Source organism: Arachis ipaensis, chromosome B7 (genome assembly GCF_059453495.1).
Source record: "Arachis ipaensis isolate K30076 ecotype BB chromosome B7, ASM5945349v1, whole genome shotgun sequence".
Taxonomy (NCBI): domain Eukaryota; kingdom Viridiplantae; phylum Streptophyta; class Magnoliopsida; order Fabales; family Fabaceae; genus Arachis; species Arachis ipaensis.
The window spans coordinates 44,406,823-44,478,911 of record NC_142442.1 but is presented as its reverse complement, the minus strand read 5'-3'; the positions used below and the strand labels follow the sequence as shown (position 1 = coordinate 44,478,911).

At 37.8% G+C, this 72,089-nt stretch overlaps 2 protein-coding genes, 1 non-coding gene and 1 pseudogene across 16 annotated transcripts; 3 read left to right on the top strand and 1 right to left on the bottom strand.

Annotated features, from left to right (window-relative positions):
- The first annotated feature begins 20,425 nt into the window (after nt 1-20,425).
- Nucleotides 20,426-20,533, top strand: LOC148550998 (small nucleolar RNA R71). Its single transcript, XR_015893180.1, has one exon. It is a non-coding gene; the product is annotated as a small nucleolar RNA R71 (small nucleolar RNA).
- Nucleotides 20,534-39,779: 19,246 nt separating this feature from the next.
- On the top strand, nt 39,780-41,854 carry LOC107610028 (purine permease 1). The gene is made up of 2 exons (XM_016312097.3): nt 39,780-40,834; nt 41,212-41,854. The coding sequence occupies exons 1-2, from the start codon at nt 40,085-40,087 to the stop codon at nt 41,566-41,568; spliced, it is 1,107 nt and encodes a 368-aa protein (XP_016167583.1). The 5' UTR covers nt 39,780-40,084; the 3' UTR covers nt 41,569-41,854.
- A 64-nt stretch (nt 41,855-41,918) lies between these two features.
- On the bottom strand, nt 41,919-57,019 carry LOC107609304 (chaperone protein dnaJ 1, mitochondrial). Of its 14 annotated transcripts, none has more exons than XM_088493433.1 (21): nt 56,871-57,011; nt 56,654-56,759; nt 56,335-56,520; nt 56,015-56,106; nt 55,240-55,323; nt 55,102-55,140; nt 54,782-54,928; nt 54,635-54,676; nt 54,461-54,548; nt 53,949-54,013; nt 53,726-53,788; nt 53,561-53,633; nt 53,014-53,105; nt 52,473-52,546; nt 52,155-52,226; nt 51,598-51,654; nt 50,592-50,640; nt 50,421-50,493; nt 43,337-43,426; nt 42,670-42,907; nt 41,919-42,264 (listed from the first exon to the last, which is right to left on the bottom strand). In XM_088493433.1, the coding sequence occupies exons 1-16, from the start codon at nt 56,895-56,897 to the stop codon at nt 51,600-51,602; spliced, it is 1,305 nt and encodes a 434-aa protein (XP_088349559.1). In that variant the 5' UTR covers nt 56,898-57,011; the 3' UTR covers nt 41,919-42,264; nt 42,670-42,907; nt 43,337-43,426; nt 50,421-50,493; nt 50,592-50,640; nt 51,598-51,599. The 14 variants fall into 14 exon arrangements, with proteins under 14 accessions (XP_088349559.1, XP_088349558.1, XP_016166686.1 ...); XM_088493432.1 differs by having other exon boundaries at nt 42,670-42,853; XM_016311200.3 differs by lacking the exon at nt 52,473-52,546 and having other exon boundaries at nt 42,670-42,853; nt 56,434-56,520; nt 56,871-57,019.
- Nucleotides 48,350-49,099, top strand: LOC110265167 (secreted RxLR effector protein 161 pseudogene; annotated as a pseudogene).
- Nucleotides 57,020-72,089: the final 15,070 nt, after the last annotated feature.

The window sequence follows — 72,089 nt, the reverse complement described above, 5'->3', positions numbered from 1 at the left end:
TCTAGGATTCTACCCAATCCTATCTAGGACAATCCCAGCTTCTACTCAAGTTAGATTTGACTAGGAACTCACCCTAGATTTCAACTACAAAGTGCTCACCCAACTTGCAAGAGAATCTCCTTAGGATCATGAAAACAAAAAGAAAAATGTACCAAGAATTTCTAAAATAAACATAGGCTTTTCTCCAAGTCTAACTCTCTTTGCCTTTTTCCACTCAATAGCTTTTTCTTACATTCCTCACAATAATGTCTTTTACCATTGAAAAAAAGAAAGATTAAACTGAGAAAATGGAATATTCAATGAGAACCATGAAGGAGAAGAATGAATAGCTTTGTAAGCTATGGGAATCCAAACTTTATGCTCTCACTCCTTGCTCCAATCCTTGACCGTTTTCCCCTTTAATAGAGGAGTAAAGCTTCCAAAGTTTGAAACTTTTCTTCAGCACATTTGACTTCTTCTCCAAAAAATTAGTAGCAGTAATGGCATAGAAGTGATGGAACAGAATATGCATGTCTATACCTTCTATCTTCTCTTTTATCCTTTTTCATTGCTTCAAGAATATGATCCCTTCATTTGTACTTTGGCTCTAAGTAACTTTCTTGTTCGTTGATTCTTTGCAAAGCTCCATGATATTCAAATCCTTGAGCTTTCCAATTCGGTGTATGTAGAGAGGAGGTTTTCTTTCACAAGCTTCAATGTTGCACAAAAATGGAAAGATTTCTCTAATGAGGCTTTGGATATGATCTTTGCTTTTAGCCATAACTTCTTTGACTTCCTCTTATTGCTTATATTTGATAACTCACTTTTTGTTCTTTGATTTTTCCCTAATCAGAGCATCTGTTTTTTCTTGCTTTGCTTCAGAGTTTCACGTGGGTGATGGAAAAGAGAAAAGAGAGAGAAGAGAGAATTTGGTTCGGTGGTGTGTGGTTTGGTTCAAATGAAAATGAGGATCCATTCTTTAGTCAACAACCAACTAGAGTGAGTAAGTAAGTGGACTTGGATCACTTAGTTGGGCCGTATGCTTGTGTTTGGTCCAATTTCATTTCTTCACATTAGCCATCTAGATTTTTTTGGGCTTTAATAGTTTGTTGGGCATGTTTTCTTACTCCTTGGGCCAGCTTGCTTTGATTTAATTTCCTGCACACTTAAGGAAACCAATTACACACAAAATTGGCTTTTACACCAATAATAATGTTTAGTCATCATCTATAATGTGTCGTTAGTTCTTCAAACTCAACAATCCCCTCTTGAGATAAACATTATAAAATAAATTGAAAAAAAGAAGAGTTTTAGGAACTTCACTTTGATGATTTCACTTTGATTTTAAAATTCTCCCTTTCTTTTATTCACTTTGCTCTCCCTGAATTAACCTGTGATCAACAAAATTTACATAGAAACAATACAAACATCCAAAAATTATTTTAAATAGTTTTATACATGAGAGAACCCGTTTGATCACTAGCAAATATTTACAAAGTTATTTATCCAAACAAAATTATCAAACAGCTTCAGCTAATATCAAATAGTAATTATAATAGTGATCAAAACTCAATTAGAGCTGCAACCAGTATTCTCAAAACATCATCCATCCTCAAGCAAAATTTTAAAACAACAGTCAACCTCAATTAACCAGTTCATCAAAGAAAAATAATCAGTCAGCCTCAATCAACTAGTTCATCAACCAAAATAAACATCTTGACAATTCATTTTTTATTTTTCTTTCATTTACTCCCTCTTTTGTTATCAAAGAGGGTAAGTGAACTCACACAAAGTTGTTAAGTGTCCAAAATAGTCTATCAAAATAGTTCAAAGTTAAATGCATACAACTATTACATTCATCTAAAGTTAAGTAAACACTATTTAAAAATATCCAAAGACCATAAATTTGCAACAACAGAAAACAAGGTTTTAGAAAGCAGCAACATCAAATAGGAGGTAGACATCAGATTTCTCATCCTCGATTCCTAGAAGATCTTCTTCTTGCTCAGGCATCACTTGATCATCTTCCAAGAAATCTATGTATTTTAATAGCACTTTAACTGGGTTTTGAGACTTCCGTAAGGAATTCTCATTCTGTAATGCTAGTTTCCTAGCTTGTTAGCTCGAGTTGATTTTTTTGTTTTGTGAGGTTCAAAAAATTCCTGTAAGGCATCCTTAACAATTCCATTAGTAAGTACTTGTGAGAGGATAATGTCCCTGCAGCTGATAGAAGAGGAACGCTTTCATCCTCTTCTTCTTCCATAACCGTATCCTTTGATGCCTTTGTCCCTTTTCCTTTTGATTGCTTGACTCCACGACCGCTCTTAAGATATGAAATTCAGTTCTATTGGGTCTTATTGTTTAGATCAACACCAAAGTACTCAAAATGCAAGTTAAAAATATGCCATATGGTAGAGAACTATTTTTATCGCTTTTGATACAATCATACATATGGCACATGATTAATTAAGCAAATGAAATTTTAGTTTTGTTGAGTATTGCATAGAGAACCAAGGTATCACAAAGGGTGACTCGTTGATATGAACCACTTTGGGGCATGAGAATGTAGGTAATGAGGCAGTGAAGTTGGGCTTTGACAGGACCTAGGGCTCTATGGTTGGGGGTAACACCATCCATGAAGGAAATGTTTTTACATATGTTTGCTAACATATTCTTGTGTGAAATGCCTAGATTATTATCTCACTTTTCAAAAATATAGGCATTGACACCAACATCATAATAATCAAGGGCTTCACCAATAGATTCCTTATTTAAATGTATTTCTTGGCCTTTTACATATGAATGACCAGATTCCTCACTATAATATATATTTGCAAAAAAAACTCTCTAACTAAGTCAGGGTAAACAGGTTTTCTGATTTCAAAGAGTTTTTTCCAATCCAAGTAAACAAAGTTTTCAACAAAATCAATCCCTTTTTTGGCCAGTGCCTTTAAGTCAGCCACAAAAGATGAATACAAAGGTCTTTTGGAAATAATTTCTCTATAGAACTCAAAATTCATACTTGAAGAAAAATGCAGCAGATCATAGTGAGAATATAAAAAGTTACAAAATGAGTTCTTTCACTGAGTTAAGGAAAGGTCTTCGATTACCTTTGGAAGGGAGACTAGAGGGAGTCGAACGTCCTTGAGGACAAGAAGATGAGTGAGGTGGAGGAGACAACGAGGGTTCTTTTTCGTGCATGGGCTTCTTTCCTTTGGCGACGTTTGACCTAGAAGTTCCTGCTTCTTGTGGTGCAGAAGATGGATGACGAGAAGTGATTTTGGTTCGTGCCAAAGGTTCAGGAATCGGAGAGGAATGAGAGGAAGGATGTGAGTGGATATGGATGAAGGTGAGCTTGGCCTTTGGGTGGTGGATTTCTGGGAGCGCGAACATGCCTGTACCTCTTCTCGTTGCAACCTTCCTTCTCATTTTAATGAAATAACAATGAATGCAGTTATGGAAGTGGTAAAGGTTGGATAAGATGAGGGGTTTTCAATGAATAACTGCTATAGATGCTTTAAAACCCCCTTTTTTTTAACACAAAAGGATAAAAAATGAAAAAGTATTTCAAATAAATTTGAATTAAAAAATGCAAGCAAGTAGTTTTTTAAAAGACAAGTCAAATATGAAATTTTGAGAATTTGAATTTGATTTAACTTGAAGAGAGATCCTAAAAGCAAAAACTCTTTTTGATGTAAATGATCAATGCAAACAATGAGGCCCACATCATAGAATAGAACTTCATCCTTTTGGATCCAGTGGTGGTTTGTAAGGAAACACAATGGTTCGCCAAAGTTCAGTTTTTCACCCAAATAAATTAACTTTACCATCACTCAGTCCGAAATTCAAAGAAACTAAAGGTAGTCATCATCTGTCTAGTTTTATCTCCTGTCGACATGGGAGACAAAAACAACCAGAAAGCAATTTCATCAATTTAATTTAAGAATTCAGCATCAACAATACCTAATGCAGTTCTCAACTTGCAAAATCTATCTTCACACAGAGGTTTTGTAAAAATGTTAGCAAGTTAATCCTCAGATTTCACAAATTGTATGTCAATTGTTTCCTTTTGCACATGTTCTCTAATGGAGTGAAATCTCACTTCAACGTTCTTAGTTCATGAGTGCAAAATAAGACTTTTGAAAATGTTAATTGCACTCATATTATCACAAAATAAAGGGATACTATTGACTTACAATTTGCAATCTGTAAGATGTGTTTTAAGCCATATCAATTGAGAACAACAAGAAAAAGTGGCTATATATCCATCATCAACTGTGGATAATGCAATAGTAGCCTTTTTTTTTTTTTTGCTTGACTACAAGTTTAGGGACTGTCTAAGGAAGCAAGAGATTTTAGACGTGCTTTTTCTATTAACCCGGTCACTGACAAAGTCTGTATCACAATATCCTACCATACAAAACTCATTAGACTTGGGATACCAAAAACTAAAATCAATAGTGCCATTAATGTATCTAATGATCCTTTTTATAGCTGAAAGATGTGATTCTTTTGGATGAGATTGGAATCTAGAACAAATTACAACACTTTGAATAATATCTGGTCTAGAGGATGTTAGATACATAAGAGAACCAATCATTCCTCTATACCTTGTTTCATCCACATCTTTCTCTTTTTCATCCTTCTCAAGTTTAGAGTTTGGATGCATTGGAGTACTCATTGGTTTGAAATTTTCTAAACCAAACTTTACTAATTCTTTGGCATATTTATCTTGGTGTACAAAAATTCCACTAGGAGTTTGTTTGATTTGGAATCCTAGGAAGAATGTGAGTTCTTCCATCATACTCATATCAAACTCACTAGTCATTAAATTTCTAAAATCAGCACACAAGGCTTCATTAGCCGATCCAAACACAATGTCATACACAAAAACTTGAATAAGAATGAAATTATTATTAGATTCTTTAACAAAAAGAGTTGTATCCATAGTATCCCTTTGAAAACTATTTTTCAATAAGAAAGAGCTAAGTCTTTTATACCAAGCTCTTGAAGCTTGTCTCAAACAATAAAGTACTTTAGAGAGTTTAAAAACATGGTTTGAAAATTTTTTATTTTCAAAATTGGGAGGATGTGCTACGTATACTTCTCTATCAATAAATCCATTCAAAAAGGCACATTTAACATCTATTTGGAAGAGCTTAAATCCTTTGTGGGCTACATATGCAAGCAATAATCTTATTGCTTCCATCCTTGCAACCAAAGCAAATGACTCATCAAAGTCAGTGCCTTCCTCTTGGTCATATTCTTGAGTTACTAGTCTATTTTGTTTATAACAACATTACCACCCTCACCCAGTTTATTTCAAAAGATCCATTTGGTACCTGTTACCTTCTTACCATCCAGATTTAGCACCAATGTCCAAACCTCATTCTTCTCAAATTGGATCAGTTCTTCCTCCATTGCTTTGACCATAAAGGATCATCAAGGACTTCCTTCACATTTTGAGGTTCCACTTTATATATAAGAGTAAGATCATTGAGTTCCATTCTTTTTCTACTTGATGGTCTTGTGGGAACTCCTTGAGATGGATCTCTAATTATAAGTTTTTGTGGATAGTTCTTTAAAAAATTTCATTCTCGAGGTCTGGGTATTGCAAGAGCATATCTGGTATTGGTTGGCTTAGCATTATTGGGATTTTTAGAACTATTAGCATTGGTAGTAGATAAAACAGAATTGTTTCCTGTAATTTGCTTTGTAGAATCAGTTATAGTGCTTTCCAGCAAGGGATCTAATTTGGCTTCACTTTGGGTTCCACTTGAATTTTGTTCAATCTCATTTCCTGCATCATTTTTGTTAATAACACTTGAAATTCTGTTAGATTCATAACAGGTGACCTTAAGGTAAACTTTTAGGCTTTACTAGTGGTTGAATATCCAACAAAAATTGTAAAACCTGCAAAATTAATAAATAATTAGTCAATAAATAAATTATTATTTAAAAAATTAGAAAATTAAATTTTATAATTTAGAATAGAAAAAATAATTAAAATATGAATTTTAACATAAATTTTAAAGGTTTTGGCCCAAGATTGGGCCGAACGAGCCAAACTGGTTGAACCAGACCCATATTGGGCTCAATGCCCAACCCAATACCCATTTAATGAAAGAGCTTCAGCTCTTGTCCCTTCCCTCAAAACTTGTCAAAAAGGGGGAAGAACATATGAAGAACCCCAAACCCTTGTCAAACTTCAAATTGCCATAACTTTCAATTCGGAGCTTCAAACGCTGCACTGTTTGCGGCCACGTGTCCACCGCGTCAAGCTCTACAAAGCCCACTACTCAATTTAGTATGTACCTCATTATTTTTTTCTCAGCCACTCTACCCTAATTTCAAAAATTTGAGGATTTATTTTGAAGAATTATATGATTTTGGTGCTTTAGGATCAAATTAACCTTGTGGACTTGTCGGGCCTTGTCCCAAAACTTCCATTGGTAAGGTAAGGAACATTTAATCCTTGTCAAGTTATCTAATTAGTGAATCATATGGTAATTTTAGTGTTAGTTTGTGCAATTAGATTGAATTGTGTATTTTGAAAACAAATTGGTGGTGTTGGATACTTGATATTGGACTTTGGGGAGCTGAAGATCTGTTTGGTGTAACTTTGGAAGCTTGGGTTTTGTGGACGATGACAAATTGTGACATTCTAGGTTTTATGAGGAATCAGCCAAGGTATGGTTTTAGTTTCTCGGATATAATATGTAATGTGTCGTGAAAACTTAGACTAGACGACCTAGGATAAGTTGAATTATGAATTTTTGGAGCTTGATTGGTAGTTTTAGTTGATAATGTACTATGAATTGATAAGGCATGATAGATCAAATGATTTATGATATGAATATAGTTGGTTTGGTGAAAATGATTAATGAATGATGATGTTGATAGTGATAGATGAGAACATTGGATATGGATATATAAATGTTGAAGATTGTGTTAGTATGATTGAAAATGTTGGGAATAAAACTATTCAAAATTGAGGTATGATTGGTTGTGGTAGAATGTGTGGTTGTGTTGGCTATAATATGGTATATTTTGATGCTGGGTATGACTTTGTAAATGTAGTTAAAGAGTATGATTTGGTGAAAATAGAGGTTTAAGACTTTTGTGAAAATTTAATTTTTGGGCCGAAATTTGGCGGGCCATAACTCAGCTTACAAAACCTCGAACTTTTCCAAACTTGTCTTAAATAAAAATTGGGTTTGTGAAGGTTACGTCGTTCAAAGAACGGATGAAAAACGATTTTTAACGAAAAAGTTATGTGCGTCAGAAGTTTTGTGTGTAAAATAAAATTCTGCAACACTTAACAGCTTTTTGGCATTTTGGGGAGGCTCATATATGCGAGGGTACAGGCAATGTAGCCGTTTGGTTCGACCAGATCTGCTCGCGTACGCGGGAAAAGGTCGCGTATATGAGTTGGGAAAAATCACACTTCTGCGTACGCGGGACATGGTTTGCGTACGCGGGGTCCTATTTTTTAGCAAATTGAGTTTTGTGTTTTAAACATGATTTTGAACCTCTAAACCTCTATTTTACCCTCTAAGACCCTAGAATTGAGTTGTAGTGATAGTGAAAGGTGATGAACTAGGAAGGAAGGTTAACTTGGAAGTGAATAAAGTTGTGAAGTGGTGAATTATGAATGAGAAGTGCTGAAACACTAGATGGTGATGAGAGCGAACTTGATATGACAATGTTTTGTGGGGTTCATGGTGGTTTACCACCCACATGTTTTTAAATGACAATCTTTTGTGGGGTTCGTGGTGATTTACCACTCACGTATGTGTTGTTTTTCCAATTGAAGGTCTTACGAGGTTCGTGGTGGTGTACCGCTCGCGGTGGGTTCGTGGTGGTGTATCGCCCACCGGTTTTCAAGAGGACGATATCTGGGTTAGCTACCGGATATGTTGGGTTCTGGCAAAGTAACCGACACGTAAACTCAAGGCCAGTAAGAAAGGCATACATCGTATGTATTTATGTGTCTTGTTTGGTTTTGAATTACTTAGGTTTGCTTATTTGAATATCTGTGCTTATCTACTATATTTTCTATATTTGACTATCTACTTGTGTTTGCCTTGTCTGCTTTATTTGTCTGTGTGGCTCTGTTGGTGTTTTGGAGGATTTTAGAGGAAGGAGAAGGATATTTGGAGGGGCTTAGCTAGAGTTTGGTTAAGTTTAGGAACCTTAGAGAACCATCCCTATTTATGATTTCCATTTAAATCTTTAAGTTTTATAATCTGAGTGTCAGAGTTCTAGGACTGCTTTTGGCTTTTTCGGAACCTTATATCTTATGTATGTGGCACCATTACCATGCTGAGAACCCCAGGTTCTCATTCCATACGGATATTCGTATTTTTCAAATGCAGATCAGGAGGCACCTCACTAGGTGTCTGGAGTTCTCTACATCAAAGTGGGACTTTTAGGATATTATATTTTCTTCTATTCAGATATATCCATATGTATAAACTCTACTTATAAACTTGTTTCACTTTTGCACCTTATAGAGGTTGTATGGAGAACTAGGGTTTCTTTTGTGTAGTTTGGGACTTGGGATTTATATGTATATATATAAATATCCTCCAGCTAGCCTTAGCTTCGCAGACTGAGCTCGGAGCTTGAATATTTTGTATTCTTGACTCTCTACTCTCAATGTCTATATATGTATGTATATGTACCTATGCTTTCTTCGTACGCAAATAACGTTATCTCTGAGCGTTGTGCTTTTAATTTCACGATTTTGCTTTAACTATCATTCAAGGCTCCTCAAATATTATATTCTTTCAATTATTACACGTATATATATATATATATATATATATATATATATATATATATATATATATATATATATATATATATATATATTATTTTAGAGGTCGTAATACCACACTACCTCTGTTTTACAACTTAAGCGTAAAGTTCTGTGTGGTAGGGTGTTACATTATGGTATCAGAGCAGTTCGTCCTGTAGAGCCTAAGGGACTGACTAACTATGCTTCTGAGCATACTCTAGGAGTCTTTACATGCTAAATTAGGTTATCTAACTAATATATATGGCATGAATGTTCATGAGCATGCATTTGGGACTTTGAAGCACTAAACTTGCGATATCGAGACTGGTCAACTTGATATCACTTGTTTGGTGTGAACATGAACCAGATGTTGACTCATGAACGCAGTCGCGGGCGAGGCAGAGGTAGAATAGGTAGTGCAAACCCTGAAACGGCAGGAAACGACCCTGTTGCCTTTATGGCTGCCTTGGGAAACATGACTGCGACTATACAAGTGACAGCTGAAGCGTTGGGTAATCAAATGAATAACAGAAATGGGAACAACAGTGAAGAGGGGTTGATGACATTAGTCACTTTTCTGAAGGTGCATCCTCTGACCCTTAGAGGGACCACAAACCCTACTGAAGCTGATAATTGGCTTCAAGCAATGGAGCGGGCTCAGCAAGCTCAGCAAGTTCCTGAGGAACAATGGGTAGAGTTTGGGACCTACCAGTTATAGGGTGAAGCCCAGTATTGGTGGTAGGGAACGCAGCGTATCCTGCAACCAGATGGTGCTGTGATACCTTGGGAGGTGTTTCAGACGGAGTTCTACAGGAAATACTTCCCTGGCTTAGTTAGAAATACTAAGGATCTTGAGTTGCTGCAGTTAAAGCAGGGTCAGATGACTATTGCAGAGTACACCAATAAATTTGAAGAATTGTGCCAGTTTTCCCGAATCTGCCAAGGTGACCCAGAAGACTTTGCATAATGGAAATATATAAAGTACGAGGGAAGACTTTAGAGTGACATTCTGAGCTCCGTTGGGCCAATGGAGATTTGGGTTTTCTTTGAACTTGTGAACAAGAGCCGAATTGTTAAGGATTGTGTGTTAAAGGCAGCTTTGGATAAGGGTGACCACTAGGCCTTTGTTAGGAAAGATCAGGGTAAAAACTTTGCATCAAGGGGCCAAGAGTTTAGGAAGAGTGGTAGCCACCAAGTGAATGATAGAGGGAAGCAAACAACAATTAACTCAGAGGATATGAAGAGCCAAAGGTGTGGAAGCTTCCACCCAAATGGACCATGCCGAAATGGTTTAGGTCTGTCTTATAAGTGTGGGGTGCTAGGTCATATCTCTAGAGACTGTTCCCACAGGAGGACTCAGGATGTTGATCGAGCGTAACCACCAGGTGGAGGAAATCATGAAATTGCTAATCTAAATTTAATTGCTTTATATGATATTAGGATGCCACAATTAGTTTTAGCATATAATGGAGATAAGGACTTTGAGCTGAAGGTTCCAGGCTTTACTAGTAACTTGAATGTGCATATCCTAATTTCTTAACTTATAGCGGTTAAACTTGAAATTACTTTTCCTTGCCGCTGGATGGTTATTACGGGTTACCAACACACCATGTATCATTAGATTGTTTCAAATGTTCAAATCAATTTTTGCAATAGGCTTTGTGTCAATAAATCTTCGTGACTCAATCCATCCTTTCTTTTGGAAATTGTGTTAGGGTGCTATTTCGGATTTATTCCTGAATGACGATTTGATCATTTTCTGAATTCCATTCCTAACACACAAGAATCTGTCCTTTCCAAGGTGAGCTTGACCTTGTTGTGGTATAAACAAATGATCCATGTATTTTGAAAACTTGCTAAGAGTGGAGTGCTCTTTTACGTAACCTTACTAGGTTTGATCACCCTGTAATACATCCTTCTACTTTCTAGTAAACACCATTGTGTTATTTGATAACTTTTAAGCTTAAAATTCTTTTTGAAATCAACTCGAACTTAGTTAACACCTCATACAATTTCTTGATATAATCATCATGACGCTAGTTCCTTAGAGAAAGAATTCAGAACATGAGAAATGAGGAGTGTAAGTATGCGACATCAAGAGGAGTTTTGGAGCCTTGATTCTTTCCTACTGTATTGTCTGTGATTACATCGATGTTCCAGAATATACTGTTTGTATGGATGCCTAAATGTGAAGTAAGCTTTTGAACCTCGGGAGAAAGATTAACTCCAATGCCAGTATTCGTGATACCAAACCTGATGAACTATTCAAAATTACTGCGATGCATTATCGAAGGACTTAGGATGTGCACGGATGCAACATCATAACGTAGTGACAGATGCCTCAGTAGAGAATCTCTGAATATTGTTTGAAGAATTATTAAAGAGAAAGAATCGTTGGTGGTATTCTAAAGGGTCTCCTAAGGGATATTGGGTATAAGCTTGTGAATGAGTGTTATTGGCTGATATCTAGTAAGGAGCTTAAAGATAGGTTGAATTTACTGAGGACTGACAATGACATAATTGAGATGTATAATGCTGTCATCATTGATAGTAAGCAAATGGATGTGTTTACTGAGCATCCAATTAGTCTTTCTGTCCTAGCCAAATATGATAAATAGAAGTCAAGTGGAGACAATGTTATTATAGTGGAGGTTAGAATTTTACTGTAGAGGATATGAACAGCAAAGTAGATGGGGCAACTGACGAGAGTAGACAAGTTAAGAAGGTGACCCAAGTTATAGTGAACCAAAAATCTCACTCCAAGTCCACTAAATCTCACTTCCAGCCCACTAAACCTTACTCCCAGCCCACTAAATCCTTTCTCACCCTAACCCATATTCTGAAGAATCCACTGCAGCACACACGCAAGTACCATCCCTTTCTTCATTTCCTATACCTCCCAATAGTAACCAAGCTCAAGAAAAACTATTTACCCAATAACTCAGTAAGAAGCAAATACATCTAGTGGCACAATGAACTACAATTGAATAGCAACGCCAAGTATGGTCCACTTTAGGTTCAGACTTAGTTCCCTAATAGCAACCCCAAGCTGAAACAAAGAGTACTCCAGATGAAGAAATAGGTAGGAGCAAGAGAAAAGTTAGAAATGTTAGAAGGTCGGCTCCTGCGGGTCAAACGTTTCTTCAAAATCAGGATCCAATGAAATTTTCATGCATTTTCTTTTCCGTTAATGAAGAAGACTCTTCATCAGATGATACTGGATATCACAACTATGAGCCTGAATGTTGCAATAGCATTTGTAGTGATGAAGAAGATGAGCAGGCAGCATTATACCTATAAGAAAATGCAGATGCTCTAGTTCAGCAAGTTCATTTGGATGTGTGAATGGATTTTGAGAGCATGGCATTGTTCAAGAAAGCAATAAGAAAGTATAATATTATCCTTGGAAGGAGCATTTTCTTCCCCAGAATTGACCTGAAGCGATAAAAAATCATGTTACGATGAGAACTACCCATGGCAGATTTATTGTGCATGAAGAACATATCCCTTAAGTTATCAAGTGAAAACCTTTGTTGATCAACACACTTGGCAAGAAACAACAAGTATAAATCAGTTGATGGAAAGTGGGTAGTGGATGAATTAGAGGAAAAGATGCGAACTTATCCATAGTTGACAGTGAAAAAGGCTGAGTAATACTTTAGAGAAGAATATGACGTAATGGTAAATGAAAGAAAGATTTACCGGTGTATAATCAAAGCAAGGGAGAGGATTGGGGAATCAGAGAAGGCACAGTATTCATTACTTCGAGACTATGGATTTGAGATTTTAAGATGTAATCCTAGTTTAACTATAATTATTGAGACAACACCGATGTCTGATTCGGATAATCTGTTCAAGAGAATATATATCTGTCTTGACACTTGCAAAAAGGGTTTTCTGGGTGGATGTCGACCCTTTATATGCTTGGATGGGACGTTTCTTAAAGGATATTATGTGGGTAACTGTTGACGACTATCGGGCAAGATGCTAACAACCACATCTGCCCCAATAACCTATGCAATTGTTACTGCAGAATCAAAAGACAGTTGGAAGTGGTTTCTTCAACTATTATGAGAGGATCTTAAAGATGGTACATCACATGGGTTTATTTTTATGAGCGATCAACAAAAGGTAACATTATTTGCACCTCATTAACTTTGATTAAATGCATTGTGATTAGCCTATTTGATTAACTTTAGAATTAATTCATGTCTTTCTAGCTCCCAAATTTGTTTGGTTTGTTAGCTATTATTGCGTATGTTTTTTTTTAAATAATCTTCGATATAACAAATGGTTTTTGTTGATTTATTAGCTGTTATTGTCCATTACATTTCTATGTTATTTCTACTACTACATGATATATGTAATAGTACTATTCAGAATAAAATTAATTGCTTTATTATATAAAATTAATTACTTTATATGTAATAGTGTTGTTCAGAATAAAATTAATTACTTTATATAATTAATAATATGCAATATAAAATTAATTGTTTTATATGTAATAGTGTTATTCAGAATAAAATTAATAGCTGTAACATATTTGAGTGGTGTTGGATTTGTAGGATCTTATTCCTGCTCTACAGGAAGTTATGCTAGGATAGCATCACAAATTCTATTCTAGGCATATATGGCAAAATTTTGCTAAGAAATGGAATGGTCTTGACTTCAAAGGAGCACTGTTCAGCTGTGCAAAAGTCATGACTCTCCAAGAATTCAATGCTGCTATGGACAGAGTTAAGAGCATGAACCCTCATGCGTGTAAGCATCTATAGAGAATTGCACCTTCTCAATGGAATTGATCACATTTTAGCGAGTGGCTGAAGAACGATAATATCAAAGACAACAATAGTAAGGTTTTTAATGGTTACATAAAAAAGATGAGGGGCAAGCCACTTTTTCCACTTCTAACAAAACATCAACAATCTGATCTTACTTACCATCCACTTTGGACAACGGATGACGCTTCTTCCAGGATTTGTCATAGTACTAGACTTTAGCAATACCACTTTTATCCCACAGTAACATCTTCCATCCAAATTTTTAGCCTTCTTTTTCTTTAATTCATCGCTTTCAGAACTGTTGCAACTCGCATTAGATATAACTGGGTTTGTGATTTGGTACTTCAACATTCCTCCAACAAGCTCCTTTAAAATAGTTTTCTCAGCCTTTCATAATTAGGGTTTCAAATTTTTCAAAAACCCACACACTTATGAAGAAGCACTGGTACGCGGAATCGTGATTACACTTTAATTATGTAAAATTCATTGCTCTTTCTTTCCCTGGAAATGGCGCCAAAACTTGGTACCAAGACCATGGTTCACAACTCCGTGTAACTAACCAGCAAGTGCATTGGGTCGTCCAAGTAATACCTTACGTGAGTAAGGGTCGAATCCCACGGAGATTGTTGGTATGAAGCAAGCTATGGTCACCTTGCAAATCTCAGTCAGGCAGATATAAATTGATAATGGTGTTTTCGAATAATAATTAATAGAATAGGGATAGAGGTACTTATGTAAATCATTGGTAGGAATTTCAGATAAGCGAATGGAGATGCTTTTCATTCCTCTGAACCTCTGCTTTCCTGCTATCTTCATCCAATCAGTCTTACTCCTTTCCATGGCTGGCTTTATGCAAGGGCATCACCGTTGTCAGTGGCTACATCCCCTCCTCTCAGTGAAAAATATGCTCACATGCTCTGTCACAGCACGGCTAATCATCTGTCGGTTCTCGATCATGCTGGAATAGGATTCACCCTCCTTTTGCGTCTGTCACTAACGCCCAGCACTCGCGAGTTTGAAGCTCGTCACAGTCATTCAATCATTGAATCCTACTCGGAATACCACAGACAAGGTTTAGACTTTCCAGATTCTCTTGAATGCCGCCATCATTCTAGCTTACGCCACGAAGATTCCGGTTAAGAGATCTAAGAGATATTCATTCTAGCTTATTTCATGTAGAACGGAAGTGTTTGTCAGGCACGTGTTCATAGGGGAGAATGGTGATGAGCGTCACACATAATCATCACCTTCATCACGTTCTTGGGTGCGAATGGATATCTTAGAAGCGAAATAAGATGAATTGAATAGAAAACAGAAGTACTTTGCATTAATCTTTGAGGAACAGCAGAGCTCCACACCTTAATCTATGGAGTGTAGAAACTCTACCGTTGAAAATACATAAATGAAAGGTCCAGGCATGGCCGAATGGCCAGCCCTTCTGATCTAAGAACCAGGCGTCCAAATATGATCAAAAGATTCAAAGATGGTTCAAAAGATGCCTAATACAATAGTAAAAGGTCCTATTTATAATAAACTAGCTACTAGGGTTTACATGAGTAAGTAATTGATGCATAAATCCACTTCCGGGGCCCACTTGGTGTGTGTTTGGGCTGAGCTTGAGTGTTGCACGTGTAGAGGTCTTTCTTGGAGTTGAACACCAGCTTTTGTGCCAGTTTGGGCGTTCAACTCTGGTTTTGGCTCCTTTTCTGGCGCTGGACACCAGATTTGGGCAGAAAGCTGGCGTTGAATGCCAGTTTACGTCATCTATTTTTGGCCAAAGTATGGACTATTATACATTTCTGGAAAGCCCTGGATGTCTACTTTCCAACGCAATTGAATGCGTGCCATTTTGTGTTCTGTATCTCCAGAAAATTCATTTTGAGTGCAGGGAGGTCAGAATCCAACAGCATCAGCAGTCCTTCTTCAACCTCTGAATCTGATTTCTGCTCAAGTCCCTCAATTTCAGCTAGAAAATACCTGAAATCATAGAAAAACACACAAACTCATAGTAAAGTCCAGAAATGTGAATTTAACATAAAAAATAATGAAAACCTCCCTAAAAGTAACTAGATTCTACTAAAAACATACTAAAAACAATGTCAAAAAGCGTATAAATTATCCGCTCATCACAACACCAAACTTAAATTGTTGCTTGTCCCCAAGCAACTGAAAATCAATTAGGATACAAAGAAGAGAATATACTATAAATTCCAAACTATCAGTGAAACATAGCTCCAATCAAATGAGCAGGACTTATAGCTTTTTGCCTCTTGAATAGTTTTGGCATCTCACTTTATCCATTGAGGTTCAGAATGATTGGCATCTATAGGAACTTCAGATTTCGAATAGTGTTATTGACTCTCCTAGTTCAGTATGATGATTCTTGAACACAGCTTCTTTATGAGTCTTGGCCGTGGCCCTAAGCACTTTGTTTTCCAGTATTACCACCGGATACATAAATGCCACAGACACATAATTGGGTGAACCTTTTCAGATTGTGACTCAGCTTTGCTAGAGTCCCCAATTAGAGGTGTCCAGAGTTCTTAAGCACACTCTTTTTTTGCTTTGGACCTTGACTTTAACCGCTCAGTCTCAAGTTTTCACTTGACACCTACACGCCACAAGCACATGGTTAGGGACAGCCTGGTTTAGCCGCTTAGACCATGATTTTATTCCTTTAGGCCCTCCTATCCACTGATGCTCAAAGCCTTGGGATCCTTTTTATTTCCCTTGCCTTTTGGTTTTAAGGGTTATTGGCTTTTTTTGCTTGCTTTTTCTCTTTTTTTTTCTATATTTTTTTTTCGCCTATATTTTTTTTTTCTGCAAGCTTTGTTCTTTGCTGCTTTTTCTTGCTTCAAGAATTATTTTTATGATTTTTCAGATTATCAAATAACATGTTTCCTAGTCATCATTCTTTCAAGAGCCAACATATTTAACATTCTTAAACAACAACTTCAAAAGACATATGCACTGTTCAAGCATACATTCAGAAAACAAGAAGCATTGTCACCACATCAATATAATTAAGCTAAGTTCAAGGATAAATTCGAAACTCATGTACTTCTTGTTCTTTTGAATTAAAACATTTCTCATTTAAGAGAGGTGATGGATTCATAGGACATTTATAACTTTAAGACAAAGTTACTAACTACTAATGATCATGTAATGAAGACACAAACATAGATAAGCACATAACATAGAAAACAAAAAATAGAGAAAGCAAGAACAAGGAATGAATCCACCTTAGTGATGGTGGCGTTTCCTTCTTGAGGAACCAATGATGTCCTTGAGCTCTTCTATGTCTCTTCCTTGTCTTTGTTGCTCCTCCCTCATTGCTTTTTGATCTTCTCTTATTTCATGAAGCATGATGGAGTGCTCTTGATTTCCACCCTTAGTTGTCCCATATTGGAACTCAATTCTCCTAGGGAGGTGTTGATTTGCTCCCAATAGTTTTGTGGAGGAAAGTGCATTTGAGGCATCTCTGGGATCTCATGGTGATGAGCTTCATACGCCTCTTGAGCTCCATGAATGGGCTCTCTTGCTTGCTCCATCTTTTTCTTAGTGATGAGCTTGTCCTCTTTAATGAGGATATCTCCCTCTATGTCAATCCCAGCTGAATTGCATAGGTGGCAAATGAGGTGAGGAAAGGCTAACCTTGCCATAGTGGAAGACTTGTCAGCCACCTTGTAGAGTTCTTGAGGTATAATCTCATGAACTTCCACCTCTTCTCCAATCATGATGCTGTGGATCATGATGGCCCGGTCTATAGTAACTTCAGACCGGTTGCTAGTGGGAATGATTGAGTATTGAATGAACTCCAACCATCCTCTAGCCACAGACTTGAGGTCCAATCTTTTTAGTTGAACCGGCTTGCCTTTGGAGTCAATCTTCCATTGAGCTCCTTCTACACATATGTCCATAAGGACTTGGTCCAACCTTTGATTAAAGTTGACCCTTCTAGTGTAGGGGCGTTCATCTCCTTGCATCATGGGCAAGTTAAACGCCAACCTCACATTCTCCGGACTAAAATCTAAGTATTTTCCCCGAACCATTGTAACATAGTTCTTTGGATCCGGGTTCTTACTTTGATCATGGTTCCTGGTGATCCATGCATTAGCATAGAACTCTTGAACCATTAGGATGCCGACTTGTTGGATGGGATTTGTTAGAACTTCCCAACCTCTTCTTTGAATTTCATGTCGGACCTCCGGATACTCATTTCTTTTGAGTTTGAAAGGGACCTCAGGGATCACCTTCTTCTTGGCCACAACATCATAGAAGTGGTCTTGATGTGCTTTGGAGATGAACCTTTCCATCTCCCATGACTCGGAGGTGGAAGCTTTTGTCTTTCCTTTCCCCTTTCTAGAGGATTCTCCGGTCTTAGGTGCCATCAATGGTTATAGAAAAACAAAAAGCTTATGCTTTTACCACACCAAACTTAGAATATTGCTCGTCCTCGAGCAATAAAAGAAAGAATAGATGAAGAAGAAGAAGAAATAGAGGAGAGGGAGAAAGTGATGTGGTTCGGCCAAGAAGGGTGTAAAGGGGTTGTGTTGTGTGAATTTGATGAAAAATGGAGGGCTTTATATAGGGAAGGGAGGGGGGGTTGTGTGAAAGAGAGTGGTGAGAAGAAGTGAGTGGAGGTAGGTGGGGATCCTGTGGGGTCCACAGGTCCTGAGTGGATCCTGTGGGGTCCACAGATCCTGAGTGGATCCTGTGGGGTCCACAGATCCTGAGGTGTTCAAGGATTTACATCCCTGCACCCATTAGGCATGTAAAAATGCCTTTGTACACAACTCTAGGCGTTCAGCGCCAGGTTGGTGGCCATTTTGGGCGTTCAACGCCCATTTGTGTGCCATTTCTGGCGTTGAACGCCAGAACCATGCCTGTTCTGGCGTTCAGCGCCCAGAAGCTGCCCATTTTGGGCGTTCAACGCCAGCACCATGCTCTGTTCTGGCGCTGAACGCCAGACAGATGCTCCTCCAGGGTGTGATTTTTCTCTTCTGCTGTTTTTGATTCCGTTTTCAATTTTTATATTTATTTTGTGACTCCACATGATCATGAACCTACAAAGACATATAACTAAAAAAATATAGTTAGATAAATAAAAATTGGGTTGCCTCCCAACAAGCGCTTCTTTAATGTCAATAGCTTGACAGTGGGCTCTCATGGAGCCTCACAGATGTGCAGAGCTTTATTGAGACTCTCCAACACCAAACTTAGAGTTTGGATATGGGAGTTCAACACCAAACTTAGAGTTTGGTTGTGGCCTCCCAACACCAAACTTAGAGTTTGACTGTGGGGGCTCTGGTTGACTCTGCTTTGAGAGGAGCTTTTTCTGCTTCCTCTCCATGGTTGCAGAGGGAGATCCTTGAGTTTTAAATACAAGGGAGTTCTCATTCCATTGAAGGACTATTTCACCTCTGTCAACATCAATCACAGCTCTTGCTGTGGCCAGGAAAGGTCTTCCTAGGATGATGGATTCATCCTCTTCCTTTCCAGTATCCAGGACTATGAAATCAGCAGGGATGTAAAGGCCTTCAACCTTTACTAACACGTCCTCTACTTGTCCATATGCCTGTTTTCTTGAATTGTCTGCCATCTCTAATGAGATTTTAGCAGCTTGCACCCCATAGGTTCCCAGTTTCTCTATTACAGAGAGGGGCATGAGGTTTATTCCTGAACCAAGGTCACATAGAGCCTTAAAGATCATGGTGCCTATGGTACAGGGTATTATGAACTTTCTAGGATCCTGTCTCTTCTGAGGCAATGTCAGTTGATCCAGATCACTTAGTTCATTGATGAACAAGGGAGGTTCAACTTCCCAAGTATCAATGCCAAATAATTTGGCATTCAGCTTCATGATTGCACCAAGAAACTTGGCAGTCTGCTCTTCAGTAACATCCTCATTCTCTTCAGAAGAGGAATACTCATCAGAGCTCATGAAGGGCATAAGGAGGTTCAATGGAATCTCTATGGTCTCTAGATGAGCCTCAGAGTCCTTTTGTTCCTCAGAGGGAAGCTCCTTAGTGGTCACTGGACATCCCAGGAGGTCTTCCTCCTTGGGATTCACGTCCTCCTCTCCCTCATTGGGTTCGGCCATTTTGCTTATGTCAATGGCCTTGCACTCTCCTTTTGGGTTCTCTTCTGTATTGCTTAGGAGAGTACTGGGAGGGATTTCAGTGATCCTTTTACTCAGCTGGCCCACTTGTGCTTCCAAATTTCTAATGGAAGACCTTGTTTCATTCATGAAGCTCACAGTGGCCTTGGATAGATCAGAGACTAGATTTGCTAAATTAGAAGCATTTTGCTCAGAGTTCTCTGTCTGTTGCTGAGTGGATGATGGAAAAGGTTTATTATTGTTAAACCTGTTTCTTCCACCATTATTAAAGCCTTGTTGAGGCTTTTGATCTTTCCATGAGAAATTTGGATGATTTCTCCATGATGAGTTATAGGTGTGTCCATAAGGTTCACCTAAGTAATTCACCTCTGCTATTGCAGGGTTCTCAGGATCATAAGCTTCTTCTTCATAAGAAGCCTCTTGAGTACTGTTGGATGCAGCTTGCATTCCATGCAGACTCTGAGAGATCATATTGACTTGCTGAGTCAATATTTTATTCTGAGCCAATATGGCATTCAGAGTATCAACTTCAAGAACTCCCTTCTTCATAGGCGTCCCATTACTCACAGGATTCCTTTCAGAAGTGTACATGAACTGGTTATTAGCAACCATGTCAATGAGTTCTTAAGCTTCTGCAGGCGTTTTCTTTAGGTGAATGGATCCACCTGCAGAAGTGTCCAGTGACATTTTTGATAGCTCAGATAAACCATCATAGAATATATCCAGGATGGTCCATTCTGAAAGCATGTCAGAAGGACACTTTTTGGTCAACTGTTTGTATCTTTCCCAAGCTTCATAGAGGGATTCACCTTCTTTCTGTCTGAAGGTTTGAACATCAGCTCTAAGCTTGCTCAGCTTTTGAGGAGGAAAGTACTTGGCTAAGAAAGCCGTGACCAGCTTATCCCAAGAGTTCAGGTTGTCTTTGGGTTGAGAATCCAACCATAATCTAGCTCTGTCTCTTACAGCAAAGGGGAAAAGCATGAGCCTGTAGACTTCAGGATCTACTCTATTAGTCTTAACAGTATCACATATCTGCAAGAATTCAGTTAAGAACTGAAAAGGATCTTCAGATGGAAGTCCATGAAACTTGCAGTTCTGCTGCATCAGAGAAACTAATTGAGGTTTCAGCTCAAAGTTGTTTGCTCCAATGGCAGGAATGGAGATGCTTCTTCCATGTAAATTGGAATTAGGTGCAGTAAAGTCACCAAGCATCTTCCTTACATTATTATTATTTTCGGCTGCCATCTCCTCTTCCTGTTCGAAAATTTCTGAAAGGTTATCTCTGGATTGTTGTATTTTAGCTTCTCTTAGTTTCCTTTTCAGAGTCCTTTCAGGTTCTGGATCTGCTTCCACAAGAATGTTCTTATCCTTGCTCCTGCTCATATGACAAAGAAGAGGGCACAAAAAAAATAATAATAATAATATGGATCCTTCATACCACAGTATAGGGATCCCTTTGTGAGTGGAAGAAAAGAGGGAGACAAAGAGTGTGATGTAAAGAAAGAAACACAACTGTGAGGATGCCAGAGATGTGAGATGAGATGTTAGTAGATGAATAAATAAATAGAATAAGATGGGAGAGGGAGAATTTTCGAAAAATATTTTTGAAAAAGAGTTAGTGATTTTCGAAAATGGTTTTTGAAAAATGTTAGTATTTTTCGAAAATTTTTTAAAATCAAAAATAAAAATAAGAATAATTAGTTAATTAAAAAGAAATTTTTGAAAAAGAGGGAAGATATTTTCGAAAATTAGAGAGAGAGAGTTAGTTAGGTAGTTTTGAAGAAGTTAAGAAACAAACAAAAAGTTAGTTAGTTAGTTGAAACAAATTTTGAAAAGATAAGAAGTTAGGAGGTTAGAAAAGATATTTTGAAACCAACTTTTTGAAAAAGGTAAAATGAGAAGATATTTTTGAAAAGATATGATAGAAATTAGTTTTTGAAAAAGATTTGATTTTTAAAATCTCAATTAATGACTTGATTCACAAGAAATCACAAGATATGATTCTAGAACTTAAAGTTTGAATCTTTCTTAACAAGTAAGTAACAAACTTAAAATTTTTAAATCAAAACATTAATTGGTGATGTTATTTTCGAAAATTATGATGTAAAATTAAGAAAAAGATTTTTGAAAAATATTTTTTAAATTTTCAAAAATAACTCAGAAAAATGAAAAAGATTTGATTTTTGAAAAAGATTTTGAAAAAGATGAGATTTTTAAATTGAAAATTTGATTTGACTCATGAAACAATTTGATTTAAAAATTTTTGAAAAAGTCAATCCAAATTCTCGAATTTGATGAGAGAAAAAGGGAAAGATATATTTTTTTGATTTTTGAATTTTTATGATGAGAGAGAAAAACAACAAAAAGACTCAATGCATGAAAATTTTGAATCAAAACCATGAATGCATGCATGAATGATATGAATGTCAAGATGAACACCAAGAACACTTTGAATGTCAAGATAAACATCAAGAACATATTTTTGAAAAATTTTTTATGCAAAGAAAACATGTAAGACACCAAACTTAGAAATCTTTCATGTTTAGACTCTAAGAAACGAAAAATGCACATGTAAAACAAGAAAAGACACAAAACATGAAATCATCAAGATCAAATAAGAAGACTTACCAAGAACAACTTGAAGATCATGATGAACACTATGAATGCATGGAAAGTTTCGAAAAAATGCAAGATGCACATGCAGTTGACACCAAACTTATGATATGACTCAAGACTCAAACAAGAAACACAAAATATTTTTTATTTTTATGATTTTCTAATTTTTTTGATTTTTTTTTCGAACATTTTTGTGAAAAATAAAAATAAGGATTCCAAAATTTTTAATATGAATTCCAGGAATCTTGCATTCTTAGTCTAAAGCTTCAGTCCAGGAATTAGACATGGCTCACTAGCCAGCCAAGCTTCAGCATGTAATTCAGACATGACACGCCTGACATACTCATTCCCAAAGGAATTAGACATGGCTTTACAGCCAGCCAGGCTTCAACATGCTTCATGAAACACTAGAATTCATTCTGAAAAATTTTGAATAAAATTTTTGAAAACATTTTTATATTATTTTTTTTCCGAAAACAGATGAGAAAATTTTTGAAAGATTTTTGAAAAATTTTTGAAAACAAAACAAAAAGAAAATTACCTAATCTGAGCAACAAGATGAACCGTCAGTTGTCCAAACTCGAACAATCCCCGGCAACGGCGCCAAAAACTTGGTACGCGGAATCGTGATTACACTTTAATTATGTAAAATTCATTGCTCTTTCTTTCCCTGGAAATGGCGCCAAAACTTGGTACCAAGACCATGGTTCACAACTCCGTGTAACTAACCAGCAAGTGCACTGGGTCGTCCAAGTAATACCTTACGTGAGTAAGGGTCGAATCCCACGGAGATTGTTGGTATGAAGCAAGCTATGGTCACCTTGCAAATCTCAGTCAGGCAGATATAAATTGATAATGGTGTTTTCGAATAATAATTAATAGAATAGGGATAGAGGTACTTATGTAAATCATTGGTAGGAATTTCAGATAAGCGAATGGAGATGCTTTTCATTCCTCTGAACCTCTGCTTTCCTGCTATCTTCATCCAATCAGTCTTACTCCTTTCCATGGCTGGCTTTATGCAAGGGCATCACCGTTGTCAGTGGCTACATCCCCTCCTCTCAGTGAAAAATATGCTCACATGCTCTGTCACAGCACGGCTAATCATCTGTCGGTTCTCGATCATGCTGGAATAGGATTCACCCTCCTTTTGCGTCTGTCACTAACGCCCAGCACTCGCGAGTTTGAAGCTCGTCACAGTCATTCAATCATTGAATCCTACTCGGAATACCACAGACAAGGTTTAGACTTTCCGGATTCTCTTGAATTCCGCCATCATTCTAGCTTACGCCACGAAGATTCCGGTTAAGAGATCTAAGAGATATTCATTCTAGCTTATTTCATGTAGAACGGAAGTGTTTGTCAGGCACGTGTTCATAGGGGAGAATGGTGATGAGCGTCACACATAATCATCACCTTCATCACGTTCTTGGGTGCGAATGGATATCTTAGAAGCGAAATAAGATGAATTGAATAGAAAACAGAAGTACTTTGCATTAATCTTTGAGGAACAGCAGAGCTCCACACCTTAATCTATGGAGTGTAGAAACTCTACCGTTGAAAATACATAAATGAAAGGTCCAGGCATGGCCGAATGGCCAGCCCTTCTGATCTAAGAACCAGGCGTCCAAATATGATCAAAAGATTCAAAGATGGTTCAAAAGATGCCTAATACAATAGTAAAAGGTCCTATTTATAATAAACTAGCTACTAGGGTTTACATGAGTAAGTAATTGATGCATAAATCCACTTCCGGGGCCCACTTGGTGTGTGTTTGGGCTGAGCTTGAGTGTTGCACGTGTAGAGGTCTTTCTTGGAGTTGAACGCCAGCTTTTGTGCCAGTTTGGGCGTTCAACTCTGGTTTTGGCTCCTTTTCTGGCGCTGGATGCCAGATTTGGGCAGAAAGCTGGCGTTGAACGCCAGTTTACGTCATCTATTCTTGGCCAAAGTATGAACTATTATACATTGATGGAAAGCCCTAGATGTCTACTTTCCAACTCAATTGGATGCGCGCCATTTCGAGTTCTGTAGCTCCAGAAAACCCATTTTGAGTGCAGGGAGGTCAGAATCCAACAGCATCAGCAGTCCTTCTTCAACCTCTGAATCTGATTTTTGCTCAAGTCCCTCAATTTCAGCCAGAAAATACCTGAAATCACAGAAAAACACACAAACTCATAGTAAAGTCCAGAAATGTGAATTTAACATAAAAACTAATGAAAACATCCCTAAAAGTAACTAGATTCTACTAAAAACATACTAAAAACAATGTCAAAAAGCGTATAAATTATCCGCTCATCAAGCACATAGGGTCATTATGGTAAAATCAGGAGATAATACCATGTTGGGAAGCCAAGATGGAATAGTATTTGCCACGAGGACTGTTAAACTAATGGCAAATTTGAAAAATTGATGTCTTGTTAGAAATGTCAAACAGAATAAATTTTTAATGGTTACAAAATTTATTTAAATTAGTCATATTCAGTATTATCAATGTCTCAATCTTTTATGATCAGAAATAGCTATTTACTTATGACAACAATAACACCTTTCATAACATACCTCATTGACTCCATAAATTCTTTACCCAACAGTGCTTAGGTATTGCTGAACCACGAGAAGATGTAGTGGCGATGACACTAAAAGAAGAAGCAGCGACATTGGCACCTAAAAGGAGAAGCAGCGGAGATGAAAATAGAAGGGAAGCAACAAAAGAAGCTTTTTTTATAAACCAGGGGAAGGTGGTTTAAAATGTGAGAAGGAGAGAGAAATTATTTTTTTAGTGGAATTTCATATTAGACTTGTTTAGCAGTCTGTTGTAGCGTTGGTTTCATAACACTTTTGAAACAAAACCAATGGTCAATGGTTCCATGTTATATCCTAAGATGTTTCTTGTTTGTAGTTTTGTTTTCTTTTAGTCATAATGTAGCATGTCGTGTTCACAGCGTCAGCTCAAAGGAACTTAGGAACATCACTTTCACATAACATGCCCTAGCCATTTCTTGAAGACTTTTATTTCTTCTTTCCACAACGCCATTTTGTTGTGGTGTTCTTGGGTATGAAAAGTTATGTGAAACTCTAAGTTCATCGCAAAAAGACAAACAATAGATGACATGAGGTTTTCATAAGGACTTGCATGATCAAAATCTCAACCTGGCTTTAATACCACAGGGATGGATCCAGGCGTACTCATAAAAGTGAGATCCAAATTTTATGGATGTTTTGCAACTATTTCCCAATAGACCTATAATAGTTTCAAAACAGAGGTCGTCAATGGAACTCTTAACAAAACATCCTGAAATTTTGGTGCTCTTTTCTTTTCCAACACTAGAAATTCCCATGGATTTGATTAGTTTTATTTTTGATAGGTAGGATCCTCATACAAGAGGCAAGGCTAGAGCATACGTGAAACTAAGAAGCAACGATAGGCATATTAAAGAATCAAGTTTTTAGAGAGGAAGAGAATTTTAGCAAGTATTCATGGTGAATATATCACAATGGGTTTTTGAATTCGAAACTGAGTTGGTCCATTACAATGATAGAGGCCTCTATATATAGAGACTTATAGATAAGGCTAAAATCGTCACGACTAATAAAAACAGAATATGTGGCAGATAAGAAGGAATCTTATCTCCTACTACAAACAATACATAAGGACAAACAAATTTAAACAGACTACCAAGATCTAGACACGTGGAGGATGAGGATAAGGATCTTATCAACTCCATTATTACACATTTATTGCATACATAATTATTTGGCTAAGGGCCAGAACTTAGTGATAGGCTCATGCTCCGTGATGTCATCTATGTGTTCTAAATGTGGAGCAAACACGGTTGTATCTTCTTGCTGAAAATAATCCCCAAGTCTTTCATAGGCAGTAAATGGCACTTCAGTTGGTTTTTCAGTGTCATCATCAATTCCTGCAACCACATGTGTTGAGCTAGATAAAAGTGGATAAACCCTTGCATCTAGTTCTTCTTCATAGTTGTAAGTATTTTGAGAGAATGGTGGATTATCCCACGGGCTTGAGTCTTGAGCGAGTGATGGGGTTTGAAAAGAGATGGACCCAGTAAGAAAATTAGTCTGGAATTGTCGTAACTCTTCTTGTATTGTTCTGGTTGTCCTCGAGGAGCTAGAACTGTCTTCTTCTTGGCAGAGAGAAAGTCCTTCAATAATTCCCGATAGCGTATTGATATTAGGGTTATTGCAAAAAGTAAGATGTTTGGCAAGAATGTTGAGATAGCTTTTTTCATCTATGGGCCACATCTTTGAATGCTCTACTATGTTAATGTTGCATCATGTTTAGAGGGTTTCTTGCTTGTAATAGAACTGTCTCCTTAGGACAAAAGAACAAGAAAATTTCTGCTTCTTTTTGTGAGGAATATTCCATATTCCATGAGCCTCCAGTGCATTGTAAAGTTTCCCTCGTCATGTTGGGATAGGGACAAACATAGTCAGAAGTTGTTCAAGGAGTGACCCCGATAATTACCTATCACAAAGCATGATATATGGCAAGAGCGGTAACAATTATGGCACAGTCATATTGGGCAGAAAGTGCCCACATGAACTATAACATTTCTTCTAGAATTGGTCCCATGATGATGGGGATGATGTAGTAAGGAAATTCAATATCAAAATATCGAGGGTTGGCTGTTATCTGCATAACAAGGAGGAGTCTATGTAACCAGTAAAACAGACATTGTTGGGCTAGGGTTTTTTACTTCAGTGGGATTTGTTGGCTTGGCTGAGAAAGGTAAAGGCTCTACTGGTCTTCTATAAAAATGATGGTCTTGAGGGCAGTCTGAAAGAAGAAATATTGGTAGATTGATGGTGTTTATTGTTAAAAGATGGAGGATTTTTGTTGAGGTTCTTTATTAGGACGAGAGAGATAATCGGCTATTATGTTATGGTTTTCTTTGATGTGCTTAACTGTGAATTTATAGCGAGAAAACCAATCTTTCCATCTTAAGAGTTGTGAATCTGGAAGTGTCTTCCCTTTGGTTTCCAACATTGATGGAAATGATGTATTGTCCATTTCCACGATAAAGTGGTAAGGACTTAGATGAAAGCTGAATTTCTTTATCCCTCTTTTGACTGCAAGAATCTCTTTGTATGTGGCATGGTAATGCTTTTCTGATTCTTTGAATTGTCCACTGGCATGTGCACAGTAATGTCTTGTTCCATCAATCTCTTCAAGTAGAACATCTCCCCAGTAATTGTCGCTAGCATCAGTTTACAGAATGCGTTGTCTTTTGCTAGGGATTTTTAATGGATGGGGTTTTTGAGCTACTTCTTTTAAGTGCTTGACAGCTGCTGTTTGTTCAGGACCCCAAGCTGGGGGTTGCTTTTTCAGCATCTTTGATAACTGACTCGTGTGCCTAGACACATTTGGAATAAAGTCCACAACGCCCAAGAACTATTGGACTTGTTTTGTCGACAGGTGGTCGTCAGGAAAATTTAACAGTTCTTTAAAAATGTGATCTCCTGGTTGGAAAAATCCATCTCGAAAGGTTATTCCCAAAAATTTAATTTGGGCCTGTCTAATGTGACTTCTTTTTATAGATAACATGATTCCATATTTCTCAATAATGGTAGCAAATTGGGCCAAGAGAGTTTGATGAGTTGGACCATCTTTTGAGAACAAGAGAATGTCATCTATGTAGATTAGGGTTGAATGGAGTATGGGCTCAAAGATTTTGATCATGGTATTTTGGAATAATGATGGAGCCACCTTTAATCCAAATAGCATGACAGTCCATTGGTATTGTGCATCAGGTATACAAAAACCTATTTTGTATCTATTTTCAGGATGAATACCAAGCTGCCAAAATCTAGCTTTTAGATCAAACTTGCTAAAAACCTTAGCATCGCTGAGGCGAGAGGTGATGGCATTAATTCTGGATATTAGGAATTTGTCATCTTGAAAGAATGTATTTAAGGGTCTGTAATCAATGACTAATCTCTTTTTGCCTCAGATTTGTTCTAATCTTTTTTCAACATAGAAGGCTTGACACGCCCAATTTGTTCAGATCTTTTGTCATAGTAACGCAGCACATTCTTCCTTGGCTAATTTTAAATCTTCAGGATTCATTCCTGAATGAGTTGTTTTTGTGAGATTGATATCTTCATTCTTCTTGAAAGGTAGTCGGATATAGAATTCTTGATTTTTCCACAGAGGGAGAGGATGGACGAACTTGTCATGGCTGTCACACCAAGTTTTCAACAATCTTTTCTGAACGTCTTCATATTCTGAAGGGGCCTTGCTGATTTCAAAGATACCAGTAGTAGTGACGAATGGCAAGAAGTTTTTCTTGTATTTTAATCCATCTGGCCATATGGAAATTCCTTGTGTCCGATAATAGGCATCGAACCCAAAAAGTACGTCTTGTTCAGGAAGATAGCTTCCTAAGACTCTTAGCCATGTTGTTGCCCCTAGGAATATCTGAAACCCGACATTTTCTTTAGAAATGAGATCAATTGTGAAGATCTCTTTGTTTGCTGCAGTGAATTTTTTGTTGAAGGGGATCCATGTTTCTGGAGGAAACAAGTCAGGTCTGACTACTGGAGCGCAGGATCCTGTAGGAGTCGCGAATGAGGGCCTGGTGGTGGCTGCGTCGCGACAGATGGAAAGCTGTGGGGTGCAAGTGGCGAGCGATGGGGAGTCGCAAGCGACGAGGATGCATTGGGCGAGCGAGGTGAGTGCGAGTGGAGGGTGAAGCAGAAGTGCGATGGTGGCTGTCTTTCCTGCGCGAACGACAAATGAGGTGGCGGAAAAGGATGCAAGGACGACTGGCGATGGTGCGCGAGGAGGTGCAGTGGCGGCGCTACGGCGGCACGACGAAATCGCGACAACGTGGGGCATTGGGGAGAGGGATTAGGATTTGTGGTTTTGTGTGGTGAATGGTGAGTGGAAGTGAAAATAAATTAGGGTAAGTTTTGATTTAAAAATACCATTAATGTTAATTAATCAAATTTTGAATTTAAAAAAATAATTTAAAATTAATAATTATTAATTAAGTTGTTCAATTCTTGACTGGTTAGACACTTGGTTCCCTATACTTTTCCTTTATCCTATTATTAATGAAAGAGTAAAGACCTAATTCGGTCTTTATCTATTTTTACAAAAAACAAAATGATTCCTGTCTAATAAAAAGAGACACTTTGATCTTAAACCTTTTTATTTTGGGACAATACGATCTCTCTATTAAAAAATACATAAAGTAGTAATAAAAATTAAGTTTTTTGGAGTTTTATTTATAATTTGAAATTTTTATTTACTAATAGTGGTTAAGTGGAGAAAAAGCATTATTAGAAGTAATATTATATGGAGAACAAGTAATTACAGTACAAAAATCTTTTAAAGAGAAAAAAATAAGATCGAATAAGAAATGAAAAAAGAGAATAGTAATGTTGATAGTATTTGTTCATACCCTGGCCCAACGCTAAGGCCCAGGTCCAAACGGAAGGCCCAATCCAAAGGATTGGGCCTCACCCCAACGCCGACCTTCGCCCTGAGAAGTCGGTTCTTGCCACGACTTGCTCTAAAGAAGTCGGGAACAAAGATTAGCTGGCAGATAAACACTCATTCAAATGAGTAATTGCCCCTAAAATCTCTCTACCCACTTCCAGGAGCTTTATCCCAACTTCCCTAAGATAAAGGGACGGTTATTCCCCCCTTAAATGGTGGAACTACTGCAACGGTGGTTATGGGTTCACCATTATAAATACCCTGACATCTCTTAGGTATCACTAAGCCCAATACTCTCTAAACCTGCTTATTCCCTTGCTAACTTAGGTATCGAAGTGTCTTTGCAGGTACCACCCCCCGCTCATTCATACTCACAAGTCGGACGGAGGCACCAGAACGTGATTCTCTTCAAAGGCTTCCCCCTTTAGGTGATTGAGCCAACCTAACAAGTCCAGCCCATTAATCTCCGGTTACCCATCGTAACATTGGTGCCGTTGTCAGGGACCCGAGAGATCAGCCACTAATAGCGAATATGTCACATGAAGACGGTTATGTAGCGTCAGATTCCGAGCAAGAAAATCTAGATACCGGAAACAATGACGCAGATCTAACTCATCACCAGGGAACCAATGACCAACATAGGGAAGGCACCTCCAGATTGAAAAATCCGAAGATGAACTCCTCGGAGAGGCGTGAATCGGAAAAGGACGGACCATCCCATGCGACTGAACTAATGGGACTAGTCCATGGCCACCAAGGTCGTTTGGAACAGCTGGAACAGGAGCTGGAACGACAAAGGGAGGCAGAAAAGAACCTAAGGAAGGAGATGGCACGACGAAAAGAGTTAGAGGAAAAACTCTTAAAACTAGAATCCTCCCTCAAAGGCCGGAACTCCCGTGGCGATCGAGAAGAGTCGCCCCTAGGAGGAGAGGACCCCTTCAGTGAGGACATAATGAGGGCAAAAGTTTCAAGAAACTTCAAAAGCCCTGATATGAACATCTATGATGGAACCACGGACCTGAAGCATCATTTAAGCAATTTTAAAAGCCGGATGTATCTGGCTGACGCTTCTGATGCAACGCGCTGCAAAGCTTTCCTGGCCACCCTGTCAAAAGCGGCGATGAAGTGGTTCGATAGCCTCCCCCCATGGTCGGTCACCAGCTTTGAGGACCTCTCGAGGAAGTTCTTAATGAGGTTCTCCATCCAGAAGGATAAAGTCAAGCATGCACCGAGCCTCCTGGGAATAAAGCAGGAGGTCGGAGAACCTCTACGGGACTATATAGAAAGGTTCAACAAAGCATGCTTGGAGATTCAAGACTTGCCCATTGAGACAGTTATTATGGGGCTAGTAAATGGGCTTAGAGAAGGTCCCTTCTCACAGTCCATATTAAAAAGGCACCCCGCCTCCTTAAGTGATGTACAAAAAAGAGCTGAAAAGTACATCAACATGGAGGAGAATGCCAGACTACGAGAGCCGAGCTGGCGACCTGGGCACCCCCACTCGGTAAAAGAGAAAAAAAGAGAGCCCAAGAAAAAAGAAGAGCTCGTTCTCGACAGACCAAGGAAATATCACTCTTATACTCCTTTAAAGGTTTTCATAGTGGATGTATACAGAGAAATCTGCAATACTGAAAGACTGCCGCCTCCCAGGCCCATTAAAAATAAAAGGGGAGGAAGTCGCAGCGACTACTGCAAATACCATAAGATATATGGTCACTCCACAAATGATTGCTACGACCTCAAAAATGTGACAGAAAAGCTGGCCAGAGAAGGCTGACTTGACAGATATCTCATGGAAAGGTCGGACAATCATGGGAAGAGAAAGTGAGATGATGGGGACAGAAGAGACCCACCACCACAAACCCCCGAGAGACACATACACATGATCTCGAGAGGATTTGCGGGAGGAGGACTCACCAAGTCATCTCGCAAGAGACACCTCAAGCGAGTCTACCAGGTCGGGAGCGAATCACCCGACCTCCCTACTATCTCATTTACAAAGGAGGATGGGCAAGGAGTAATCCCTGGACACGATGATCTAGTGGTGATAACCATGATCCTAGCCAATGCCCATCTCCACAGAACCCTAGTAGATCAAGGGAGTTCAGCAGACATCCTTTTCAAGCCCGCATTCGACAAACTAGGGTTGGATGAAAGGGAGTTAAGAGCCTACCCTGACACCTTGTACGGGCTAGGCGACACGCCAATAAAATCACTAGGATTCCTACCCCTCCACAATACCTTCGGAAAGGGGGAAAAATCCAAAACTCTGAGTATAGACTTTATAGTTATCGACGTGGGGTCAGTATATAATGCCCTAATCGGCAGAGCTACCCTAAATTGACTCGAAGCGGTGGTGTCTACCCCTCATCTTTGCATGAAATTCCTGACACCTGCGGGGATAGCAACGGTACGGGGAGATCAGAAATTGGCAAGAAAATGGTACAATGAAATCCTGAACCTGAGGGAAAAAGGCAAGGAAGTCCACACCATAGAGCTCAGTGGCGCAAGGGCCAAAGAAGAGTTGCGACCACAGCCAGGAGGAAAAACTGAGGAAATACAGGTCGGCAAAGAGGAAGGGAAAAACACCAACATAGGTACCAACCTAGAGGAAGTCTTAAAGCAAAGGTTGACCAAGCTCTTAAGAGACAACTCTGACCTCTTTGCCTGGAAAGCCTCCAACATGCCCGGGATAGACCCCGAGTTTATGTCCCACAAGCTCTCAATACATCCAGGATCCTGACCTGTACAACAGCGAAGGCATAAGCTCGGCCCGGAACGAGCCCAAGCGGTAGAGGAGCAGGTACAAGCATTCCTAGAAGCCGGCTTCATCAGAGAAGTTAAATATCCAACATGGCTAGCGAATGTAGTGCTAGTCAAGAAGCAAAACGGCAAGTGGAGGATGTGCGTCGACTACACCGACCTGAATAAGGCATGTCCCAAAGACTCTTATCCACTCCCAAGCATTGATGTTCTAGTGAACTCTAGCTCGGGATATCAATACTTGTCGTTCATGGATGCCTACTCGGGATACAACCAAATTCCAATGTACAAGCCGGACTAAGAGAAAACGTCATTCATCACGCCCAGAGTAAACTACTGCTACGTGGTCATGCCTTTTGGATTAAAAAACGCAGGGGCCACATACCAAAGGCTGATGAACAAGGTGTTCACTCCCCACCTCGGGAACTTAATGGAAGTCTACGTGGACGACATGCTAGTGAAAACCAAGGACAAAGCCGACCTCTTGACAGACCTCTCGCAAGTCTTCGACACCATAAGGTTACACGGGATGAGGCTAAATCCCGCAAAGTGTGCCTTCGCGGTGGAAGCTGGAAAATTCCTAGGGTTTATGCTAACACAAAGGTGGATCGAACCAAATCCAAACAAGTGTAAAGCTATCCTGGAAATGAAAAGCCCGACTTGCTTAAGAGAGGTTCAACAACTGAATGGCCGACTTGCAGCCCTCTCCAGGTTCTTGGCAGGGTCAGCATTAAAATCCCTTCCATTGTTCACTCTACTAAGAAAGAGATGCCAGTTCGAATGGACTCCAGAATGCGAAAAAGCATTCCAGGAGTTCAAAAGGTTCTTGAGCCAACCTCCAATCCTAACCCGACCTCTAGTTGGGGAAGACCTTGTCCTATATTTGTCTATAGCAGACAAAGTTGTCGCATCAGCCCTGATAAGAGAGGACGAGGTCGGACAACATCCAGTGTACTTCACCAGCAAAGTTCTACAGGGCCCCGAACTAAGGTATCACAAACTAGAGAAGTTTGCCTACTCCTTAGTAATAGCCTCACGGAGGTTACGGCCTTACTTCCAAGCCCACACGATAAGAATCCGAAAGAACCAACCTATGAAGCAAATCCTCCAAAAGACGGATGTTGCAGGGAGAATGATTCAGTGGGCGATAGAGCTCTCCGAGTTTGACTTAAAGTATGAAACTCGGACAGCAATCAAAGCCCAATGCCTCACCGACTTCATAGCAGAGTACGCGGGAGACCAAGAGGAAAATCCAACTATGTGGGAACTATACGTAGATGGATCCTCAAACAAGACCGGAAGCGGTGCAGGCATAATACTGGTTAATAAAAAGGGAACCCAAATAGAGGTCTTCCTCAAATTTGAATTCCCAGCTTCAAATAATCAGGCAGAATATGAAGCCCTGATTGCAGGATTGAAACTGGCAGAGGAAGTCGGTGCAACAAAAGTGATGATATTCAGTGACTCTCAAGTGGTGACCTCCCAGATAAACGGAGGGTATCAGGCCAAAGACCCAAATATGAAGAGATACTTGGAAAAAACTTTGGAACACCTCGGGCGCTTTGCAGAAACCGAGATCAGGCATATAACTCGGGATCTTAATAGCAGAGCAGACGCCCTCTCCAAGTTAGCAAGTACTAAACCAGGGGGAATAATAGAAGCCTGATCCAGGAAACTCTCCAAGAACCCTCTGTGGTGAAAGCAGAGGACAAACAAGATGTCCTTGAAATAATCGGTCTAAACCTCGGATGGATGAATCCCTTGGTCGAATACCTAAAATTCGACATCCTCCCCAAAGAGGAAAAAGAGGCCAAGAAAATCCGGAGGGAAGCACAATACTATACTCTGGTGAAAAATATCCTCTATAAAAGAGGAATATCAACGCCATTGCTGAAGTGCGTACCGACCTCAAGGACCATTGAAGTACTAGAGGAGGTTCATAATGGGATCTGTGGAAACCATCTCGGAGCCAGGTCACTGGCCAGAAAAGTAATCCGAGCTGGGTTCTATTGGCCGACCTTGCAGAACGATGCCACAGAATTTGTGAAAAAGTGCCAACCATGCCAGATGCATGCAAATTTCCACGTGGCTCCCCCCGAGGAGCTCATCAGTATAACTTCTCCATGGCCCTTCGCAAAATGGGGAATGGATCTGTTAGGTCCTTTTCCCCAGGCCCCAGGACAAGTCAAATACTTAATTGTGGGAATAGACTACTTCACAAAGTGGATAGAAGTAGAACCATTAGCTACCATCACAGCCCAGAGAAGTCGGAGGTTCCTCTACAAAAATATCATCACAAGGTATGGGATACCCTATTCCATTAATACAGATAATAGAACCCAGTTCACCGACTCTACCTTTAGAAGCCTAGTGGCCAATATGAAGATCAAATACCAGTTCACCTCGGTGGAACATCCACAAGCAAATGGACAAGCCGAAGCAGCTAACAAAGTCATACTGGCAAGACTAAAGAAAAGACTACAAGATGCAAAGGGAGCTTGGGCCGAGGAGCTCCCACAAGTATTATGGGCTTACCGGACGACACCACAATCCGCCACAGGAGAAACACCCTTCCGACTTGTCTATGGCATAGAAGCCATGATACCAGTGGAAATCAGCGAACAAAGTCCAAGGGTGATCCTCCATGACGAGATCGGAAACATACAGGGGCACAAAGAGGAGCTTGAATTGCTCCCCGAAGTCCGAGAGCAAGCCCAGATAAGAGAAGCAGCATTGAAACAAAGGATGACTACCAGGTACAACAAAAAAGTCATTCGAAGAAGTTTCACCCCAAACGATTTGGTTTTGATCAGAAACGACAATGGAGTCAACAAATCGGGGGAAGGAAATCTCGCTGCTAATTGGAAGGGACCATACAAAGTTAGTGAGGTCTTAGGAAAAGGCTATTATAAGGTGACCAACCTAAACGGCACCGAGTTACCAAGGTCGTGGCATGCTTGTAACATGAAAAGGTACTATCGTTAAAAGCGAACTCTACTCCCTGATGTATTCTTTTCCCAACTTCATGATTTTTTCCCAAAAGAAAAGGGTTTTTTCTGAAGGGGGATTTTTAACGAGGTATCATAGTAGAGACTAAGGGAAATAGATTATAAAAACCCTTAGTAGCAGTAAAAGTACCTTCCCAAATAAATAAAGATCTTTTAGAATATCTCTTATAAATTTCTTCTCGCTTTTCTTTCTTTCTACAAAACGCGCCGACTTAAGCTCGACAAAACGTGAAAATCTCATGAACCGACCTAGATGGTCGTCAGGATGAAACGACGAGGTACAAGTCGGTGTAAAGAGGTTATAAAAGTTGATCGTGAGAAACTCGGAAATGTTCCGACTCATAAGACGAAATGAAAAAACCGAGCAGCAAAGAAAACGCATCGCAAAAATAACCTAAGTCATAGGAACTCAATAAATCAAAAAAAATTGAGCATAAAGAATACCAAAAAAGAGATCGAAAAACCTATTAAAAGCGCCAAAGCTAAAGACTGTCCTAAGTTCTTAAAGAAAAAAGAAACTCAAAAGGAAGGACAGTCAGCCAAGAAAAAGGGTTTTCAAAATAAGGATCAAAGGGGTTTTCCAAAAACCTAAAATCAGAAAAGCATGCACACAAAAAGACAAAGAAAGGTAACTTAAACCCTTATCCAAAAAAGGGTATTTCTAAGTATTTTGTTTACGGCCTTAAAAGGCCAAGAAAAATGTTAGCAGACCACCACCACATAAAAAAAATAAGTTTAAAAAAGAGGGGACCCACAGGTCGGGCCCCCATATAGCCACAATCAATTTTTTCAAAGAACATCACCACCAGAGCCGAGAGGATTAGAAGGAGCAGCACCAGAGTCAGGAAGAGTAGTCGGAGCGCCATCAGGACCAGGGAAAGAAGTGTCCATAGGAGAAGGAGTGGAGGTTCCCGGAGCCTTCGAGGAACTCGGAGCATCCTTTGGTCGGAGAGGAGACTCCATTATCCTCTGCCCCCGAGTCTTTAAATCTGACTCAGTGACATATTGGGGAGAAGGAGGATAGACTATAGCCCCGTCAATGACGACCTTGTCCGGGTCCAAAGGAGAGAGATCTAGGTCGGGAGCAAGAACTCCGACCTGTTCCTTAAATATCCTCCATGCTTCCTCGGCCCCGTCAGCAATAGAGTCCTCCAACTCGGTATAGTCATTCCGAACTTTCAGTAAATCCTTCTTCACCACCACGAGGTCTTCGAACAAGCTCGAATAACTCTCCTGTGCCTTCAACCTCAGGCCCTCCTCCATGTTGCACTGAGCCTGCAACTTGCTTTCCCTCTTCCGGAGGCCATCCCTCTCCTCCTTCAATTTGGTGACCTCCTCCCTCAGTCCCTTCTCCTGCTCCTGATATAAGAGAAGCCTCCCCTCCAACTCTTCAACCCTCGAGGATGAACCCAGAGAGCTAAGAGGAGTCTTCTCAAAAATATCAAGGAACTTCGTGCACACCCCCGCCGCCCTGATACTCTCCTGAGCCAGAATAGTAAGGTGGTTCCGAATAGAAACATCATCCATACCTATACGGGTATGAGGATAGATGTACTTTCAAACAAATTGAGGCGCATCCACTTTAGCCTCACCTTCAAAAGAAGAGCTAGACTCTAAAGTCTTGCGCTTCTTCTTTTCTGGCTTAGGGGAAGATCGGGGAGGAGGGGACGGCTGAGAAGAAGTCGAGGAAGGAATAACAATAGGTCGGGAAGGGGTCCCCAAACTGCGGGAAGGAGGGGGAGGAGAAGGAAGAGAAGAGCTAGTTACCCTGGAGCCACCAACTCTGGCGCGGGATCTTGCCTTGGCAACCTGAACTCTCTAGTAAGACTCCCTGGAATTCTTTTTCGCCATCTCGGTAAAAAATAAATAGGTAGCCAAAGTCAGCAAAACAAGTCAGAAGAAACGAAGTCGGAAAATATAAACAAACCAAAAGCTACCTAATTGTGTCTGGACAAAGGTCGGAGCCCCCTAGAGAAACTTTTGGTATCCAGATAGGGGGCCCTCCCCCACACTTCTCGGAGGAACCCCACAATGGCTGCCTCCACTTCATCCAGGTCATCCAAACTATATTTCTCACAGGGGGAGGCCTCTAACCAGTACAGAGGAAAGCGAGGAGAAGAACTCTCATCCAGGAAAAAGGGGTGGTGACCCTTTACAACTTGAACTTTGAAAAAATAATTTTTAAAGTCGTGAAAAGATTCATCAAAAAGGGTGAAGACTCTCTGACCTTGTATAGCTCGGAAAGATACCCACTGTTGCTTGTTATTTTGCCCACTAAAGGGCTTAGTCATGTGGAAGAGGAAAAAGAAAATCCTCAAGGACGTCAGAAAGTCTAAAGCATGACTAATGAACTGGTAAATTTTCAGAAAACCCCAGGAATTGGGGTGAAGCTGGGTAGGAACAACACGGGAGTGACATAGAACAGCGATCTCAAAATCAGAAAAAGGGAGAAAAATGCCCAGGCAGGTGATCATACTCTCATACATATAGAAGAAATGAGGGGCTGCCTTAGAAGCCCTCCCGAAACAAACCCGGTCTTCCGAACCCGGGGCAAGCAGCTCATACTTTGGCTCATTCTCATCAGAGGTGCAGAGCCTGTGATGAGTGTGAAGGTTGGTGATAAAATCGATATCAACCATAGGTTCTTTCCCTAGGACTGTGACGTCGACCCACTGAGCAAGAAGTTCAAGGGAAGACATTTTTTCCTAAAGAGGATTAGTAAAACCTACAAAGGGAAAAAGGAAAAGAATCAAAAACAGGGTCTCTAAGGGGCCTGGAATCAAAACAGAAGTCTACAAGCCAACTCCTCTCTCTAAAATAAAAGCATGCAAACAGAAGCACCTTATGAAAAGAGAAGAGGCGAAAAAACTAATCTTTGCCTGGAAAAAGGATAGAGAAAGATGAATGCCTTCAAACAAGAATTCCCCACGAGCAGATGAGAAGAGGTTTGAAAATTCGCAGAAATGAAACAACGAAAGAGAGGGAAAGTATTTATAAACACGTTAGGGGCATAAAAGTAAAAATAGAAGCGGTCATTAATGGGTGCACCGTTACCAAGGTAATTAATCCCTACGTGAAGGTACACGAACCTCTAACGGACGCGACGTTTGATTAGACGCAACTGTAAAAATTCAAAAGTCACGAAAAGTCACGTCGGTTCCAAGCGATCACATCGGTTCTTCCACAGGTCGGCTACGACCTCGAGTAGAATACTCGAACCCAAGTCTTAAAAGAAATTGGGCTCGAGTAGGGGCACTGTTCATACCCTGGCCCAACGCTGAGGCCCAGGTCCAAACGTTTGGATTGGGCCTCACCCCAACGCCGACCTTCGCCCTGAGAAGTCGGTTCTTGCCACGACTTGCTCTAAAGAAGTCGGGAACGAAGATTAGCTGGCAGATAAACACTCATTCAAATGAGTAACTGCCCCTAAAATCTCTCTATCCACTTCCAGGAGCCTTATCCTAACTTCCCTAAGATAAAGGGACAGTTATTCCCCCTTAAATGGTGGAACTACTCCAACGGTGGTTATGGGTTCACCACTATAAATACCCTGACATCCCTCAGGTATTACTAAGCCCAATACTCTCTAAACCTACTTATTCCCTTGCTAACTTAGGCATTGGAGTGTCTTTGCAGGTACTACCCCCCGCTCATTCATACTCACAAGTCGGACGGAGGCCCAAGAACGTGATTCTCTTCAAAGGCTTCCCCCTTTAGGTGATTAAGCCAACCTAACGAGTCCAGCCTATTAATCTCCGGTTACCCATCGTAACAGTATTGATGTTGGTATTAATGATGGTTGAGAAGATAATAATAATAAAATATACTTGCACAATAGAAATAGTAAAAGTAAAAATTATAATAATGAGGATGAAAAATAGTGGTATAATTAGCCTTATTATTGAAAAGAATTTTGAGATTTAAAATCTCAACAAATTACAAATAAAATTCCTCACAAATTTAACTTCAGTTATTATTTATTGAATTTTTTAACTGAAAAATATATTATCCTAAAATAAAAAAAAAAATTAATAGTCAAAGTGTCTTTTATTTTTAGACAAAAATTATCTTAATCGTCATAAAAATAGACAAAATCGAGTTAAATGTTTACTCTTAAGATAAGCAAGCAATGGATTTTGGTTCTTTAGGCCTCATTCCTTCACGGACCAAATGTTCTAATTTCCTCTAATAACTAAGGATCGTCCCAAGGAACAGTACTCTGAAAATTCACGTCGCTGGAGTTGCACTAAAATTAACTTTCACTCTCACTTCATGTATGAGTTAGTCCACAATGTATTTTGGTCAAAACAACGTGGTTTGATCATTTTCACTCCATCTCTGGACCTTCACCTATGCAAAAATCTCTCACCTATGAGCCACACATATCTACATCTTAAATAGTTTGTCTTTATGTTCTTTTGAGCATACCTTGCCTTTCGCTTCAGTTAGTTGCTTAGTTCCATATGCTAAAAACTACAAGGAGAGAAGAGCAATAGTCCAACAAAAAGAGAAAAGCAAGACAAAGTTTCCTAGCTATCAAGAGCGATGGTTGAAACTGATGGAAGTGAAGAACAACCAAACCAGTCATCCACCATGAAGACAACTAAAATTTTTGGTCTCATTACAAACTCCATATTTCTGGGCTTAGGCACCTCCGGCGGCCCACTCGTTATGCGCCTCTACTTCATACACGGCGGAAAACGCATCTGGCTCTCTAGTTTCCTCGAAACCGCCGGCTTCCCTGTCATGCTCATTCCCCTTTCCATTTCCTATATACATCAAAGATGCAACAAAACAACCAACTCTGCAAAACCAAAGCTTATCTCTATGGAGCTTTCTCTGTTTCTTGCCTCCGCTATAGTAGGCATCCTCACCGGCCTCGACGACTACCTCTATGCCTACGGTGTATCTCTTCTTCCAGTGTCCACTTTTTCTCTTATTCAGGCCTCCCACCTCTCTTTCACTGCCGTCTTCGCTTTCCTATTGGTGAAGCAGAAGTTCACGGCTTATTCGGTGAACTCCATAGTTTTGTTGACCATTGCCGCTGTGGTTTTGGCGCTACGGTCCAGTGGGGACCGTCCTCACGGTGAGTCCACTGGGAAGTACATAGTTGGTTTTCTTATGATTGTAGCCGCGGCTGCATTATACGGGTTTGTTTTGCCTCTTGTGGAGTTGGTTTACAAGAAGACCAAGCAACATATCACTTATTCTTTGGTCATGGAGATTCAGTTCGTTATGTGCTTCTTTGCCACTTTTTTCTGCACTATTGGGATGATAATAAATAACGACTTTAAGGTCTGTTACCACTTTATTACCCCAAGAATTATATACATTTTAAGAAATACTTGCATGCATGCTCGTGTGGTTTATTTAATGCTTTCTCTAAAAACTTTTCCAATCCCTTGTTAGTAATGAATAAGGCTAGAGAAACACTATTTCCGTCAATTTCAACCAATATTATAGTAGGTTGTCAAACAAATTTGGTATAAACCTTACCTCATTTATGATGAGTTTTTATTAAGTTTGGATTTCGAATATTCTTATTTTTAAGAATTTCGAATATTCTTTTCCTTCTGTTGAATGTTAGCTGCAATGTTAGTCGTATAATGTTGCCTTCTATGATTTTCTCAATTTGTAATGTTTAAGACAATTTTGGGCGTTTCGTTTTGCAGGTGATTCCACGAGAAGCTAGAGATTATGAGCTTGGAGAAACAAAGTACTATTATGTGTTAGTGTGGAGTGCTATGATGTGGCAATTTTTCTTCTTGGGAGCAATAGGGGTTATCTTCTGTGCCTCGTCATTGTTGTCTGGGATTATAATTGCCGTGTTTCTGCCTGTTACTGAAGTGTTGGCTGTGATCTTGTACAAGGAGAATTTTGAAGCAGAGAAGGGGGTTGCTCTGGTACTTTCTCTGTGGGGCTTCGTGTCCTACTTCTATGGAGAGATCAAACAAGAATGGAAGAGGAACAAAAATCACCGCCTCAATACAGAGCAAGCTCAGTGTCCCCCTCGCTCTCTTATTCCATGATTGACAAGTCAAAGTCATTGTCATGATTTCACCATCTTAGGTTGCTTCTGCTTCAATTGTCAATATAGCAGGTCGCCCTAGGGCCCATGATCTTGACTAAAACAACGAACGAATATCCATTCCTATCTTTTCAACAATGGCGGTCCATTATCATCCTTAGATCATCTTTATCATTGAATGTACTTAGTAGTAAAAAATTCTAGTTTATAATACTTCTTTGGATAAGTACATCTGAATTTAATTTGGTATATATTTGAATCAAAGAATTAATATACAGTTCATCCTATATTGATACATAGACATATCAAATTTCTGAACCGACAGAAAAAGGAAAGGATAGAGGAATTATATTTTGGAAAACTTGATTAATTGCCAATTAGCCTATCAAAAGAATGTAATTTGTGGTTATATCATTTGAAGTATAACAATGGATTGAAGAAGGCAACACTTGGGAATAGTTACAAGATTATCGCACCAAATTTAAAATATTGAAAGAATAAGAGAAGAAAAAATGATACACAACATGTTCCCATCTCTGTTCTGAATACCATGATGATGGCCTAAGAATTAATCAGAAGGGTCCTCGTGAAATTTTCATAAGTATTGAAAAAGGAACTGGCGCCAAGAAATAGCTTCGTACAACTACAACTTTATTCAGTAATCTGAGCACCCACTCCTTGCTTCACTATATCATATCTGCCACAACGGAAGTGAGCAATAAGCATAGTTATCTAGAGTTACAAATTAATAGGCCAATGCCCGACTCAATAAGGAGTCCTTGGACCAATATGTTAATGCACCCATTCTGATATTCAATTGTTACCAAAAATTAACTGCAAACAGAAGGAACTAAAACATCATTTGATTTGATTTTTTTTTTTTTTTTTTTGGGGGGGGGGGGGGGATTTTTAACATCAATCTCGTGAAAAACTTTAGTCTAATCTAAAATAGCATTTAAAAAGTTCTATAAAAACCGACGAAATATCTTGTGATGCCACAAAAATTCTCTCCATCGATACATGCACATAAGACAAATGAAAGTGAACGAGGATAGCTAGAACGTACCAGATTGTTTATGTGCCTGAATGGTAAATTCATTACCTTCTACTTTACAAGGTAGAAGAATAAAACAAATCCATGGATTTGTCTTTGGCAAGTCCAAGGAAATGATGTCTGAACAAGCTCTCAGCTCAACAATTTGTGCATGAGGACGAGGATTAAGATCAGCACAGATAGTTCTACCATAATATTTGGACTGTTCAAGTGTTCAATAATTTGCTTCCACCTGTAAGTTCAACCAGTACATAGCTGCTGGTAAAGCCTGTTATCCATGTTGGATCTAAATTACAATCAGATGTTACTCAAGAATACAGCTCTATAATAGAAAAAGCTAATCTAAGCAAATCAAGAAAGTATGCAAATAATGAGGATATCAACCAATCCAATAAAGTGCTAACTGCTGTACCTACGATCAAATGAATCATACTCAAGATAAAGTATTTGTAAGCAGTTACTGGGGTAGGTATAGATACTAAACCAATATCCCTTATACCTCATCCTTTATTTTCTCTAAATGATCATAGATAAGAGTTCATGAAACAGTGCCTTTATATTTTTCCTTTTTGTAAAATCTCTAGAAGTACATTAATATAACTTCTACTTCAAAGCATTCTATAGTATTTTCTACAACATGCACAGTCAAGCAACCATCAAGCCTTACTTTGGACATAAAGCAACTAGAACTACCAGTACTAAGACAAAGGCATACCAGTTTCCTTCAAATGTTGAGTGGTTTTCCTGCTTTATTTCCTCCTCTGCTAGTTCTTCAAGTATAGCACGTTGTCGTTCATTAATTTTACTAAAACAAGAAAGAGTGGATCGTAAGTAATTTATGAGCAGGCAAAAGTAACTATTACTTGGCAAGCTGGAGCTTATTTTATTTATAAATATGAACAAAAAGAAAAATGTAAAAGCACTTGTGTATACTAACTTATTAAGGAATAAAAAATATCATCTGGAAACAACTTGATAATAATGCATGTCTTTGTTTTTTGATTAAAAAAAAAAAAAACAAATATATCTCATTCTGACAACTGAATAATTCTGTTCAATTTTCACAACCATAACAACAAGCATTGACCAAACAACAACCTGTAGCATAAAGAAATAGCACTACTGCTTTTAGAATAGCAAATACTCTTTGATCCATGTTCTTGATGAACGGATAATATGTGTGGTTGTGTTGGAAAAACGTTTCCCTTTTCAATGCCCTTCCTCGTATAACTGGAACCCACAAACTCATTGCTTTTCAAAAATCGAATGCCCAAATATGCCTCTTCAATCTCTTTAATCCCCATCCACCCAAAATCCCAAACAATTTAAACATTAGATTTTGTTACATTGAATCACAGTCTTAGACATCTGTGATAGATCAAGGAGAACAACCAACAACTAGAAGAAATACTGGAGCTGAGGACAAGTGTATGGAAGTTTCAGAAATCACAGATTCAAAGCTTTAACAATGAGAACAATGAAATTGATCATGTGATATTGGAAACAACATCCTTTTTAGGAAGAGAATGCGGAGTAATGCTTGGATTTTCTTAACAAAGCAGTAAGAGTGTTGTCCAAAAAGAAAGACGAGTCAAAAACTGCTTCGACAAAGTATTCAGTTTTAGAGGTTGGTGACTAGGACTAACATAAATGGTTCAGTTTGAAACATTTCATGGAAAACCTGGTCTTCAACTCTTCATGAATTGGTTTCAGCTCTCAGTTTATGGTTTAGTTTTATTAACTCTTGATAGATACTTTGGGCCATATGTGCTGCCCAAAGTCCCACATTGTAGTTGTTGAATATCATATTAGAGATACAGGCTTTATATAAGTTATTTTGTTTTGATATAATTTCCGTCTTTAGATATCTGATTCTGTTGTATCTCCTAGTATTAAGGGATTTTATTTCTGTACCTATATATATATATATATATTGACGCTGAGAGATGATTCTCTCAAGGAATTCATCCAAAACACAATCCTTGTCTCACTCCATTCGTGTATTTCAAGTTGGTATCAGAGCGGGTTCCGACCCGGCTCTGGTTTCTATTTGTTTTTCTTCTTTTCCGGCTGCAATCTCTCAGCGTGTTCCCTTTTCCCACCAGCTGACACTATCAGCTGTGTCTCTTCGTCAGAAACTGTTTTTCCGGCCAAAACCTTGTCAAACATCAGACCCACTCCGAAGCAACCCCAGAATCAGAACCGGAAAGCCAAGTTCGGCCTGTCCCCAAAATTTCACCGCCGTCAACCGCCGCACGCGCCGACACGCGCCGCCCCTTTTCCTGCGCGTGGTCCTCACGCGCCTCCGCTCCAGACGCACGTGAACGTCACGCTCCCATGCCCAGGCTTTTTCCGGCCCTCGTTTCCCTTCTGCAGGTGTTTTCCGTCCGTTTCTGAGTGTCTGTCATCATGTCTTCTGAGGTAACCCCCGACACCAACTCCAATGGTGGCAAACCGGCTGATTCTGTGGAACTTTGGTTCATGGGCCAAGGCTATGAAGACCACCTTACTAAATCTGTTGATGTTCGCGCCACTGACAAAACCACTTGGAAGAAGATTGATGCCCAGCTATGTAACCTTATGTGGCAGATCATTGATCCACCAAAGCTAACTATGTTTCGGGCTTACAAAACTTGTAAAAAGGTGTGGGATCGTGCTAAAGCTTTATACACTAATGACATTGCAACACTTTACCATGTTGCTAAGAAGCTGTGTAGTTTACAGCTTCAAGGAACTGATATGGAATCTTATGCTGGGGCTGTGGAAGCTGTCAAGGAAGAGTTTTCGACTCTCCTTCCCTATGTGTCTAATGCTGATGACCATCATGCTCAACAGGGAAAGCTGTTTTTGATACTTAAGTTACTTGGGTTGCCAACTGAACTTGAATCTCTTCGGCAACAAATATTGGGCACCTCACCCGTTCCTTCCCTTCAAGACGTATTTGCACGACTCTTGCAATCCGGCCCCTCTCGAGACCCATACTTTCGACCAAACTGCATTGGCATCCCAATCTTCTTCTCAAGTGTCCTTTCAAGTGCCCACTCGCGGCGGCCGTGGGGGTCATGGTAATGGTCGTGGTAATCGTACTCGCCTTAGTTGTACCTATTGCCATAGGATTGGTCATACTCAGGATAAATGTTATGCTCTCCATGGTCGTCCTACCAAGGTAGCTAATGTTGTCCAAACTAATGAGCCATCTGACGTTCACTCCACCGCACAACCACAAGGGATATTTGTCTCTGGCAATGATTATGATGAGTTTCTCAAGTACCAAGCTTCAAAGCAGGCATCTACTCCCATTGCTTCGGTGGCCCACTCTGGTAATTCTATTGCTTGTATCTCTCATTCCTCTTCTCTTGGACCATGGGTCCTTGACTCAGGTGCTTCTGATCACATTTCTGGTACTTCTTCTGTCCTCTCTAAACTTGAACACCCTGCATTTCTTCCTTCTATCACTTTGGCTGATGGTTCTAAAATTGGTGCTAAGGGAATAGGTCAAGCTACTCCTCTTCCTACATTACCTTTGAAATCTGTTCTTTACATGCCCAATTGTCCTTTCAATTTGATTTCTATTAGCCAACTTACTCATTCTCTCAATTGTTCTGTTACCTTTTTTGCTGACTCCGTCATTGTGCAGGATCGAGGGACGGGACAGACGATTGGTACAGGATGTGAGTCTCAAGGACTATATCGGCTTGCCTTACCCACTATTACTATGTCTTCTGTTGCTGCTGTTGAGTCTCCGGAGGTGGTCCATTGTCGCCTGGGACATCCCAGCCTCTCGAAGTTACAAGCTATGGTCCCGAGTTTATCTCGTCTTACTACCTTAGAGTGTCAAACTTGTCATTTAGGTAAACATGTTCGTAATTCTTTTTCAAGTCGTGTCAATACACGAGCTGCGTCTCCCTTTTCTGTTATTCATTCTGATGTATGGGAACCTAGTCATGTTACTTCTCATTCTGGTTTTCGTTATTTTTTCACCTTTATTGCTGACTTTTCTCGTTGCACTTGGTTATATTTAATGAAGGACAAATCTGAATTATTTGTACATTTCAAGTCTTTCTGTTCTGAAATTCAAAACCAATTCAAAACTTCAATTAAAATTTTACGAAGTGATAATGCTCGTGAGTATTTTTCAGCACCCTTTTCGTCTTACTTGTCCTCCCAAGGCATTCTACATCAGTCGTCTTGTCCTCATACCCCTCAACAGAATGGTGTGGCTGAGCGTAAACATCGTCACTTGATTGAAACTGCTCGCACTCTTCTTCTCCATACTCATGTTCCCCTTAAGTTTTGGGGTGAGGCTGTTCTGACTGCATGTTATTTAATTAATCGTATGCCTTCTTCTGTTTTGCAAAATCAAGTTCCTCATTCCATTTTATTTCCTCATGACCACATTTTTTCTCTTCCACTACGAGTCTTTGGTTGTACTTGTTTCATCCATGATCTTACCCCAGGCAAAGAAAAGTTAACTACTCGCTCTATCAAATGTGTTTTCTTAGGGTACACTCGATTTCAAAAGGGTAATCGCTGTTATTCTCCAGCTCTTAATCGTTTCTTCGTGTCTGCTGATGTCACTTTTCTTGAGAATACCCCTTTTTTCTCTGCACCCGACATCACTTCACCTTCCATTACGGAGGTGCTTCCTGTTCCTTACTTAGATGGGCCTCCTATTCCCACAAAGCCTCTCCAGGTTTATCATCGCCGCCAACGGCCTGCAGTTCAAGATAACTCATCTCCTGAACCTGTGGTTGAACCGTCCTTGGATCCTTCTTCGGGAGTTAGCAGTAATCCTCCTATTGCTCTCAGACAAGGTACTCGTTCCACCCGTAATCCTAATCCTATTTATAACTTTCTTAGTTACCATCGTTTATCATCTTCGCACTATGCTTTTACTTCCTCGTTGTCTTCTGTTTCTATACCCAAAACAACAGCAGAAGCTCTTTCACATCCAGGGTGGCGCCAGGCTATGATTGAGGAGATGTCTGCCTTACATTCTACTGGTACTTGGGATCTTGTTCCATTGCCACCGGGCAAATCTACTGTGGGTTATCGTTGGATCTATACTATTAAGGTCGGCTCAGACGGAACCATTGATCGATTAAAAGCCCGCCTTGTGGCTAAGGGATACACTCAAATCTTTGGTTTGGACTATGGTGATACCTTCTCTCCTGTTGCGAAGATGGCCTCTGTTCGTCTTTTTCTTTCTATGGCTGCCATTCGCCATTGGCCTCTTCATCAACTTGATATTAAAAATGCTTCCTTACATGGTGATCTCGAGGAGGAAGTATACATGGAGCAACCTCCCGGGTTTGTTGCTCAGGGGGAGTCTTCCGGCTTAGTATGTCATTTACGCCGATTTTTATATGGCTTGAAACAATCCCCTCGAGCTTGATTTGGTCGCTTTAGTGCTGTTATTTCTAAACTTGGCATGATTCAGAGTGAAGCAAATCATTCAGTTTTCTCCCGTCATTCTTCCTCCATGACCTCCATATATCTGGTTGTTTATGTGGATGATATTGTCATTACTGGAGATGATCATGAGGGAATCACTCAGTTAAAATATTGTCATTAAAACAGCACTTGTTTGATCACTTTTAGACTAAGGATATGGGGAAGTTAAAATATTTCCTAGGAATTGAAGTGGCACAATCTAATGCCGGGATCTGTATCTCACAGAGAAAATATGCTCTGGATATTCTTGAAGAAACTGGAATGTTGGGATTCTAGACCTGTAGATACACCAATGGATCCCAACACAATACTTAGTCCAGATCAAGGAGAACCTCTTGCAGATCCTGGTAGATATCGCAGATTAATTGGCCGATTGAATTATTTGACAGTCACTCGGCCAGATATTTCATTTGCCACAAGTATCCTAAGTCAGTTTCTTGACTCCCCATGCGATAGTCATTGGGACGCAGCTGTTAGAGTCCTTAGATATATCAAAGGTGCTCCAAGAAAAGGTTTGTTGTATGAAGATAAAGGACATAACCAGATTGTTGGGTATACTGATGCAGATTGGGCAGGATCTCCATCTGATAGACGTTCTACATCTGGTTATTGTGTTTTTATTGGTGGAAACTTGATATCTTGGAAGAGTAAGAAGCAAAATGTTGTAGCAAGATCTAGTGCGGAAGCCAAATATAGAGCTATGGCACTTGCCACATGTGAACTTATATGGTTGAAGCAATTAGTTAAGGAACTTAAGTTTTGTGAGCCGAGTAAGATGGAACTGGTGTGCGATAATCAAGCTGCCTTACATATTGCTTCCAACCCTGTGTTTCATGAACGGACCAAGCATATAGAGATTGATTGCCATTTCATAAGGGAGAAGTTGCAAAGTGGGGAAATAGTAACAGCCTTTGTCAACTCCAACGATCAACTTGCAGATATTTTCACCAAAGCTCTCCAAGGTCCTCGGATACAATACATATGTAACAAGCTTGGTGCATATGATTTATATGCTCCAACTTGAGGGGGAGTGTTGAATATCAGATTAGAGATACAGGCTTTATATAAGTTATTCTGTTTTGATATAGTTTCCGTCTTTAGATATCTGATTCTATTGTATCTCCTAGTATTAAAGGGATCTGATTCTGTTGTATCTCCTAGTATTAAGGATTTTATTTCTGTACCTATATATATATATATATATATTGACGCTGAGAGATGATTCTCTCAAGAAATTCATCCAAAACACAATCCTTGTCTCACTCCATTCGTGTATTTCAAGTGTAGTAAGGATGCTTGGTGTTGTATTCAAGGAGAGTAATTCCCCAACCTTTAAAAGCTAACTTTGACCGTACAGTTCTCCGGTTTCCTTGGGTAGTTATTGAGGGTATCAGAGCATTTGATTCAAGCGGATTCATATATGTACAGCAATGGAGGCCAAGCTTGAAGGGGACTACATCCCAGCCATTGCGAGGAGACAGGAAGAACATGGCAAGGCCATGGAGACGACTGCATTGCAGATGAGAGTGTTGATCAGAGAAAGAATTCCTCACAGAACATAAACAAGGAGCAAGCTCTGATGTAGAACACAGTTCCAAACCAGAATAGTGGGATCCACAGTTCCTCTGTTTTCAGGTGATGGTGTGTATGGATGGTTGATTAGGGCAGAAAGCTTCTTCAGACTCAATGCTTGGAGGATTATGAGAATATGGAGCTGGCAATGGTTCAAGGGCGAAGCTCTCCAATGCAACCATTTTTAACAACTGTATCAGAGCTTGTTGTTGGCACACAAAGTGGGCTCCTTGCAGAGGGTTCTGACTAGCAAAAAGCTGAGTAAGATGTTGTTGAGTAACGTACTGCAAAGTGCAACCTTTAGGATGTGAGACAATATAGGGTGGTGTACTAATAGAGACCTATCGGAGTATGGGATTCCCAAAGTGCTCCATCAAGTAGTATGCCCCCTACCCCTCTCTCCCCAAGCTCGCTCCTTCTCTATAACAACTAGCTTCTGAGGATGTGGCTCTCCACTTTCCTTGGGTACTCATCAACTGGTTTTAATGAACAGATCAGATTAAGTGGCACTGACCCTTGATTTTTTATCCTTCATTTTTTCCCCAAAAAAATTCACTGATGTAAAGGGCAGGAAAAAGACAGCAAACAACTATATAACCCATTTTCCATGATATTATAATATCAACTAGCATCAATAAAGAAATAGAGGGGGAAAAATAACATTATAGCAGGAGCATTTTACTGCTACTTTACATGATAAATAACAAATTCCTCAAAGTTTCTAAGATATATGAACTCAACAAAAAAAAAAATTAAATAGTACGGGAACTTACGTGGGGAAGTTAATACGAAAACGCACATACTGATCCCCATGATGTACAAGAAGATAACCATGCTTTGGTAGTCCTGCATCAACAAGTATGGTAAAGAAGCAATTCTAGAACCATAAGAAAAAAGACAACTTATCCAAAACTGTATATGAAATGGGGAACCGTTCATTTAACCTTTTCCTCGTAATACTAGTAGCTGCCCTGGTTGAACACCTTTGGGTATCTGATGGGAACAGAATAACACCATTAGACCAAGTAGGTACAAAACAAGCAGTGCTGCGAAATATGCCCATGGCAAATGATGTGAAGACTTGAATTTATGAGAGGGAGATGATGGCATAAAACAAGCCGCGTTTGTGACACCATTAAGCACAAAGACTTTCAATGGAAAAGTCCTCATTTTTCAAGAAATAAAATGTTTCAATTTGCACACACACACACACACACACACACACACACACATATATATATATATATATATTTGGTAACTATTTTTAAAGCTCAAAATATTAGACTAAAATATCAGACCCGCATGTCATCATTTCCAGTCAAGTTTTTACACAATGCAACCAGTTTATATAAGACCCATGCATGACCTGCTGAGTAAAAGTCTAGAAGAGTCTATTAATTATTAGTAGAGTTTCACCCTAACATAATTATGCTTCTTGTTAGCAGGTCAAACTATTCTGAACCACTGTCCTCCTAGGAAAAAGTTAACCCATTTCTTCATGGGTACATAACTTCAATTTTTTTCCCCCATAATTGTGCTGTCAGAAGTTTCATGGATTTCACATATGGAATCAAAACAACAAAACTAGAGAGTGAAGTTTTGCATGTAATAACAGCAGTATGCCTTCCGTAGCACTTTGTTAAATTTATTGTTGTACTGGAAGAAAACGGGGGAGGAGAAACGGTTTAATCTTTGGGTCCTGTGAAACACAAAATGAATACTGCAAAGGTTGTCTTAACAAGGAAGATCAGATAGAGCTGAGCTGATCAAGGGTTCGTGTCAAGTTCAATTCATGAACTTTCATTAAGGAGTATTAAGTATCCTTATGCACCCTTACTGAAGCCTATGCCATGCCCTGACCTTAAAGGATCAGGCATCATCTCCATGTCCTTCCCTAAACCTTCCTTCCCCAATGATGAGACTCTTCTATCAAAATAAATTGTATCTTACCTTTACTTGCATCTTCCCAGATAGAGTAGGCACATCAACTTTGCCACCAAGAATAGCCTGTAAAATGTTTAAAACTTTGCTATAAACTAAATATATTAGAGTGGGGGCGTTAACACCCAAATAATTAAGATGCAAATGGTATGTTCCTAAAACATTACAAGCAACAGCATGGGAGAGAATAAACTTCAGTATAACTGAAGTTATTCCTCTTATATTTATGAGTGAAAATCTGTTCCCTCAGGCTGAAGGAGGTGAGACGTATTACTATGCCTTTTTCAATATCTGGTCTCAATATATACATCCATTTCTATGCAAAATGAATTCTACAACATTAACAAATGGTTCTCATATAACATAAGAGGAACACCATTATTTTCAACCGAAGTAAACTATATACTAATAAGAAGCTAGGATTAATAAACAGTCTTGAAAGAAACACCATTTACTGCAACTTCAGGCTAATCTTCTTAAGGCTTATCAGCCTTTTAAAATAGAAAATAACAAAGTACCAGATGGACATCCATATGTGAAACCACAAAAAGTATTTTAGGACTCACCTGCGTAAAGCTAATATTAGAGTCCACATAGATATCTGCACCATCCCTGGCAAAGACTGAATCCTCGGCAACCTAACAACCAGAGATAAGATGACATTCTAATAAGAAAAGAAGTACAGAAAATAATTAACCATGGCCACGAAGAAAATTATATTATTGGTGGAGAACATATATCTCCATGCACATGAACAATATAGATGTCCAAGTGCCAAAAGATAAAATATGCATGCTATACAGGTATCAAATCCAAAATATTGAACACCCATAATTACATGCTCAAGGAACAACCTAGCTCTTCTTCTGTGATGTAGCACTGACCTGTCCATAATTAAGCTACTAGCCAAGTTGCCTAGGGGTCCCAGGGAAGAGCTAGATAAGTTGAATTGAGCAGGCTAGCACACAAACCATAGTGGATTATTTATACAGATGATTTTCATTGATAACAACTGATATGTTAATGTTTGTCACGATTTATTTGGTATTATATTAGTTAATTCAGACTTTCTAAATGAAATCTTCACCTAACTTATCATTCGCATAATGCATTTATATTCATTGAGGAATGATAATTTAATATTCAAACTTTAACATTCTAATCCAAGATATAATCTTAGACAAAATATGCCAGTCATGAAACAAAGCTGTAGAAATAATTCTGTTAATTATCTATTTTAATTTATAAATATGGATTAAATGTATATTCTAGTTCTCCAAAGATATCCACTAAATATTTAAGATGGCTTTTTGTCAATCTTGCTAACGTGACCCTCTGACCCTGAATAATTTGGTGTCAGTCTATATGCATTTTAAGATCTGCACTGAATAAATAAACAGAGAAGAAAAAGGTGGGGATCTTTACCTTGATTTTGATGTATAAACTCCCAGGTCGAGCTCCACTTTTAACGGCATTCCCGGCCTCTGGCACATGGATTGTATCTCCAGTATCCACACCTAACCATTAATTTAAGAATTCAATAAGACTAACAGAAAAAAAAGTTCGACTTTGAATGAAATAAAATGAAAGTAAGTATGGCAAAAGGTGAACCAAATTAAGGCAAGTCAGATCTGCATCATGCATAAAGCATCTCATTTCTGAAATATTCTCATGTATAAGAGGGACCAAATTAGGCTAAAGCAAATCTACAGAATGGAGAAGATCTCATTTCCTAAAAACACCTGTGTATAATAACTAACACTTTAAGAGAGATTGGATACTATCCCGTATCACCTCAATTTGAGCAAGTACAACGAAAAATGATCAAATTCATTTTTCTAATTGACCATTTCAAATAAGAATAAGCAACTAAAATGACAAACATCAAACCATGTTCCATTAAATTTAACAATAATGATGCCGGGCAAAGCTGCAGTTCTTGGTAATCTCATCACAAATACTAAAATCAAACCTGCTGGTATTGTAACTTTAACCTCTTTAATCCCTTCAACCACCCCAGATCCTCTACATGACGTACAGAAATCCTGCACAAAATAGGGACAGAAAATACAAGTTTACACAAAGCAACCAACCTCACACGATTATTTTGGCATGGACTGTGGAATTAGGATAACACCTTAATGACGCGACCTGATCCTTTACAGGTAATGCATGTTGATGTAAATGGAGGTATTGTTACCTGGCAGAAAAAAACATTACAATCAAGAATAAAAGAATGTTCTGATAAGTGATAACTGATAACTTCAATACAACAAAAAGAAATAGTTTCATGCATGAGTCAAATCTTGTTTAAAAATGTCCAATATTAATAAAGAACATAGATCTTTCAGGGCACTTACTCGACCTAATCCCCGGCATGTTGGACAAACTTTAGCCTTCGCACGCGGTGGATACCCTCTCCCATCTGGATTAACATAAAAGGAAAATGATTGCATCAAATGGGATTACCGTATGTCACAGGGTACAACAAACATATTGGCTCACTTCACCAGGCCAAGGATTTATCTTTTACAAATTGGATTCATCACAAGATTTCATCATGAATGTTTCCTGCCTAACAGGATGGCATTAGCACTTGTACTAATCAGGCAGCTTTTTGCAAGCCTCATACACAAATGGGAAACTGTAAAACTTCAATAAAGTAAAACGTGGGCTCATTTTAAATTTTTATTATAATTAGATAAACTAGATTTTGCACTAAACTACTTGTGCAGTTAATGATCATTCAAAGGCATATTATACCATTTCCAAACACAACATAACATATAGAAAAGACAAATGTGGAACTCTAGAAGAGATGAATTTCTCCTCCTAGATTTCTTAATTCCCTGAAAATAGTAATTTTACTCACCGCAATAATCACATGGAACGAATGCATCAAATGACACATGTTTCGTGCACCCTCTTGCAGCTTCTGAGAAAATAAGGGACAACTCCACCTATTAGCAAAACATTTATAAAGAAGTTAGGCTTGAAAAAGTAGAAATTGTTTCAAACAATAGATCAGAAACAGAGTTAAGCTGACCTCTATACTTGATGAAGAATGAGTGATTTCTTCTTCAAATAGCTGTCATGATCAAGAATGCTGAGAAACCTCCTTGGAAAAATACTTTATGAAATGAACAAAATAGGTGAAAATAAAAACAACATTAAGTATGAGCAACCAAAGTACCTCAGAGAATACTGTATGAAATGAAGAAGAAAACTCATGGTGAAAACCATTTCGAAACCTTTCTTTCGCATTTTGAAACCTTTCTGCAAAATCATCATTATGGTCGTCATATTCTATGTTCTGTGAACCACGGCTTTGCATCTTCATCTGAAAAAGGTGGTTCATCGAATAAAATGATGGTAAAGTATTAGTCAATTCAACTTCCTAAATTGGAGTGGAAGTTATATAAATTACAGAAACTAAACAAAAAAAAATTACAAAAAAGCTAAACAAAAAAAATCTTAAATGTTAATAGCATTTAGGAAGAGAAAAAGACCTACCTTGTCATATTGGGCCCTCTTTTTAGAATCTCTCAACGTCTGATATCACATACAAAACCGCAGGTGAAATATCATTCTGCTGATTAATTAGTTTAAACGACCACCACGCAGGGAAATAAACAAAGTCATGATAAGGACCTCATAAGCTTCTCTTATATCTTGAAATTTCCTCTTTGCAGATGGATTATTCTTATTTGCATCTGGATGGTACTTTTTAGCAAGCTGCACACACCAGAGAAAGTATGCCATAATACAGTGTTAGTAAAAGAAGACCCTTCAATCCAAATATTCCCAAATCAAAGGTGCATAATAACAGGATATATCAAGATTTTAACCAAAATACTCAGGAAAACTGCTGCTAGCCTTCTAGCATGTTCCAAACTCTAAAAACATTAGCTGTACAATATAAAATTGATGAAGATAATTGAGACATCGATTAAACCCATTTTTCTATTTAAAACATGATAATTGCTATGAATTTGAAGACGTGATCTCTTTAAAACAAAGGAGCAATACAAAAAAGAAGACAAATGACTAATCTTATTCCAAATCAGCTGCTGTGACATTGGACTAATTCCTAAATAGAAGATAGTTTATAGTTAACAAAACAAATTGTCATACTATCATCTATATAAAACTATTTCTCCTCGTGTTTTACACTTGTAATCATGGATGTACCTCTTCGCATGCATCACCTCTAACTATAAAATTCAAAGAAAATGATAAAACAGCTGCTTGACAAATGCCAAATATGCACAAAAATGCAAATAAAAGAGAAGGTCGGTGAGATGGCAAATGTTTCTTCCCCAAGTGTGGCCGTATTGGAATCCATCATTAATCTAATCTAACAAGCATAGCCTTGACCAACCAACAACCATACATGCAAAACAAAGAATTCCTAGCAATCACTCACCAACAGAAACGCCTTCTTTATCTCATCCTGAGTGGCGTTCTCAGAAATGCCAAGAACTTGATAATAATCCTGCTCAACCAATGTCGAAAATGCTGGAAGAACGCCATAAGCATAAAAAGAGAAAATAAATAACTGAACACATCTGCAAATAAAACTCGTAGATAATTGATCTAAAGGGGAAGAAAAAAAGTAACATAACTTGTACTAAGTTTCTTATATCCATCCATTGCGTTTCCAAATCACAACAAAAAAGGGATACGTGACTATATTTCCGGAGACCATCAATTAAAAGTGTGTACTCACTGAAGAAAAATACCTACGTAGTCTTGTTTGATCTGAGAATCGAATAATATGGATATAAGGAACTTCATCTAAGCTTTTCCTAAATAAAACCCATAGTGATCCTTTATCATAAAAACCTGCATCATGAATATATCGATATCTCAATGGTTTACTCAAACTCAGAAACTCCTCCGATTTTGGGACATTACTGCGATTGAACAAAGCTGGAACATAGACACATTCAATTCAATAATAAATAAATCAGTAAAAAGGAATCGATAACTACTGAACCAATATATATATTTTATAAAAATAAAAAGACTCGACAGAAATTCATGAAATTGAACCGGAACGTGCCTCGACTGAGAAACGGCGATTGGCGAAAAGGCAATAATTCGGTGAAGCAGTGTCCTCTATGGACGACAGGTTCTGAAAACGCAAAAGAGAGCAAACGGCGGCAATACTGCAATGAAGAAAGAAAAGAGGAGAATCAAGAATGTGAAGGAAGAAAAAGAAAAGAAGAAAGGAAACAGTAATTTTTATACTTGTAATGGTTTTGGTTCGTTGAGATTACCGGCGTAAACCACGTGAACCTTCTCATTGGGAGGGATCCTCTTCGGAAGCGAAATTGAGTTACAGTTATGCTCTGCTACCACACACACAGCGAACACTTGAAGGGGGTTTTAGACTTTTAGGCAGTGCATTTGGGTTTTAGGCTTGGACAAACGGTAACCACATTTTCTCGTTTTGACCTTTGAACCTGACTTTTTTACATTTCCTTACAAATTGTTTTCCTTGTTATTACCATCATCGATCTACCATCTCAAATGGTAAAGGAAAAAATTCAGCAGTTACATTTGAGCTTGATAGTTAAAATGGTTAAATAATTTGACAGATTTAATTAAATTATTATTTAATAATTTTTAATTATTAAATTCATAAATTTTCACCAATTATAAATCAATTATTCTTGAAGAAATATAGTATTACAAGCAGTGGTGAGATATTATGTCCTCTAAAAATAAATGCATACATAATATTTGAAAAAATATATGTTAACTAGGAGTCTGTGAAAAAAGATATAATCTAAAATCGCATCTCGTTCGAAAGCCGACGATAATCACGATATACATAAGTAGAACGTCAGAAAAATATATATATATGATTCAAAGGTTATATATAACTAACACTAGTTTTGACATGTGAAGATAAGGCCGACTAGTTAATATAATGGTGAGTTCTACACAATCCCCTCTAAATCAACATGTAAATTACCCCTTGTAAAGTGGCATGTTTTAATTGGATGTTTAGTTTTAGTTTGAGTTAATTTAACTCAATAAAAGTTAATATCTTAACTAAAGTATGGCAACTTTATAATTAAATATTTTTATAAGAGGGAAGAATTTATAATTTCTGTAAACATTAAAAAGTAAAGTTATATTTCTTATCATTGTTCAGAAGCTCAATGCCCCTTGGCCCCATTCCTCTCTGAAATTAAAAGAAAAAATAACTCAACCTATACCCACCCATTGACCCAGCCCCGCCGCCCGCAGCCCGCAGCCAGCAGCCACGCCAACCACTGCAGCCACCTCAACCCCACAGCTCCGTCGCATGTACAGGCATTGCGTGTGGAAGGTCGGCGCCGTCGCAGGAGCTTGAAGTCGTCTCCTCTATTCGAGAGCGCTCTCTCTGTGTTCACCGTGCCTCCGTCACCGTCACTGTAACCGTCACTGTCAAGAACTTCTTCGTGCTTCCCTCACCGCCTGATATCTCTGTTCGTTCTGTCTTCATCCGTTAGCTGGAACCTTCCCTCACCACTGACATCTCTCTTCGCTCTATTCGTGCTTCAGGTAGGTCTTCTCCTTTTCTCCATTTTGTAGTATTCATTTATTTGTGTATTCTAGCCTGAGTTTTGTGCTGTTCATTCTTGTGATTACTGATTCTAAAATTTTTAAGTTGTTCATGATTTTTAGTTCTGAATATCTTATCTTCTGTGACTAGGAAATAGGAGTCATTTATTTTGGTTAATTACTTAATTTTGTTCATGATTTTTGTTAGCTGGATTTTGAATTTTGTTTGCCGTGACTTGGAATCATTTTATAGTATTTATTTGTGTATTCTAGCATGAGTTTTGCGCTATTCATTCTTGTGATTACTGTTTCTAAAATTTCTTATTGTTCATGATTTTTGGTTTTGAATATCTTATATTCTGTGACTATGAATCATTTAATTTGTGTTAGCTGGATTTTGAATTTTGCTTCCTGTGACTTAGAATCATTTTGTTTGAAATAAAAAACCCCAAGCTTTAGAGGGTAGAGAAAGAAGAAGAGGAATTGAAGGAGAGATACGTTGAATCAATCAAAATGAGATGATTATGTTATGACATAAGGTGAAAGCTAAGTGAATTACAATGAGAAATGAAATTACTATTATAAACTAACTAACAAAAGTTGTTAGCATGTACTCCTTCTTACTAATCTCTAGCTATAACTAAGCTAATTATAACTAATTTGTGCTGACTCATTACTAATTATAATTAAGTCCTTACTAATGTATATACATACCATAACTCCTATCATTATCTCTAATTTTCTTATTTTTTAAGCTGTTTCTTTTTTCTTTGATCTTCATCATCTCTAAATTATGCTTTCTTGAAGACTGTTGTTGCTATGCTGATTTGACCTTGATCACTAATGCTAAGTTTGTCTCTGAAGTGTAGAAAGTTTTATGAGTGTGTAACCTTTGTGAAAATATCAACCACTTGCACAGTTTTTGGAATGTGGTTTATTCCGATTTCTTTGTTATTTACATGATTTCTAAAAGAATACAAGTATATCTTAAAATATTTGGACTTAGAATGTAAAATAAGATTGATAGCTAATAATACTGCACTGAAGTTATCACAGTATATCATTGGAACTTCTATTAAAGAGAATTTTAACTCACTCATCATAGTTTTTAATCAAATCAAATTTTCTACTATATCTACTATACTCCTATAGTATCCTTTTATACTTGACCTAGTCACAGTCGTTAATTTGTTGATGCCTAAGACACTAAATTCGAATCAAGAAATACACATTATTCACTAATAGACTTTTTATCATTAAGATCCTTAACCTAATTTGAATCACAATAAAAAATAACTGCTATAAAATTATTTCTTTTTAAATATAAATCATAGCTTATTGTACCATTTAAGTATTTCAATACCCGTTTCAACATTTTTTAATAAGAATCTAAATTAAAGGAAGTTGGATAAATTGAGAAAACTTGTACACACTATAAGAGATTTTAGGTTTGGTCACTATTAGATATTGTAAGTGAAGGATTACTATGTGTTCATAACACACGCAGCGGAAGAAAATAAAGTAATCCTTAAAGATCTATTTTGTGCTTAAATTTTATTCCAATAATATACAATATATAGATCAGATCTAAATACCTGTGTACGCTAGTAAAAATCACTTTCTCCTTCGATGGTACGAAGGCGCTATGCGTATCCACACCGAGACCAACCTTTGCTGTCAACTCCTTGACCAATAGACATCTGATCTAAATTGAGAAACCTCTTGCAACTCTTTGCACGCCATAAAATTCTTCTCCAAGAATCAGGCTCACATACGTTTATGTGTGTAGAGGTAACGGAATAAAACTCTTGTTATTCTCGTCTGTCTTTTCTATACTCTTGACGTACATATATATAGTATGAGATTTGTTACTGATTTTAAATTTGAATCTCAATTCAAATTCAAATCATATCTTTTTATTCAAAATCTGAATCCTTCAAATTTTATGAATCATATCATAACAATTTAAAACAGAATCAGTTAGAATCTCATCCGAATTTAAAATTCAAATTCAGAAATAGAATAACTAATTATTCTCAAATCTCATTTAATATTCTCAATCATCGTACTATTATTATATTCTTGGTGCTAGCAAAGAATATAATAATATTCTATTTGAATTAATATAATTATTTATTTGATCAAATCAAAATAATAATTAAATAATTATACAGCAAAGATTAGAACACTCGTTAGTGTGTGACCCCATAGGTTCAATACTAAGCGGGTAGTAAATTAGTCATACTAAATTTACTAATCAAGGTTGGCGTCTAGCAACACTCCTCAACGACCCGATAGTATGAAGTAATATATTTTTATTTTGAGAACCTCAGAAGAACAAAGTATAATTCCTTCCATCTTTCCAGCTCTTGGTTAACCTTTAGAGTATGGTTTAATTGTCAAACTCTAACTTGTTACCATTATTATAATGAACCGTGAATGACCTAAGAAACTCATTTCTTCATTCATTCAATCCCCTTGGCCAAGGTTTTATTCATATCAGTCATTATAATTATAGAGCTCAAACTCTTTACTGAGAGTTGATGGATTCCTTATTGACTAATCATTAATTCTACAAGTATTTAAATCATACCCAATATCCATTCAACTAGCACCCTAGGGTATTAGGTGTCCGGAATCAAAGTATAATAAATATATTGTTAATTACTATGATAGTCGCAGGTCAAAGGAAACTCTATTACCATGTTCATCTTGAGAATATCCTATTGACAAATATGCGGTAATTATAATCATTAGGAATTCTCAGAGTGAGTCAGTTCAATGGTCATATATCTATATGCACCATCTATATATATAATTTAATAAATGAGATCTATTAATCTTCATCCAATAAAGACCATTATATATATATATATATATATATATATATATATATTGATCTTTCCGGATTATTAATGTCCTTTTAATAATCCTATGACCAAGAATAATTTAGATTAAATTATAAAAGATTTATCTCTCAATATTATGATCACTATCACAATGATAAATCTCTAAATTTAATCAAGGACCTTATTATATTATCATTTTAATATAATAAAAATAACAAATTATTTGACACATGATTGATTGAATTGTGGTCATACTTCTTATTCCCAACAGTAAGCTTCCAATTACATATCTAAATAGTTTTGGATCACCAAAGCTTGAACTTCCAAAAGCCGTGTTAACATTAGACCTCCATCAACATTAGTGTAAATCTCCCATATTCTTCATAGCAAACTCAGCATTCAGTTTCTCTCTGACATCTCTGTTCGTTCTGTCTTCATCCGTTAGCTGAAACCTTTCCTCGCCGCTGACATCTCTATTCATTCTGTTCGTGCTTCAGGTAGGTCTTCTCCTTTTCTCCATTTTGTGGTATTTATTTATTTGTGTATTCTAGCCTGAGTTTTGTGCTGTTCATTCTTGTGATTACTGATTCTGAAATTTCTAAGTTCATGATTTTTAGTTCTGAATATCTTATCTTCTGTGACTGGGAAATAAGAATCATTTATTTTGGTTAATTACTTAATTTTGTTCATGATTTTTGTTAGCTGGAATTTGAATTTTGTTTGCTGTGACTTGGAATCATTTTGTAGTATTTATTTGTGTATTTTAGCCTGAGTTTTGTGCTGTTCATTGTTTGCTTGATGTCCCTTAATTTTGTTCTGAACTGAGTTAATTGGATTTGAAGTAGGTAATTGGAATAAGAGTAGATTTAATTTTGATCAGAAACATCTTGGATGTTGTTATGTTATTTTTCCGAACCTTTCATCTTGTTATAGTTGCTGATGTTGTGTTGTTGTTGGTGTTTTGTTTTGTTTTTTTAATTTATCTTCTTGCAATTAATTAGTGATTGAAAGAGTAAGCGTGGTGTACCAAATATTTAAAGATGATTATATGAGATTATGGACAGCATTTGTCAGGGAGTGGCTGAATAGAAAAAAGAAAAGAAGGTAAGCAATGGTTGCTTTGTTGAATTGGGACCCTGCCCAAGTAGATAGAATTTGACTTCAAAACAGTGAAATTAATATAATCCACTTAAAGTAATTATATCCCAAGGACTTGGGATGACCCCCTCTGTTTGCTTGTGTTCTTCTGTTACTTGAGGATATAGTCATTTTTTGCATTTGTTTTTGGTTAATTAATTCAAAATAGCCAATATAACCCTTCAGAGAAATTGTCACTGGAGTTAATGTTGCATTCGGTCCTGCTGCATTTTGGCCTTCTTGAAAGAGATAACCTCCATATTTAATTTCCTGAACAATTATAGGCTTATGTCTTTCCCTCATTTTTTATTCACTGTATGTTTGATTGTAGCCTCTGCTTCTCAAATGTCAAATCTTTTTGTTTATTTATTATTCTTTTTTTATTTATATTGTCAAAATCTTGGGTTCTACTGATTCTATTTTGAACTAAGATGCACAGGCATTAGTATATTGAATCCGATTTTATTGCCTAATACTGGAAGTTAGGAAAAAATATGTTTTTAAATGTTAAGTTTATTATTAAAATCTCCCTTTTTCATTAGTCACAAAAAAAAACAACCTCCCTTTTCATTCCTAAAACTTTTATTTGCTTTGATCTTTTCTTGTTGTTATAGTTATATTTTTTTGGGTGACTTTACTGACTTGATTTTATAATTTTGCTCTTTCCGTTTACCCTGGAGGTTTCAACATCATTCTTAGGAAAAATACTAACACATACACCTAAATACACAGTTATATACCCTTTTTTTTCTTTTATGTAGTATGGCACAAAAAGGAGGACAATTTATTGCATTACTTCACAACCTATGTAATGTAAATTTACCTTTTAATAGGATCAATTTTAGAAAGAACATGCCAACTATTTTATAGCTTTTTTAGAGTTATATCTTCTATTAGTTAGGCCCTCATGCTTTTTTGTATAGTTGGAGAAGGAATGGAATTATAGGCACTTGTTTTATGTCAAGATCAATAAGCTAATTAGTCAAAGTCTTATCATATATTACCTTTTATTATGTTTATAGTTATATCATTGTTTGATGTGCATTTAGTTTATTAGCACGCACCAAGTGCAATTGTGCATTCTCCAAGTTATTACTATATTTGGTTTGAAAATTTTGAAATAATATACACCAAGAGTAAGTTCTTTTAACATATGCGTGCATAACATGAAGTTAATTATTTTTTATTCTGGTACTGGTTATTGATGGCTCTTTTACAACTAAGATTCTTATAACTAAATTGACTACTTTATTGTTCATGTCTATGTATTTGCATAATCTACTTTAACAAACTTGATGGATACTACTTAGCAATTGGAGAAAAACAAAAATCTGAAAATATGTTGCAAGTAGAAGCATGTTCCAAGTAAGAATAAGAATGTCTGTTTAGGTCTTTAAGATACAAAGAAGCTAGTAAACCAAATGGAAAACATAAAAGTAAATACAATTTGATGGATTGTATTAAAATCTTTTAGTTCTTTAATAATAATCTTAGTTCTGCCTTCAATATATTTGGCATGCTTTGGGCCTTTTGGGGTTAAATTCCTGCCTACACAGTCTGTATTTTGTTTCCTAATTTTAGATTTTTGTGAATAAAACAATAAACACCAGATTTTTTTAATCATTAAATCTTAAAAAAAGGAAAGAGAAGAAAAAAAACAACCAAAACATAAATTAAAAATATAAAAATTTCAAAACAAAACAGGACTTTATTTATCTTACCAATTACATACTTGCTTTGTGTCTTCATTTCCTCTTATACAAGTATAGACACCTTTAAAACATGATGTAAATTGATGGATTAATTTCTCTACACTTATGGGAATCATTATATATTTTTATTAGTATTTTAAATTCAAAAGAAAGGATATAATCATGTAGATAAGTAAAGGTGTGACTTATTTACTCAAATTATTGATGCAGAGGGTAAGATTGAAAACAAAAAACTTGCATAGATGTGGATGATGCAGTTTATTTGCATATGGCTATGTATACTAAAAGTATAAATATGTAATGATTTTGTTTAATAAAACTCCATTATGTATATATGTATAAATGATTTGGATCTGGATATGGACGAGCCTGATTGGAAATATGAGATTATAAAAATGTGTTATGTATGTTATTTAGAGGCATAGAGACTCAACCCCAAAGGTGATCATTTTTCTTTTTGAATGAAAATTTAAATTTTTATTTAGAAAAAATTAGCGAGACTTTTCCACAAAATAGGTAATATTCAAGATGGTATTTCTTTATTTATCATGCTAGATCAGTTTATGTTTAATTTGTTTATATCTGTTAGTAGTTTTTGGTTCCCGTCTCTGTTCATCTAGTTTTTTATCATTGATCACTTGAGTAGTCAAATTGGATTTGCTTTTCTCTTTATATCAGATTTACAATTTATTTTTTTTTCTTGTTTTTAAGGGTTTCTATTGTATTAATAAGCTACTAGACCAACTTGATTAAATTTAATTTGGTTACTAAAAATAACGAGTATTTTTTGCCACAAGGATTTTTCTCTATTTTGTCAATTCATATATTATTTATATCAGATGATATTATATCTCTTGTATGGAAAAATATATAGCTTGTCCTTCAAAATTGATATCTCTAGAAAACTTTGCTTTATAAGACTAATGACTAAGGTCATTAGTTATGGAAATTTGCTTATCTATTTAGAGCGAGGATCTCAACAAATACAGAACTTGAATTGTTAGTTTCAATGTTTCGCCTTAAAGAAAGCTATTAGAATTTTTCACTTTAGGATGGATTTGAATCTTAACAAAGTGGAGGGTGCATTCAGTTATCAATTGAAGGTATAATATAATTATGTAGGTAGAATGGTGGATTGTCCAATGTCATTCTAAATCCAATTTTAATGTGGAACAATAGAGAATTGGGGGTGGATGTCTAGATCCTTTCCTCCATTCAAAAGTTTCATCAAATTTGGGTCTTGCCATCTTTATACACCCAAACAGAACTTTTGAAAAACGAATGTAATGGTGGAATTTTGTCCTTATCTATAACAATATGTAACGCCAATACATGGGTTTGGTATCCAAAATTCTTTTTCAATTTTGCCTTTCCTTTTATCCCACTATATGTATGTCAGTTATTCTACATTAAAAAACTTCCACTACCTCATCTTCTCTCTTATCACATACATTCAAGTTCTCTCTTATCTCATTAATTCACAATTAAGCAACTTCCATAATTATCTATTTTCTCTCCTACTATCTATCATACTGTTACTGCATAATAGAAAACTTTTTTTCTTTTCTTATTCATCTTTTCTTGCATCCTTCTCACTTTACTTAGATATAACATAAAACCTAATATAAGAATAATTGATACCTAAATTTAAGTTCTAATATTGTTTCTAAAGAAAAGTTTATTATTAAAAAATTCTTTCATTAGTTACGTTAAATAAAAAATTTTCTATCCATTTTTTTATAGTAATTTGATTAAGATTTTTGTGTTGGATGTAAATTATTGTTGCAAATTTTTTTTATTTGAATATATTTTTAAAGAATAAAAATAAAATAATTCAATAGGGACAATTTATAAAAAAATAAATTTACACAAAATAATTTTTCTCTTATCATACTCTTCTAATATACTCTAGGTACCTACACAGTATATAAGGTCAATTGGCATCTAAATTAAGTTCCAATATTATCCTAGAGAAGTTTACTATTAAAAAAATTTCTCCCGTACATCCGTCAGTTACGTTGAATAAAAAAAACTTTCACACAATTTTTCACACCAACTTTATAAGAGTTTTCTATTGGATGTAAATTATCCATGCGAATTTGTTTTATTATGGATATACTTTTAAAAGAATAAAAGTAAAATAGTTTACCAGGACAATATTTTTTAAAAAAAATTACACAAAATAATTTTTGTACTAATATATGAGGATTCATTCTATATATAATATTCATTCATCTGAATTTATTAGTGGAGTATTTTATAGAAATTATATTTAAGTAATTTTTTTTATCTTATAATCATTTTATATTTTGGGATTCAAAATTTTGTATTTTTATTTTTATTCAAGTTTTGTTTTTATGTTTTATTTTAGTTCTGTTAACAAAAAAGTATTAACATTAGTTTTAATGTTTAACTTTTAGGATGAATAAAAAGATGAGATATTCTTTATAAATTTGATGATTAAAAAACCATTTATTATAGAATAAGTTAAGTCTATTTCTTGACTATAGGAATATATATAATTCACTCTTGAATATAATCAAAATAAATATATATTTATTTAATTTTTTAAATTTTACATTAATTATTAAAACCATGATATAATGGATGTACTCCTATAAAAAAATGAAAACGACTTCATAACTATTTTTTTGTTGGAAGAAAACCGCACTTAATGACTGACGTGTACCCCGCTAAGATCGGAATTAACATCAACATCAGCAAACCGACCATAAATCTCGGTAACAAACATATCCAAACTGAAACAACCATTTGACTAAAAACACACGTGAGTCACACACTATCCTCTAGCCGTTACCAACAACAACGGAACTCATCATCTGATCCACGAATATCGGAACAACCAAGTAACATACATCACTTCATTTCATTTATAAAACCAAACCTAAAGCAACCTAGGAAGGGCAGGTTACATGTTACTAATTCTAGTTTATTTCTCTTATTCTCTGATAATACTTATTCTTACTTGAGCGTCGGAGTGCTTGTTGCAGGTGCTCCCGCCGCCGTGTTTCAAGGTACCGAGGTTCTCTTGCAACGCTGCCCCCTGGACGACATATAAGCTCTCCAAAAGACACAAGCAGCTAACTTTGACGTCGTATACCTCGGTTCGCCTAGGACGGAACATTTGGCGCCCACCGTGGGGCCGGAAAGTCACACTGACCCCACTCTTTTTCCATATAGTATTTTAAATTTTCTTTCTACGCAGGGTTTTTCAACCTTCACACATGGCCGATAATGGAGTTCACCAACCCACCCAGGCCGAGCTCATGGCCCAAATGGCTGAGCTACAAGCAGAAGTCAAGAGACTTGCCGAATTATCAACCCTGAACAACGCCAGCAAACAGGAAGACAATTCCAAAGGTTCAACCCAGGGCGGCGTAGACCTTTTAGGCATCAACCACCCAAAGGAGAAGCTGACCTTAGATAACCCGTTCTCTGAAGATATCACAAATTACCAGATGCCAAAGTACTTTACACTACCCTCCTCGCTCGAGCCATATAAGGGGATTGGTGACCCCCGGGCTCATATTAAGAAATTTCAGTCTATGATATTTTTTAATGGACCTAATAACGAACCTGTGCTTTGCAGAGCTTTTCCTACATACCTTGACGGAGCTGCTCTACTTTGGTTTTCAAAGTTACCTGCTGGGTCAACCTCTTCTTTTGAAGAGTTAGCAAGGTCCTTCATAGACTACTTTACAGCAGCACGAATTTACGTACACGGATTGGACTATCTCAGCACTATTCGCCAGGGTCCCCAAGAATGTTTGAAAGATTATATGACCAGATTTACAGAAGCGACCATGGAAATATAAGATCTGAACCCAGCCATCCACCTACACGCCCTCAAAGCTGGTCTACGGCCTAGAAAGTTCAGAGAGACAATCGCAGTCACAAAGCCGAAGACGTTAGAAGAATTTCGAGAAAGAGCGGCCGGACAAATGGAGATCGAAGAACTCCGTGAAGCCAACAGAACAGAAAGAAAACCTAGAAAAGAGAAAGATAGGATACCAAGGTCGGCGAATAATAAAGAGCTCAGCAAACCGTTCAAGCTCACCCCAAAATTTGACAACTACACCAGATTCAACACAAGGAGGGAAAAGATAATCAAAGAAATACTCAACACTAAAATCATCAAACCACCGACAAGGGTTGGGAGCTACCAGGATCAGAGATTTGTCGACAAAAGTAAACACTGTGCCTTCCACCAAAAGTACGGACACACAACCAACGAATGCGTGATAGCTAAAGATCTATTGGAGAGATTAGCTTGATAAGGCCTCCTAGATAAATACGTCAAAGGAAGAAAACACAAAGAGGGAGATAGAGACAAAGAGGAACGCCAACAAACCTCAGCGAACAAGGAAGCCAATAAGTGGCCCAACAACTCACCACCTAAAGGGGTCATAAACTACATATCAGGAGGATTCGCTGGAGGAGGTGAAACAAACTTGGCAAGAAAGCGCAGCTATCGCACAATGCTGGCAATAGAAGCGACAACACCACATAGCAGCAAGGACGCATCTGACCTGGAAATCACTTTCAACCAAGAGGATATATCCTCGGCTGCACCACACTCAGACGACCCAGTAGTAATTTCTATCCAGACAGGCGACTTGTTGGTAAGAAAAGTCCTTCTGGACCCAGGTAGCAGTGCCGACGTTCTGTTTTATAATACTTTTTTAAAAATGAAAATATCCGAAAGACTTATACAACCCTCCTCCGGAGAATTAGTCGGATTCTCTGGAGAAAAGGTGCCAATCAAGGGTTACATATGGTTGAGGACAATGATGGGAAACCACCCATTATCACGCACCATTAACATACAATATCTCGTAGTTGACTGCCCTAGTCCTTATAACATTATCCTTGGAAGACCTGCTCTGAACATGTTCAGGGCAGTAGTTTCAACTTTTCATCTATGTGTCAAATTCCAGGCACAGGACGGAGAGATAGGGACACTCCATTCAAACCGGCAATAAGCTCGGCAATGCTATAATGTAAGCCTAAGAAGGTCGGCTCCGAGAAAAGGGTTCCAACAAGAAGTCAAAGCAATTCATAACACAAGTGAGGTACTCTCTCTGGCAGAGCTGGACCCTCGCGAGGACACCCAAGAAAGGCCTCAACCAGCAGACAAACTACAGGAAGTCCAGCTGATGGCGAAGCCTGAACAAGTTACATACATCGGTCAAGCACTACAAGGTAAAGAAAGAGCCGAGTTTGTAAAAGTATTGCAAGACAATGCGGACCTATTTTCCTGGACTCTAGCAGATATGCCAGGAATAGATCCAAACATAATCTGCCACAAGCTCGCCACCAACCAAACAAGCCGACCTATAGCCCAGAAGAAAAGGAATCTGGGAGCAGAAAAATCAAAGGCAGCACTAGAAGAAACCAAGAAACTGCTTAAAGCTAACTTCATCAAAGAAATCAGATTTACCACATGGCTTTCAAACGTGGTAACGGTAAGGAAAAACTCAGGTAAATGGCGCATGTGCGTCGACTTTACAGATTTAAATAAGGCATGCCCCAAAGATGCCTATCCTTTACCTTGTATTGATAAACTCGTAGACAGTGCATCAGGTTTCAAAAGCTTGAGCTTCATGGACGCATACTCTGGTTACAACCAGATACTCATGCATCCAGAAGACCAAAGCAAAACGGCATTTATAACTGAGCATGGAAATTTTTGTTATAGAGTAATGCCATTTGGTCTAAAGAATTCAGGTGCAACCTACCAACGCCTGATGGACAAGGTATTCCATCACCAATGATGCGTGGAAAACTTGTCTCTCAACAAATCTCCCTTCGGCAAGTGTACCGAAGTTGTCGTCAAGTAAAAACTCACAATAGAGTGAGGTCGAATCCCACAGGGATTGATTGATCAAGCAACTTTAATTAGAAGAATGTTCTAGTTGAGCGAATCCAGAATTTGGGTTGAGAGTTGCAGAAAATAAAATGGCGGGAATGTAAATAACAGAAAAGTAAATGCTAGAATTAAAGGACTGGAAGTAAATGACTGAAAATAAATTGCAGAATTGTAAATGGGAATGGGGGATTTGCTCATAAAAGTAAATGACAGAAATTAAAGAGAATGGGTAAGATTAGAGATGGGGAGTTCATTGGGCTTAGGAGATGTTGCAATTCTCCAGATCAAGTTCATTTTCATCTCTTCCTCAATCAATGCATTCATTGATCTCCTTGGCAATCTTAAGTGATTGAATTGCAATTCCTTGCAATTCAATCTCTCAAATCTTGATCAATAGCCAATTCCTTGGTCAATTGCTCATGAGAAGAGATGAAGTATGGTCACTGATTATACCACATGCATTTCCCAAACCAAGTATTGAGAGGGTTACAGTCACATACCCATCCAAACCCAATTTGGTCCAGCATGAGAAAGCATTTCTAGCTTGATCTCTTCATTCCTCTTCCAAGGTTCAAAAGAGATCCAAGTTTGAATAGCTTCTCTTCCAAGATAACTACTCAATTGGATGAAGATCGAAAGCTTTCAAGTAAAATCAAGAGGAAAGATAGAAGAAGAACAATGAAAATTAGTATTGATCCATCAAATTACAACAGAGCTCCCTAACCCAATGAAAGGGGTTTAGTTGTTCATAGCTCTTGAAAATGAAAATAAAGATGGAGAATACATCATGAAACTAGAAATTGCAAAGAAAGTAAATACAGAGAGTAATTCCTCAGCCCTCCAGAACTATTTTACAATTCAAAGCTACTCTTATATATACTACTCTTCTCAGCTTCTAGTTCATTCTTCAAGTCTTGGGCCTTTGGATCTTAAGTTTGAATCAGTTCCTTTCTTTATTTGGGCTTGGCTTTACTTGCAGAGAGAAAGTACGGAGTGGGCAGAGACTTAAGCTCAGGACGTTAGGGGTGTTAACATTTAGTGAGAATATAAGTTCGAGAACGTTAGTGACACTTAACATTGTCACTAACGTTCCAATGCACCCTTTTGCCTCACGTTAAAACGCACGTTAACTGGGTTAACGTGGCTTTTAATGTTGCCTTGTTAATCCTTCGAGAACGTTAGTGACACTCAACATTGTCACTAACGTTCCAGTGTGCCCCTTCTTGTTTCACGTTAAAGCCCACGTTAACTAGGTTAACGTGGCTTCTAATGTGGTCCTTGCCAACCTTCGAGAACGTTAGTGACACTCAACATTGTCACTAACATTCCAATGTGCCCCTGGGTCTCTCGTTAGAGTCCACGTTAACTAGGTTAACGTGGCCTCTAACGTTGCCATCTTTAGCCATCCCAACGTTAGTGACAATGTTGAGTGTCACTAACGTTGGCTCATCCTTCATTCCTCATCGTTAGCTTCCACGTTAACCCAGTTAACGTGGAAGTTAACGTGACTCTTGGGGGTAGTGTGGTTGCTTCAACGTTAGTGACAATATTGAGTGTCACTAACGTTGTCGACAACTCTTCATCCTCTACGTTAGTTCCCACGTTAACCAAGTTAACGTGGTACTTAGCACCATAGGCCAACGTTAGTGACAATGTTGAGTGTCACTAACGTTGGCTTCTCTCCCTCCCCCTTAACGTTAGGGGCCACGTTAACTAGGTTAACGTGGCTTCTAACGTGGCCACTTATGAGTAAGTGCCAACGTTAGTGACAATGTTGAGTGTCACTAACGTTGGCTCAACTTCTTTTCTCCACGTTAGAGTTCACGTTAACTTGGTTAACGTGACTCTCTAACGTGGGCATTGATGGCTTTTTGAGAGTGTTATTGGCAGTCACTTTTCTCATTAATCTTTGCAAGTTACCTCCCTTTTTCTTGCTCCTTTTTGGTCCTGAAATTAAGCAACAAAGTGCATCAAAGCTCTAGTCCAAGTCATGAGTAATGCAACATAATATTTGTCACTAAACTTATGCAAAATCCTCATGAAATCATGTAAAATGCACAATGTATGCTTGAGTCAAGGCATAAGTGAATATTTACCCAAAACTAGCTTATTTCCTAAAGAAATGCGTGAAACTAACCTAAAAACAGTAAAGAAAAGGTCAGTGAAACTGGCCAAAATGCCCTGGCATCACAACACCAAACTTAAAGCTTGCTTGTCCCTAAGCAAGTACTGGAACAAGAGAATGATGAAATGAATATCCAGAGGAATGAGTCATCCTTGTGGAAGTCATATTACTGATTTTATGGTGGTTTCATGCATAGCAACTTAGGTTCATTCCATTACTGGCTTTCAGAC

Bases quoted from the DNA above. Each gene is read 5' to 3' on its own strand.
- LOC107610028 (XM_016312097.3), top strand. From the start codon at position 40,085: ATGGTTGAAACTGATGGAAGTGAAGAACAACCAAACCAGTCATCCACC. The intron at 40,835-41,211 runs GTCTGTTACCAC...TTCGTTTTGCAG, and splicing joins TAATAAATAACGACTTTAAG to GTGATTCCACGAGAAGCTAG.
- LOC107609304 (XM_016311208.3), bottom strand. From the start codon at position 56,897: ATGAGAAGGTTCACGTGGTTTACGCCG. The intron at 53,634-53,725 runs GTGTTATCCTAA...TATTTTGTGCAG, and splicing joins GATCAGGTCGCGTCATTAAG to GATTTCTGTACGTCATGTAG. The intron at 53,106-53,560 runs GTTTGATTTTAG...ATTAATGGTTAG, and splicing joins TAAAGTTACAATACCAGCAG to GTGTGGATACTGGAGATACA.